The 71777-nt window shown below is 40.7% G+C and overlaps 5 protein-coding genes across 6 annotated transcripts in view; 2 read left to right on the plus strand and 3 right to left on the minus strand.

Annotated features, from left to right (window-relative positions):
* Positions 1-1333, minus strand: part of pou6f2 (POU class 6 homeobox 2) — a gene marked incomplete at its 3' end in the record, with an annotated part of 73541 nt that extends 72208 nt beyond the window's left edge. The window contains exon 1 of the mRNA XM_083935746.1: positions 1263-1333. The remainder of the gene's footprint in view (positions 1-1262) is intronic.
* A 2499-nt stretch (positions 1334-3832) lies between these two features.
* vps41 (VPS41 subunit of HOPS complex) lies at positions 3833-22462 on the plus strand. Its single transcript, XM_083936460.1, has 28 exons — positions 3833-4019; positions 4534-4572; positions 8349-8456; positions 9878-9955; positions 11328-11402; positions 12381-12443; positions 13045-13110; positions 14774-14893; positions 14983-15129; positions 15216-15282; positions 15958-16055; positions 16134-16263; positions 16393-16508; positions 16606-16724; positions 17437-17518; positions 17655-17747; positions 17840-17967; positions 18831-18975; positions 19083-19124; positions 19216-19266; positions 19343-19480; positions 19574-19628; positions 19700-19840; positions 19950-20086; positions 21580-21679; positions 21772-21816; positions 21913-21992; positions 22138-22462. The coding sequence occupies exons 1-28, from the start codon at positions 4002-4004 to the stop codon at positions 22216-22218; spliced, it is 2562 nt and encodes an 853-aa protein (XP_083792586.1). The 5' UTR covers positions 3833-4001; the 3' UTR covers positions 22219-22462.
* A 3120-nt stretch (positions 22463-25582) lies between these two features.
* LOC310963230 (uncharacterized protein) lies at positions 25583-38235 on the plus strand. Of its 2 annotated transcripts, none has more exons than XM_083935938.1 (10): positions 25583-25614; positions 26530-33088; positions 33180-33267; positions 34282-34360; positions 34447-34555; positions 34721-34852; positions 35403-35492; positions 35812-35955; positions 36039-36223; positions 36314-38235. In XM_083935938.1, exons 2-10 carry the CDS (start codon positions 26531-26533, stop codon positions 36480-36482), a joined length of 7554 nt encoding a protein of 2517 aa, XP_083792064.1. In that variant the 5' UTR covers positions 25583-25614; position 26530; the 3' UTR covers positions 36483-38235. The 2 variants fall into 2 exon arrangements, with proteins under 2 accessions (XP_083792064.1, XP_083792065.1); XM_083935939.1 differs by having other exon boundaries at positions 34450-34555.
* Positions 38236-39663: 1428 nt separating this feature from the next.
* LOC310963317 (uncharacterized protein) lies at positions 39664-48316 on the minus strand (the record flags this gene model as incomplete). Its single annotated transcript, XM_083936063.1, has 5 exons — positions 39664-43002; positions 44548-44817; positions 45337-46427; positions 46812-46959; positions 47675-48316. 5 exons carry the CDS (start codon positions 48314-48316, stop codon positions 39664-39666), a joined length of 5490 nt encoding a protein of 1829 aa, XP_083792189.1.
* Positions 48317-64869: 16553 nt separating this feature from the next.
* On the minus strand, positions 64870-66841 carry sox17 (SRY-box transcription factor 17). Its single transcript, XM_083936515.1, has 2 exons — positions 66391-66841; positions 64870-66031 (listed from the first exon to the last, which is right to left on the minus strand). Exons 1-2 carry the CDS (start codon positions 66686-66688, stop codon positions 65139-65141), a joined length of 1191 nt encoding a protein of 396 aa, XP_083792641.1. The 5' UTR covers positions 66689-66841; the 3' UTR covers positions 64870-65138.
* Between the last annotated feature and the right edge of the window lie 4936 nt (positions 66842-71777).

The raw sequence follows: 71777 nt of genomic DNA on the forward strand, positions 1-71777 counted from the left end.
CATCAAATATTCAATGTATTAATCAAAGGACAACAATAATTCTGAAGCACTTATTTTGAATAGCCGTTTTCACCTACTGTATTGGGCATATATGCCAAGTCCCAAATGACTAATGTGGTACGGTAGATGGTGATTTGTCTCCCCCTTAGGGTTATTAACCAAACTGTCCCCCTCTCTCGTGGCAAAATGGATCTATGGCTCTGTAGTTACATAGTTTCTCCAAAGCACCTTTATGCATGCAGACATGAACTTGTGCTTTTAATGATTTCTGGGATTTACTTGTGATAAAATGCAGTAGGTTCATATTGTTTTACCTATCACATTACTAGCTAAACTACTTACTACTTCCTTTGAATACACTCTTTTGGTCTAACAGGCCGGTGGCATAAATAAGTAAATAATTAGAGGTGATTTTTTTTTCACATTCATTAATATGATCAGCAGTTATTCCTCTCTACTCCACTAAAGCTTAAAACGCTCCCCAGTGAATGGTCGGTGGGTCAGTGAAGGCTGAGGGCTATCAAAGCAGTGTATTAAAAGGAGCTCTTTGAAGCTTGTAAACCATGGTGCCCAGCAGGTCCACAACAGATAGATGCCTCTGATTGGTCAGGTGTGTGTGTGTGTGTGTTTTTTTGCTGGATCGATCCACGGAGCTGACATTCTGGAGCATCAAAGCTTTCAGCACACTAATCTGACTCCTCCTATGAGGGCAAGGGTTGTTTTTATTATTTTCCTTTTTTCTCTCTCTATGAAATGCTTATACCTCAGAGGGGCTCCTGCATGCTTATGATATGAGAGTGGGCGAATCATGTGTGTTAAAGGTTTGAAAGGGAATAAAAACATATTGAAATCAAGCTCAGACAGTGTATTTATCAACCAATAAATAATGCAAAACTATAGAGAGAGACGGGGAGAGCAGCAGAGAATCACAGGGCCATCCGTGGGGCATGGCATCGGCAGCAGAGGAGTGACACCACAAAGATTCACACACCGCTGCTCCTCAAAGTCAGTTTCCCCTCACACTGTCTCTGGAGACCTGTGCCACATACACACTCATGAAAGGTGTGAAAATCAGATTTCCCAAAAAGGATCGGTAATTCTCTGTGAGGGTGGAAGCCGCAATCAATAAATCATTGCTAAGTAGATTGTAAAGAAAAAAAAAAATATTCCCCTTTGGTATCAGTGCATTAGGATTCTCCGGAGGATGGATGATGTGAGATGGGGGTGTGAGACAATCTCGATAAAGAAGAGGCAAATCATACCTTTGGCATTCATCTGGACTCTAGCAAGCAGCTGTCAGCAGAGTGAAGAAGGACCAGAACAGTCGACTAATATCTGAGGGATTTATTTGGCCATCGAGTTGAGGAATGTCTGGAAATATATAAAGCCAATAAGCTAATTGACCATTTTAACAACATGCATGAACACAGCCTTCTGCATCATTTTCATGTTGAGATTATGAGCTCTGATTTGGTACATTACAAAAAAATGTTATTCAGTCATTGCAATGGGATTTTGTTTATCAAGGTATGCATAGGCAACACGTTTGGAAACATCTGTTGCAGTCAATAGGGGGAAAGTAGCTAAGTACTGTACTGTATAATTTAAAGCCAAGTCAAGTCAAACTTTATTTGTATAGCCATCCAGTGACTTACGTACGCACAAAATACCAAACACATGAATACAAAAGGAAACAACTATGAACAGAAGGAAACAATAAATAGAATGACAGCGACAGACTTGCAGTACAACAGAAGATGAAGACAAGGTGTCAGACTCAATCGAGAGACAATAAGAGGAGGTGGTTCTTCAGCAGCGACTTAAAGGTTTCTGTGGTCTGAACAGTATTTATATAAAAAGGTAAACTGTTCCAGAGATTAGGGGCAGCAACCGCAAAAGCTCAGTCGCCTTTTTGTCTAGTTCTGGGAACATCCAGGAGCATCTTATTGGTCGACCTCAGTGCTCTAACTTTTAGTAAGATGCAAAAGTTCTGTTAGATAAAAAGGTAAAAGTTGCTTTTATACTACCTTATCTGTCTACTCCTTTACTTTTTCAGAAATATTGTACTTTGCACTTTTGGATTTTACATTTGCATTGTCAAAATAGGTTCTACCTATATTAGAGGAGGACATTCTGTGTGATAATTACTGTTATGTTTAGCATATTTTGCTAGTAAAGCAATGATATTACTTGCCATTAAGTATTTTAACATTGCTGTCAGTGGAAGTATTCAGATCCTTTACTTTACTACTACTAAAATAGGAGATGTAGCAATACAATATAAAAATACTCCATTACAAATGAAAGTCCTGCATTCAAATTCTTACAAAGTATGAACACATTACCAGTAAAAGTAATCATAGTTATTACTCACTGAGGATGGTTAATGTATAACTAGCATTTGATGTAGTTTTTAACTACGTTACGCTGTCTAGTTCATTCTAACAATGCTCTGTATCTCATTTTGCTTATTATATGGTTTGTATGAAAATATTAAGCTGCAAAGTAACCAGTCACTGGTTAGCTGTCAGATAAATGTATACTGTAGTTTAGTGGAGTAATTAGTACAATATATCTCACTGAAATTTAGTAGAGAAGAAGCATTAAGAACCATAAAATGAAAATATTCAAGTACTTTGAAACCTGTACTTGAGTAGCTTAGAGGTATCTTTAACTATTAAGTTACTTTTCCATTACAGTGTCTTCACTTATGTTATAAGTACTAATACCACACTGAGAAAAATACTCCACTACAAGCAAAAATCCTGCATTCAAAACCTTGCTTAGGCAAAAGTATGTATTCAGAATTGTCAGCAAAATATAATAAAAGCAATAGCAGTAATTGTGCAGGAAAATGGTTCCTGTCAGTTTAGTAGTTCAACAGATTATTCATCTTAAGAAGTGGGATGATACAACAGTTTACTACTAAACCCCTATAGGAAAACTTCCTCCTTTACTTTATCACAAGCATCCACATTCAAAATCAACACTTTAACCAACATTTAAAGTCATTAGTAGCTAGAGCTGTCAGACAGTTTGTGTGGAGTAAAAAAGTACAAATGTTCTTCTATGTATTTGTGGAAGTATAAAGTTGTATAAAAATGGAAATACTTAAGTCAAGTGGGCAAGTACCCTGAAGTTATATTGCAGTAGACTACTTAATTTAACTGCATCCCACTACTGATCGATTGTTAGCCATGAACGATTCATTCATCCACTTGGGGAAAAGTATTGAGGTCTAATAGTTTATCTAACAATTTATTACATTTAGCACTGTTCAAATTGGCTTGGTAAAGCCTCTATGAAGATATTATTTGTGGTATATATCCTACCTGTACTTGGTGCAGCATAAGACTTTAAAACACCTTAGCGCCTATGGAAACATGGCTTGGAAATTAAAAATGTACACATGATATCAAAGTTGAGTGTCTCATTAAGCATCTACAAAAATCTGAGTGAAAATAAACGTTTATAACTATTAGAAAGCATGTTTCCAAAAACAGCTCATTTTGCTGTTTGGACCATTTCTGTGTGGGCGTGGCAGCTCCCATGGCAACAGTCAGAAACTATAAGCTAACCAACACGTTTTCATAAACTTGCTAATTTAGCTAGTCAACATAAAGTGCCAAACTAACAAATTAATTAGTTAAAACTAAGTAAAAATTAGTTTTGAGGGCAGAAATGTTTTTAGTAACTATAAATACCACGTTAAAAAACATTTAAATGTCTAACCTGTTGTTAATAAGCTAGTGTCACCTCCTCTCTCCTCTCTGAGCAGAACGACTCCAATGCCCATAATGCTTCACGGCTTTGTTTCTGTCATGTGATTTAACTTATGATAGAGGGCTCAAGCTTCGACCACAAACATCACTTTGTTGTGTATAGTGAAGGCTTTTGACATGAAGCAAACCTAATTGCGATGTCGCGGACCTTTTCAACGTGTATTCCCTGAAAACGTTTTGAGATATAATACTTATTCTGCTCGGATACAGCTAATAACGATGGCGGAAGTGGAGCAGGTAAGCACATCATGCTAACGTTAGCTGGATAATGTTGACGTCTTATACGTGTATGCATGAAAATAAATCTGAATTATTATCGTTGAAGGTTGTCAGCTGCCTTTTGGTTTGATTTAGCCTGTTGTGTAACAGATTCGGTGACGTGGAAAGCGTATATTTGGAATTTGAGAGCACATAGACTATTAAATATACAAAGACTATTGAATATATTTAGTATTTTTCATGTTATTGATGCTTTTGTTATTTGCACTGTCCTCTTTTGCTGCTGTAACACTGTACATGTCCCTAATGTCAGACTAATAAAACCTCATCTTGCATTGGTTTTATATTTATACCTATTCCAAGCAAAACTGTTTAACTACAGTGCCCTGTCTACAGTCTTATGTTTTTGTTAAATAATATTCTAATGCACTCTCACTTTAAATGTGGCACTGCTGAATGCTTTGGTATTTGAACATAGTAAGCCATTTAATGACACATTGATGAAATCCATTCAAAATGTCTCTTCATTCAGGGCAGAAAACAAAGTGAGGAATTCACAGATGAGTCTGAGGTAAGAAACACTACTCTGTGCTGCCCTTTCCTTCTCCTACAAAAAGACAAAAGAGAGGAAGAGGAGAGGAAGTTTGGGGGGGAAATTACATCCAAAACATGGCATGCAGTTGCACCAGTATGTCAATGTAGAAATGCATCAAGAGCAGCATATTGTCGATGATAGGGGTGTGCGTAGTTCTGTCAAGCATGGGTGATTTTTGAAGCTGAATGGACTGTAATACATAGCCAGCCTTTATCAACCCAGCTTGATCCCGGAAGGATCTTTGTCAGGTTTTTGAGAGGTGTCAAACACTCATGAATTACAGATAGCTTTCCAGATCCATCAATATTATGACTGAGCCTCAGCATTTTACAGTACACTCGTGCTTCTGAGAATCACAAGTAGGCTAAATAAAATATAGCTTTATACGTCAGCCTGGCAGGAAGGGGAGTGTATTTATAGGAAGAAGAGAATTGAATGAAATATCAGGAAAAGGCTCTCGGAAGAAAAAAAAAGTTAAGAGTGATTGAAAGGAAATGGGGAAAATCCCAGGTTTGTAAATCAAAAGAGCTCCTACATCCTTTTTTCTGTATGTACACGGTGTGTTCAGTACTATAGTACATGAGCACTCAGAGGGAAACAAGCACCAAGCACTGTGGGGTTGTGACTCATCTCCAAGTGGATGCACGCAGCTGCTTATTTACTTAAAATACTGCAGAGCAATATAGCTTGCTTGGTATCTGCTGCTGCTATTACCTGCTGACAGCAGTGTCATTAGTAAAGGAAGTGAGGGCCTGTGTGCTCTACACCTAGGACACGAGCCCGATAACAGTTTAATCTTGAAAGTAAAAGGCATACTCTTCACCACCTTTGTAATCTAACCAGACTAGTCTGATTTGCTATGACATAATACTAGCAATAAGCCTGGTTGTAAGTGTTTTTTTATTGGTCTTGTTTTGATGGCTCACATACAGTAGCCAAGGGAATATGTTTCATTTTAAATTAGCTTGGAGTACAGTGGATCAAACACTCTGCAGCAGATGACAATAATGCTGCAACTAACGATTATATATATATATAAAATGTCAGAAAAAACTGGGAAGTGTCCATCACACTTTTCTCAAAGTCCGCAAAGACTATTTATTAAAACAGTTTAATAATATAAGAAGAAGAAAAGCAGAAAAACTGAAAACAGCATTTTCTGCAATTTCTGCATGGCTGGAGACTTAATCATATATCCAAAAAGTTGACTAATCGTTTCAGCTCCACATAATAATACTAAAGTAACATACCTATTGCACACCTTCTTCCTCACTTTAACACTGAAAAAAAAAAATCAGTATAATCAGACTTACTTGACAAATTCATACTGGAGAGAATCAGCAAGGAATTACCTGACGGATCACTTGGATCCTAATCACAGGATTTTTTCTCTATATTTACGTCTATGTGCTTTGATAAAAACAGCTGTGCTACCAAAAGGCACATAACGTTTAAGTGTTTAAGAGTCAGAAAAAACATGCTGAGGTGGGTGGGGGAGTGGATACATCATATGCCCTCCTGTTTAGCTTTAATGTACATTTGTAACTAGTGTAGTATTCCTTGAGTATTTGAAGAATGGTATGGACACAAGGAATGGTTCAGCCTATTTTATCTCAACTGCCAAACAGCAATTGTATCATGTGTCATATTAACTGTCACACATTTGTGCATTATGTTAAAGACAGAAAGAAATCAGAGGGGTCGGTGGCAGGATGAACCAATATTTTCTAATTATTGAAGAGGGCATGTCTTCCTTTAGTGACTAGTGCTGTCTTCAGTGTGTATTTGGAAGCAGCATGTTGTACGCATAAGGCTTTGTTCAGGCTGTTTTATCCTAACCACCAATGGGCAAAGAATATGAGTTAAAACTCAAAGTCCAGCTCAGTAGTTGACAAAACAAAAAGCAACTTACAAGGGATGGCAGAAGTTTGAAATTGGGTAGTTTCACTCTGGGGATGAAGTTTGCCTTTGTTGTTTGATACACCTTTGAAATCCGTGACAAATGCCCCTGCATCAAAAATCTCACAACCAGAATACACAGGAAATAGCCTAGATATGGCGTTGTTGAGTGGGAAAGGATTGTTTTTGAAAATAACATTTTTTCCACGCTATTGTCCCCCGCCCTCCAACCCAGTAACACATAATGGCAGACAATGTTTTGAGTTGATGCACCCTCTGGGCAGCCACAGACTGTGCCGCATTGGTTATAAACTGAATTTAAGTAATATTCAGGCTGTGACTGGCCACAAATGTTGGCTCACGCTGGAAAGGGTAACGCAGTAGAATACCTTAAGTGTGCTTTATGAAATGACTAAATTCATGTATGTCACTGGGGATGAATGGTCTCATGAAAAAAATCAAAATGACTTTATGCTGCATTTCACGCAAGGTAATGGAAATCTGTCTTTGTGCATGCATACATCTCCAGATACACACCTGCAAGACATGAATTTCTCTGTAGAGGCTAGAATACAATTGGCCATTAGGGCCTATTGTTATCAGTAGTATTATATATTGAAGCATGTAGAGGTGAAACATTTGTGGTTAATCAGTTCACTCATTTTCAAATATTAGTATATATTGTAAATATGTTCTGTTTCCAGGGTTTTATGCAGTACTTTGCCATTTATGATAGTTAACTAAATACAATACACACACACACACACACACACACACACACATACACACTGAACATCACATCAATGTATGTCATTTAATTTGATTTTGTATGCATTTTTATTGGAAAATATTCATATTAATGTTCTGATATTGATTTGAAGCCATTTAACAAGCTTTACAAATATGTTTATTTTAAGGTTATTTAATGTGGGATGGACTTCAAGGTGCCTTATAGAGTTTTTTTGTGAGCAAACAAAAAGTGTGTTTATCTTTGACGTCTAACAACTTGTTGAATCCATCTCCTTCTTCTTGCATGCCCAATTTCTGAGCTTTTAAAATCCTAAATTGTTTACATTCATGATTTTGCCTGATATCAAACAGAATTGTCAACTTGTTAATCTCCATTCCCATCTTCAGTCTGACATTGCCTGCATGCTAACTGAGCTCCATGGAGCAGGGGGATTGGGGATCGATTGTTGATTTTCCCTAACAAATTACAAGATACGTCCGGTCTGAGCTGGCTAACTTCAGGTTTAGCACTAGGCTAACTCGAATTTTATTGAAGCGAATCAATACATAGTTTAAGGTGAAACGAACCATTTCGCAGAGGTTGCAACACTCAAAACAATTTATCCACCGTTTCACAGCTGCAACTGTACAGGCTTTAGACTCTCATTGGCGGATTCTAAGATCTGGACAAGCAATTCATGATTACTACCTTGCAGTCTTCTTCTTCTCCACCTTTGTTGATGCATGACTACATCTGCCAGTGGCAGAGTGAGGACTTTCACATAAAAACATTGCAAGCACCAGTGTTGGTCAAAAGCTCTACAGGGCACCTTTAAGCTGAGTTGGAAGTATATACAAGAGTGAAGACCTGTCACCTTCTCACTTATTAAAAAAAAAAAAGATTAGATTCTGAGACAGGTAAGTACAGGGTTTAAATAACTTGAGGTGGACATTTAAGATATATTTTAGTTTACTGCATGAAGGCTTTTGTCAATGGCTTTTGTCACTGGCTTTCAAAGGACATTGTGAACTAGCATTTGTAAGAGGACATTGCTGTTGTAATGAATACCTTTAAGAAAATGTTATAGTGAGAACCCATCATACAGGTCTACTTTCTCAACCAGGAGGAGGACAGCGAGGAGGAGCCCAAGCTCAAGTATGAGAGGCTTTCCAATGGGGTGACAGAAATCCTCCAGAAGGATGCAGCCAGCTGTATGACCGTCCATGACAAGGTAGAGGTTATAATCCACCACCCAATGCCAAGGGCATTTCACTCTCAAGTCCACCCATCTCAAGTACCGATTTCACTTTGTTTATATACACATTTGTGAGATGCAGCCCATTCTTTTCTCACCTTCCCCTGCTTTTTTCCTCTCAGGGAGGTGCATCAAAAGACACCAGGCGCCATTGTCTTCACCTCTGTTTTTATTCCCACTCTTACATATTTTTCGCTCCTCTCCTCTGTTTGTCCAGTGTTGGTATTTTTAAGAGGGCCACTCTCAGCGAGATGGTTAATCGTTGTGGCACCAGCAGCACACATGCACGCCTGAGCAGAGCAAAAGTCATACCCAGTTATGTCTCCTCACCTGATGTTTTATTAACCGCTATTGATTTTCATTTATTTATTTTTGCTTTGAGGATTTGGTCCCCTCTTTTCTTTTTACCTCAAAATGGCAACTGTGCCACAATGAGAGACGTTGCTTTGCGGAAATTCCAAATTTGATCTGACTGTCTTTCTTCCTGGGATTTCCGTGCTTGTGTACCTCCTGCCACGCAGCTACCTGTGTGGTCACACCAGCCCCCTCCGCCACGGCAAACTCCCACAACCTCAAAGCCACTGACGGCACATATTGCCTTATGTTGCCTCATATTTTAAGTGTCTGAATCGGAATTTCATTTGAACAATTCCATTCTGATAAATCCCTTTAAAAGTCGCTCCGCCTCACAAGGTTGAACCCTTTATTTATTTATTTTTGGTTATTTTATTTGGGGAGATTGCAGGGGCTCTGTCTGACATGCTCAGCTGTGCCTGTAAATATAAGCATTTCATTATAGACTGCACTGAAGCATGGTGGGCTCGCCGCACATTCACATGCTGGTCTAGAAGGGAGGGGGATTAGGAGGAGGGCATGGAGCAGGGGCTGGGGTGGAAGAACACACACTTAATCTAATGCCAAAAGCCCCCAGTTTCTATAATTTTTGTGTCCCAGTAGACTCCCGCACACACACACGCACACGCACACATGCACTTTTGCTGAAGCACAAAACAGAGAAACCAGTTGCTGCTCAGTAGAAATAATAGCTCTGTGTTGGGCAGGGAGGTGATTGGGTTGCATGGGGAGCATGGGAAGAAGTCAGATGTACAGTGCATTTATTATGCTTAAGCATTTTAATTTGAGAAAAAAAAATGCCATTTCACACTGTATGCTTTAATAAATAGGGCTTTTCCACCCCCAGCAATTTCACAGTTTTGCCTCCAAGCCCACCCAATCCCCACTCTGCCCATGTCGCTCCAGCTCCAGGAAAGGTTTTTTTTTTTTTTTTTATCCTTCTCCACAGCCTTCACCAGCACTAGATTTGTTTTTCCTCCAAAATCTTGAGTTTGTTTCATGTGTCTTCTGGTTTAATTTGCATTATATGTGTCCCTTCTCAGTTTCTTGCCTTAGGAACCCATTTTGGAAAGGTCTTCCTGCTGGACATCCAAGGAAATGTAACTCAGAAGTTTGAAATTGTGAGTACATTCAAATATTAGATAATAATGATAAAATTGAAAAGCTAACTAGCAGTAGGCTATTTGTTAATTTTCAGGGAGTTCAGCTCGACCGCCCCATGGACCACTCTTTGGGTTCTGTAGTTTTTAAGCTTTATAGTATTGAGAGTATTTTAGATCCGAGATAAAACTGACAGAAGGGCTGGACTCAATTTCAATTTCAAATCTACATCTACAATCAAATCTACAACTTAAGGACCATGGACAGCATCATGGTTCATCAATACACAGTTAGGCTACTGAATTTCAGAGCCATGGGCATAGATACTTAACCATCACAAACTTCAGTCTGATAAAGGATCAATGAGTCAGACAGACTAGATAAACCAGTTCAACTAAATAACCCCTCTGCCCCCTGCAGAGAGGAGGGATGGCATGTTACCAAAGGGCATACATTTGTGGTTTTGAGTGAAATCTCTCCGCAACTATTGGACGGATTGCCATGAAACTTGTAACAGACATTCATGTTCCCCTTTAGGATGAATTGTAATAACTTGTGTGATCCCTGAATTTTCATCTAGTGCCATCATCAGGTCAAGACCTTTTGATTTGTCTTGACCAAATACCTGCAAAACTAACGACATTCCTATCAGCCCTTTGAGCTGTACTTTGCGTTTAATGCTACTCAACAAATACCAGCATGCTAACATGCTCAACTATGACAGTGAACATGGTAAAACACTGATCTTCTCATCTGACTCTTTGCAACAAAGCATGATATCACATCACATACAGATGCATGAGCAGACATTATGTTGGATTAATAACCAGCAGTCACCTTGCATATCTGATGAAATCTCACAATTTTACTCTCACCATACATCTCAGCTCACTTGATCTGGAGCGGATGACTTCTGAACAATAATTTGAAGTAAAGAGGAACTGGCCAGAATTTGGTTAAAAGGATTTCATAATAAATACCCAGGTGAATCTAATGCACTTGAGAAATTGTAAAAGATGATAAGCAAAAAACTTTTCCTACTTTTAGTCTACAGAGAAGCACAAACAAGCCTTTAGGGATGTTTTGAAGTAACATTTTCTATAATGTATGCCATTTGGTTGATCCTTTTATCTAAAGAGCCCGAGTGAATGTGTAAACTTTAAAAGCATCAGCAGAGAAATGGGACCCCCTAACCTTCACAGCATTAATGTCATGCACTTTGCATTGACACATATGGGACTGTGCATCCATTACATACTCAAATTGTTTTGCCTTACGCTTTTTCTGGCATTTAACTTAATGGGGTAAAATGTCAGCCGGCAACATTTGGCCAGCCACAGAGTATATTCACTCGCCTCTAAAAAAAGATGCCATGATATTGTGTCTCCACAGAGTTCGGTGAAGATCAACCAGATCAGTCTGGATGAAAGTGGAGAGCATGTGGGCATCTGCTCCGAGGATGGCAAGGTGAGATCTCTCTGCTCATCACTGCTGGTTACTGATCCTTGGGCCTGCAGCAAAAAAAAAACAGTTTTTCATCTTTCATAATGCATCCTCAGATTCATATGAAACTCATCTTATCAGTGTTAAACTTTATGCTAATGATGTGGAACTTGAGGTGTTTGGTAGTGATTTTTTTAGATGGCAGTTCTTCCACAGTGAGAGCATTAACCTCAAGTTTTATCTCCACCATATCTACATTTTCATGATGCGTGAATTTATAAAAAGCTTGTACCTATTTTGAATAGTGAGGGAATGGATTGCACTCAGATCCATCGAGCTGTCAGTCAGCCATCAGCCGTCTATGGATACCCTCTCCATGTTCTCCACCTTGCTGCTGTTATCTTGTCTCTTCTCATCATTACCACCATCCTTCATGGATTTCACAGTCAAGATATGCTCTCTGATATCACCCTCCCCCTACTTCTAGCACTCTGGTGGCAATAACAAGATCTTGTCACACAAAAAAAGTGGAGCAGACAATTAAAATCAATGCTACAGCAATTGTTTGCCCTCAACCAATTCAGTTGGCTGTTAATCCTTTGAAAATCTAACTTAATCCTTAATCGCTGGTGCAGTTCGGAAAAGGAGATTGCATCAGTTTTATATTATTCCTCTACTTTTTAAAAAAAACCTCTTCTTTTCTGGGCCTTAGATGAAGAGAAACGGGATGTCAAGTACTCTAATGGTACATTAAGGTTTGTTGTAGCCAACTGAGGCTGTGGTCGAGTCCAAGATGAGGACTTCTTTTTCTAAACCCTGCGGGGTTCAGAGAATCCACTTGTCCTCTAATTGGTGACCCAGTGGAGAAGTAGGGAGCCAATCAAAGTCTTTTCTGACCACAATTCCTCCCACTGGCCTCAGATAGTTGCAGAGGCAGCAATTAAAGGAGAAATGTTGAGTTATTCACCTTTGCTTTGTTCTGCGGTCTCATCTTTGTTTCAGGTTCAAGTGTTTGGTCTCTATACAAGAGAGGGCTTCCATGAGAACTTTGACTGTCCCATCAAAGTAAGTTCACGTCAGATCATCAGAAAACTTAAAGGTCCCATATTTTACTTATTTTCAGGTCAATACCTGTATTCTCTGTTTCTTCTAGAACATGTTTATATGCTTTAATGTTCAAAAAACGAATTATTTTTCTCATACTGTCTGGATATATCTGTATTCACCCTGGGTTTGAAATCTGTTCAGAAACTGTGCGTCAGGGAATGAATGTAACTGCACTGTTGAGTTTGTTTCTAGGTATTTATATATTTGTCTGTCTGGGGAGAGATTAAGTAACTGCGATAGCATCCCAACCGGGCAGTCACAAAACAGGTGTGTAGTAGAGATCAAAACGAAGGTCAAGGTCAAAGATAGGTGTGGTCTGAGCGAGGGCAGCTGTGGTAGGTAGGTGGTCTGGGCGCCCCAGCCTTTAGGGCCCAGGCCCCAGATTTGAAGCTGCGGCTGGTGTGAATCTATCCCAAGATGCTCTCTAGTTACAATAGGGGACCTGTAAGTGCCTTAGCATGCATCTGTGGCTACTATAGTATTACCTGCATATGACATAACAAAAGATCTAATTCTGACACACTATAGTGTAATCTGTCACTCATGTATTGCTTTTCAGGTGGTGGCATTACACCCTCAGTTCACGAGATCAAACTACAAACAGTTTGTCACAGGGGGCAACAAGGTAGGTTTGAGTAGTACTTTTTACTTGTGCAGCCATTATGTACAGTTTTCGCCATTTCCTGCCACAATAATTCATCCTGATTGTGTCCGGACAAAACCCAATCCAGCAAACCTTCTCACTTTGGCTTGGCTGGCGGTGATGCACAGGCCTTTGTCTGGTGTGAAAGGCTCTTAGTTTTCTGTCTCTTTGCTGGAGTGCTCTCGGGAGAGCTGCCCATTTTCACAAAGTGCTGTTCGCTCAACAGTGTTTGAAAGGCAATGCTTCACAAGCACCGCAAGTAGATGTCATTATCAAGAGGGAATAGTCTTAGGATTTCCTGGCGCATACAATGATCTCCTTCCTGAAAGTCGTCTCTGGAAGGGATGTCGCTACAGTTGGTAAAAACTATCACAGATTTGTCATTTTGTTTTTCCAAAGTGAAACTCACCTACCTATTACCACATGCCAATTATTGTACACACAACTATAAACTGGAAGTAGCGTCATTGCAAAACCAGCCGTAAATAAAGTATACTGACATTTATACAACAGGGGTGAGAAAAAACAACTTTTTATGAAACCCCATTGTTAGTGTTACTTTGCCATTTTCTTTCAATTGGCGCTGATTCCTCTCAGTTCCAAGTTGTGAAGGCCTCCACAATGAGCCTGTGATGAAAATCAATAAGCCTCAACGGGAGCCACATCCTGTCAAAGGAAATTCAATTTTGTCTCCACAGTTCTTTTGTCATATCATCCCTTTGTAGAGCAAACTGTTTATTAACATAGCCCAACTGCTGAATTAAAGAGCCGATACAACCTTCTGTCGGCATCCTTGGTAATACTATGCACATTTGTGGGCCTGTATCAGTTTATATAGTAAGGACAGTAACAATGCAGGGAATGTGAATGACAGGCTTTGTCCTCTACAGCAGGTACTATACAAGGCCTGAACATTAAACTGCAATTGGAGAAGTAGTACAGCGGTTGCCTTTCTATTGTGGTTTAAAACATAGCACTCTCGCTGAGCTTCCACACCTCTGTGAGATACTAAATACATTTAGCATGAACATGGGATGAATGTGTGTTTAAATACTTGTTTATCTGTCTGTCTGTCTGTCTGTATTTCTATATCTCTATATCTCTCTTTCTCTCTCTCTAAATATAAATATATAAATATATATATATAGCCTGCCCAAAGTGACTACAATAAATGGTGTGCATCCTAAAGAAGCCGTTACCATTATGACGAGAGGCTGTATGAAATCATGCTTGTAATGTATCAAGTTTTCAACCCTTACTTTAGGGTTTTCACACCATCTTCTACTTGCAAATTCAGCGACCATGTGAAACTGTAAAATGACTTCTTCCCCCGCTGAATGCGAAGCTAATGTGAAGCTTTTTTTCACTTAGATTGAGTATAATGAACAATCTGTCTTTATTGTCTTTGTGCCTACATGCTCTGAAGTGCAATTAAGATCTTCACATAAGGACTAATAATGTGGTTTAACTTAAAGTTCCCTATGGTTTAAGTGAAATCTATAAGGCTGTCTCGCCCTTTTTAACAGACACAGTCCTGAGTGTCTGTCCTTGTGCAATGTGTTGTTCATCTACTGCCCTCTGTAGGTGGGACTGCACCACTGCACACTAAAAACTGTGGTATTAAATCCTGTTTTCTTTCTCAAAGCTGCTTCTGTATGAAAAAAACTGGTTGAATCGCTGGAAGACGTCTGTTCTACATGAAGGTGAGGGCTCCATCAGCACTATCCAGTGGAGAGCTAACCTTATCGCCTGGGCCAACAATGTGGTGAGTGATCAGTCACAGACCTCAATAAAAACTACAATATTAAATGTGTAAAATGTATGTTTTTTTTTTTTTTTCCTGATTTCTTTAAGGGAGTTAAAATATATGATATCGGTACAAAGCAGAGGATCACAAATGTGCTGCGGGATAATGTCAGTCTGAGGCCTGACATGTACCCCTGCAGCCTGTGCTGGAAGGACAACAGCACCCTCATTGTTGGCTGGGGGACTTCCATTAAGGTTTGCTGCTTTTTAAATTTAAATTCATTACAGACAGGAGCGATTCCACTGTTTCAGACTTTGTGTTTTGTCTTTTTTCTCCTCAGATTTGTGTTGTGAAAGAGCGAAATCCTACAGAAATGAGAGATCTGCCCAGCCGCTATGTGGAAATAGGTATAAATTAACTGCACGTTATAATAAACTATGTCATTATAGTGAAAGTTTCACTAAATATGAAAAAAAACATTTTTTTTTTTACAGACTTTAGCTTAAATCCGTTTCTCAAACTATGTCATGTTGTGTGTCCTTGAACTTGAGAGAATTGTGCCTGGAAAGTCCTTGAAAAATCCTTGAATTTGATGTCAAGGAAGATGACAATGGTGAAACGAAATACAAAATAAAGCAAGAATAAAACTAGATGAAATGGGATTTAACCAGTGGATAAAAACAACTAGATAAATAAGAGGGAGAGAAGTGATCGAAAATCAGAGTTACACAATAATCTGGGTGTGTGATTGATCTGGATGACAGTCACTTTATCTCATAAATGCACAGGAATTTGTGTTGGTGGTAATGATGCAGTGGTATTTTTTCATATTAACGTCAGGAGTGTAGCAGTATTGGATAAAGCATCAGTGTCATCTCAATGTTGTAGCTATAGCAGTGCAGGCTTAATTAAAATGGTGTCTTTTCTTAGTACCTGAAAAGGTGGAGTTTTGAAGATGCAGCGACAGATACATAAAATATTGTGATTTTTCCAACTCACAGACGCATTTAATGCACTATAACATAGTATCTATCAAAGTGTCTTTGTTCTCCACTTGTGTTTGGTCTCTCTTTTTCAAACAGTGTCTGCATTTGAGACGGAGTTCTTCATCAGTGGCCTGGCTCCGCTGGCAGATCAGCTTGTCACCCTTTACTTTGTGAAGGAGAACTCTGATGACATGGTATTTATACTACTTTCACATATATATCAAAATGTAATTCAAATATAGAGCAAGTGTTTTTACTCTTTGTGTGTGCAGGATGAAGAGTTTCGTGCACGGCCGCGTCTCGACATCATCCAGCCTCTCCCTGAGAGCTGCGAGGAGATCTCTTCAGACGCGCTGACTGTGCGCAACTTCCAAGACAACGAGTGCAGAGACTACCGCCTTGGTGAGACTATAAAATCCGCCCTCAAATGTCACGCGGCCTTTTACTGCGCTCTGATTTAATTATGCATCGACCATCAAATGTCAGCTGTAATGCGCAATACACAGAGTATAAATGTATTTTCATTAACAGAGCATTCTGAGGGAGAGTCGCTCTTCTACATCATCAGTCCCAAAGACATCGTCGTGGCCAAGGAGCGAGACCAGGATGACCATATCGATTGGCTCCTTGAAAAGAAGAAATATGAGGTTTGCGTTGTTGAATTTTCTAAATGTTGCAAAAGGTTACGATCTACAATTGTATAGTTTAACTGTGGGCCCTGTTACTTTGGTTTATCTGTGACAGGAGGCCCTGATGGCTGCAGAGATCAGCTTCAAGAACATCAAGAGACACGACGTTCGGAAAATTGGGATGGCCTACATCAACCACTTAGTGGAGAAAGGAGACTATGACAGCGCTGCGAGGTAGGTTTCACCTCTGCAGATAGTAGTCAGTTAAGCCATTTGATAAGTTTTGCTTATATTTGTTTGTTTTTCAAATCTCCATGGTCCATGTCACAGAAACTTTGTATGTTAAAAGTCCAGTATTGTAGAAAATTAGATGTTAAATTATAAAACAGGTCAGTGTGCTATATAAATGTGAAAGTATCAAAATGCTCAATCCACAAGAGAAATGCACACAGTCCGTATTCAGAAACTGTGACTTTAAAAGAGCCTCAGGACGTCCGTATGGTTGTGATGTCACAACTATGCTATATACTGTAAAGGTAGAAAGTACAGCTACAGTGTTGGTACAGTCATTGTCCGGCTGCAGTGAGAGATGCCGAGAGCAAAGTTGCGGAAGACCTGGAAACACTGACCTATCGGAGCAGACTGTGCAAAATTGTAGAAAGAAGGTACACTCTTAGACATAATCCAAATTTATCTTCACTACTTCAATGACCTGTTATACAGTTACCAAAGTGTCACTAAAAACGAAGTTTGACAAAAGAATCTTAACTCAAGGTTCACTTACTAACTTTTTCCAGAGCTTTAACCACTAAGTTATTTTTTATCAAACTTTTATTTCCTGGGTGAAGAATGACCCTTTCATGTGTCTCTACAGACACGAACAAAATCAAAAGCCACAATCTTCTTGTTTCATCTGAAAGATTTGTGTGTGTTTTTTCCTATTCAGAAAGTGTCAAAAGGTTCTTGGGAAAAACATGGAACTCTGGGAAAATGAAGTCTACAGGTTTAAGACCATCGGACAGTTGAAGGTATGAATTTCTGTTCCTTAATTGAACTTAATTACCAAAGTGATTATTGTCATGAATCAGTCATGAAATGTGAAGTTTTCTGTCTTTTTTTCCACAGTATTAGTCTCAATGTTGCTCCACCTCTCTCTAATTTCAGGCCATCAGTCAGTATTTACCCAGAGGGGATCTGCGTCTCAGACCGGTCATCTATGAAATGATCTTGCATGAATTTCTCAAAACTGACTATGAGGTACATTGTCCCCCAATAGTCTTGAAACCTTGTGACAGTTTTAAATCCCCTGGTTGATGGCCACTTTAACGGTTTCTGTGCTGTCCACCAAGGGGTTTGCCACGCTGATCCGAGAATGGCCTGGAGAGCTCTATAATAACATGGCCATAGTTCAGGCAGTCACTGACCATCTGAAGAGGGACCCCACCAACAGAACCTTGCTCACCACGTTGGCTGAACTGTGAGTGATCTTCTCTTCTGCGTCACTCAACCAACTGAATAAATATTGAGGGAAATATTCAAAAAGAGGTTGCCCTTTTTTTAATATTACAACACATTGGAAAAAGTGTATACTGTATGTTATGCATCATTTTATACACATTTGTTAGGAATTTAGTATTTGAACAATGCTTGGTTGCATAATATTTGTCTGCAAAGATTCACTAAAGGGCCTGCAGAGTTGAAGGAGTCATGCTTTCCATTAGGGCTGGGTACTGAACTTCGATACTTTTAGACACCGACCGAATTGCCTCCATAGAAAGAAGTATCAAAAAATGTCAATTCAATATCAAATTTCAATACCAAAGGAGTCAAAAAAGAGGGATACTTAGCACATCCATAACTTAAGACAGGTGCGTAGGAAAGGGAAGAGTAAGTCCAAACTGTCTTACTTACAAAAATGTTGAAATAAGTAGCAACATTCAGTACTAAACCTTCATCAGGCAAACAATAATAGTTTATTTATTAAACCATTTTTGCAAGTAAGACAGTGTGCAGGAATACCAAAGGAGTAACACATTACACGTCATGCAGAGACATGCAGTAAAAACACTACATGATGCACGGAGATAGGGCTGGTGTGTGTGTGAGGCTTGCTTGACTACAGTTCTGCAGATCTACAGGTGTTTCAAGAGCTGAACATTCAATTAATTATACGAATATAAAGATTTGTACCGTAATTGGGTCATTTCTCTCTAAAATAGTGGATTTTATAAAATGGGTTTCAAAAAAAGTATCATACTGTATAAAAAACCATCTGAACGATGCTCAACCCTACTTTCAATGAATTGAAATTTCAAAGCGTAACTTGTTGCTCTTTTGCAGGTACACGTATGACCAGCGGTACGACCGAGCCTTAGAAATCTACCTGAGGCTGAGGCATAAAGATGTTTACCAGCTGATCCACAAACACAACCTTTTCTCCTCCATAGAGGACAAGATCGTACTCCTCATGGACTTTGACAAAGAGGTAAAAGCCTCATTGACTGATAACGTGAACGTTTTACTGTCATGTTTACCCTTTCATTTTATGAGATAGATGTTTGAGCAATAAATTCTCTAAATTTACGTCGTCAGAAAGCTGTGGACATGCTTCTCGACAACGAAGACAAGATATCGGTGAGTGTTCCTGTCTTCTCTCAGTATTTTATGAAGGATGTGATGAAAATCCGCTGCCCACTGATGCTGATTCTCTTCTTTCTTCTAACAGACAGACAGGGTGGTGGAAGAGCTCGCAGACAGGCCTGAGCTTCTGCATGTGGTGAGTATTTTAAATGCAATCATATCAACTCTCTCAATTGAAATCAGAACTGAATCGACTTATATTTTCCCCGCAGTACCTCCATAAACTGTTTAAGAGGGATCACCACAAAGGCCAAAAGTACCATGAGAGACAGATCGGCCTGTACGCAGAGTACGACCGTCCAAATCTCTTACCATTCCTGAGAGATAGCACACACTGCCCACTTGAAAAGGTACAATTCTTACGTGTCATCCTGCTGCACATCCAAGTTTCCAGAAGCTACAAGAAGTGAATTATGTCTTTGAATGATGTCGTTTTCTCTCAGGCTCTCGAGGTTTGTCAGCAGAGGAACTTTGTAGAGGAGACTGTCTTCCTGCTCAGTAAGTGTTAAGGTCTGCTTTGCTACTTTGAAACGTTTAAAAGGAAACTAAACCTGCGTGTTGGCTCCCAGGCAGGATGGGGAACTGCAGACGAGCTCTGCAGATGATCATGGAGGAGCTGGTGAACGTGGACAAGGCCATAGAGTTCGCCAAAGATCAGGACGATGCAGAGCTCTGGGAGGATCTCATCTCTTACTCCATCGACAAACCACGTACAACAGTTTCCTATTGACCCTGTCCTGTTTGATCCTGTGTTTCTTTGTCGTTCGCACACTTTCGTGATATTTCTTTGTCTTTATCTGTCTGCTTTTTCCTCCCCAGCGTTCATCACTGGCCTCCTTAATAACATTGGTACTCACGTGGACCCCATTCTGCTCATCCATCGCATTAAAGAGGGCATGGAGATCCCAAACCTCAGAGATTCCCTAGTAAAGATCCTCCAGGACTACAATCTACAGGTAAATCTTCTGTTTCTCTTTAATCCCAGAAAAATCTTTATGATGCAGAAATGTTTTTCACTAATAATACAACTTGTATTTAGTTTAGATAACAGATAAAAAATAATCAAGAGACAGATATCAAAGAATCAATAAATAATTGAATGCACAAGTATGGGTGAAATATCCACAGTTGCTTAGATTGACCATCACAGGCACCATTATAATTGAAAGAAAGAAATTAAGAGATTCTGTGTGTGTATATACACACATTTATGCAGGTTCAATCTAAGTGCGTTCTCAGCAATACACCTGGCAAGTGTGAAGTTGATTGGATAGACTGTTCTATAATACTGATGGACTGTAGATGAAAATGGGCATCGCATATACTGATAGTTTTGTTGGGGCCTATCAGAAGCCCACAGAATTTTGCTTCTGAGATTTACAGTTGTAAAGGTTACAGTTCAAAATGTGACGTTTGTTGTTATAATGCCACCATCTGACCAAATGGCACCAAATTGAACACTGTGCTACATAAGAGTAGAAAAAGTAGATTGGATGAAAGGTTCTTGAGATAAGTAAAAAACAAACAGAAAGAAAGAGAGAATCCTTGTTTCATACCATAGTTGGATAAAGCCGGAGGAGGTTATTTATAAACACTGAAGGTATTTAAGAAACTGTGACTTTAAATGAGCCGTCAGGACTTCTGTACCGTTGTGATGTCACAGTACCTTACAGTACCTTTACAGTCAATGCAGAGAGTGCAGATATATTCACACAATGTTGTGCAGTAGTATTTTTTGAACATTAAAGCATGTTAACATGTATGAACCTGAAAATGGGCATGCTATAGGGCCTTTAAATATACTTTTTATACAAACACATAAAGACTACTGAATATTTCTTAACACATAAATATTATTAGTAGAATGAAATTAAATTATTAAATTATTATTAAATTATATAACCTCAGTAGCTCCATTTAACTTATAACTTAATTAGGATGACTTTAGAGACTTAGACTTCTCTTTATTGATCCTTTGGGATGAACTCCCACAAGGAAATTGAGTTTCCAGCAGCTTACAAAAACACTAGGGATGTATAAAAAAAATACAGTATAAGATAACCAATAAACTCTTAGCTAAATAAATACAGAAAGTATAAAAAAACAATAAACAATAAACTCCTAGTCATATATATATATATATATATGAGGTAGATGTATGAATACAGGTAAAATAAAATTCATGGAAAAAGTTAAATGTAGTGGAAATGTATAAGATGAAATATGTATGACTGTATAAGACAGAGATGAGCAGTAAGATTAAATCATTGCACTTATGTGGTTGATAAAGTTATTGCACAAACAAAAAGAAGATAAGTGTCCAGGTGTGTAAGAGTAGATTATGAATTGCACAGTGAGGTTTAAAAAAACAAGATTTTCTGAATGTTAATCCCTACTTATTATCATGTTGTTTTGCTTATTGACAAGCTTTGTTTTTCTTGCTTCTAAGATTCTTCTGCGGGAAGGATGTAAGAAGATCCTGGTGGCTGACTCCCTCTCGCTTCTCCAGAAGATGCACCGAACACAGATGAGAGGGGTCAGGGTCGACGGTGGGCGCACTTTCTCTGAGTTCATGCAGAAGCAGCAGAGGATACATCATTTTGAAACTGAACTCACACTCAAGTTTTTCTTGTCTTTTCAGAGGAGAACATTTGCGAATCGTGTCATGCTACAATATTACCATCAGGTGAGTTTTCTACATAGTTGTGTCCAAGTAATTTACTGTGTTATTTCAGTTAAAAGCTATTTGTTGCTAGTTTGTTTTGCTTTACGCCTGTTTCAGACATGGCCAAACCCTTCAACGTGGTGGTGTTTCACTGCAGACACATGTTTCACAAGGAATGTTTACCATCTTCAGGAACAGTAAGTGACTTCCCTTTTAATCCATGTGACTCTTTACACACATCGCATTGGTTTACTTTTTACTTTCTCCACGCATTGTTTTAATTTTTTTTCTGAGAATTCATATATCAAGACTCTTTTTCCTTTTCCCCCTTTTCCGCTTCAGATTCCTGGGGTGCAGTTTTGTAACATCTGCAGTGCGAAGAAGCGTGGGCCAGGAAGTGGAATCCTGGAGATGAAAAAGTAAATGTAGTGTTTTTGAGAGTTATGCACTTACAATGTTATTATTTATGCCTTTACCTCCCCTCTGCTGTTTCCCCTTAACAGTCAGTGCATCGATTAATGAATATCACCTTCCCTCAGTTGGTAAATTGTGCACTTACAAAAATACAAAATATCAATATTGGATTGCCTATGTATATTTACATTTAACAACTATAAAGTGCTTTGCTTGTTCTGCTTGCAATCAATGCGATTTGGCGATGAAATGTTTGCAAACATCTGCAAAATAAAATCACCTAAAAACTATTTGTTTCGTGTCTGATAATTATTCACGTCAGACAATTCTGCGGAGAAAGAATATCCATTTACTCTTCAAAGCTTTTGAATTATTTTTTAATATTGTGTCTATAGTTGCAACATTAAAGATGCAGTATACTGTAAATATGTTTGTCATCATTGTACAAAATATTCCCTGAAAAACTTGTAAAGAAGGTTGTGAATGCAGCAAACTCAAATAAGTATTCAATCATATTTAAATTGGTCAGACAGCTTGAACTGATGCACGCGGACGTGTAAAACCACCCTCAAACCTGACGAGAGGGTGTAAAAAGATGCCAAACTCCTGACTCATTTGTGGTATTTAGTAGATGTGATGTTTTCCGCTTGTGAAATATACAAATGACTTTTAGGGATTCACATATTTAATGGTTTGTGTCCATATTAACAGATTATTATAAGTAAAAAACAGCTATGCGCACTAGAGCTGGTAAAAGATAAATAAAGGAAAGTTCCCATATTCAGCATACATGTAGAGAGTTTAGAGCTCTGTCATGCAGTGGTGGAAGAGGTATTCACATAGTTTACCTAATTTAAAGTAGCAATACTACAGTATTATAGTACTATATATGTATATATATATATATACAGTGCCTTGCGAAAGTATTCGGCCCCCTTGAACCTTTCAACATTTCGCCACATTTCAGGCTTCAAACATAAAGATATAAAAGTGTAATTTTTTGTCAAGAATCAACAACAAGTAGGACACAATCGTGAAGTGGAACGAAATTTATTGGATACTTTAAACTTTTTTAACAAATAAAAAACTGAAAAGTGGGGCGTGCAATATTATTCGGCCCCCTTGCGCTAATACTTTGTAGCGCCACCTTTTGCTGCAATTACAGCTGCAAGTCGCTTGGGGTATGTCTCTATCAGTTTTGCACATCGAGAGACTGTAATTCTTGCCCATTCTCCCTTGCAAAACAGCTTGAGCTCAGTGAGGTTGGATGGAGAGCGTTTGTGAACAGCAGTCTTCAGCTCTTTCCACAGATTCTCGATTGGATTCAGGTCTGGACTTTGACTTGGCCATTCTAACACCTGGATATGTCTATTTGTGAACCATTCCATTGTAGATTTGGCTTTATGTTTCGGATCATTGTCCTGTTGGAAGATAAATCTCCGTCCCAGTCTCAGGTCTTTTGCAGACTCCAACAGGTTTTCTTCCAGAATGGTCCTGTATTTGGCTCCATCCATCTTCCCATCAATTGTAGCCATCTTCCCTGTCTGTGCTGAAGAAAAGCAGGCCCAAACCATGATGCTGCCACCACCATGTTTGACAGTGGGGATGGTGTGTTCAGGGTGATGAGCTGTGTTGCTTTTACGCCAAACATATCGTTTTGCATTGTGGCCAAAAAGTTCAACTTTGGTTTCATCTGACCAGAGCACCTTCTTCCACATGTTTGGTGTGTCTCCCAGGTGGCTTGTGGCAAACTTTAAACGAGACTTTTTATGGATATCTTTGAGAAATGGCTTTCTTCTTGCCACTCTTCCATAAAGGCCAGATTTGTGCAGTGCACGACTGATTGTTGTCCTATGGACAGACTCTCCTACCTCAGCTGTAGTTATCTGCAGTTCATCCAGAGTGATCTTGGGCCTCTTGGCTGCATCTCTAATCAGTCTTCTCCTTGTTTGAGATGAAAGTTTGAAAGGACGGCCGGGTCTTGGTAGATTTGCAGTGGTCTGATACTCCTTCCATTTCAATATAATTGCTTGCACAGTGCTCCTAGAGATGTTTAAAGCTTGGGAAATCTTTTTGTATCCAAATCCGGCTTTAAACTTCTCCACAACAGTATCTCGGACCTGCCTGGTGTGTTCCTTTGTCTTCATGGTTCTCTCTGCGCTTTAAACAGAACCCTGAGACTATCAAAGAGCAGGTGCATTTATACGGAGACTTGATTACACACAGGTGCATTCTATTTATCATCATCAGTCATTTAGGACAACATTGGATCATTCAAAGATCCTCACTGAACTTCTGGAGTGAGTTTGCTGCACTGAAAGTAAAGGGGCCGAATAATATTGCACGCCCCACTTTTAAGTTTTTTATTTGTTAAAAAAGTTTAAAGTATACAATAAATTTCGTTCCACTTCACGATTGTGTCCTACTTGTTGTTGATTCTTGACAAAAAATTACACTTTTATATCTTTATGTTTGAAGCCTGAAATGTGGCGAAATGTTGAAAGGTTCAAGGGGGCCGAATACTTTCGCAAGGCACTGTATATATATATATATGTATATATATATATATATATATATGTGTGTGTGTGTATAAGTGAAAGTCCTGTATTCAAACCTTTAAGCACCAATACGCATGTTAATGTATATTTTGTATATTTAGTGTGTTGTTCCTGTCATTGTAAGCATCTTTGAGTCTTATAAAGTAAAGTACCTAAAATTGCATTGTATTATACCTGAGAGTAAATGTACTACTTTGTTCCACTCCATCGCTGCTGTCATGATACTTTTTCCAGATATAAAATAATCTGGCTGGATGAACAATAATATATATATATATTATTATCTTGGTCTTTATAAGACAACTCTATAAATGTTATAAAAGCCTTGACTTTATTCAGCATTTGATTTAATTACAAAAATGTCAAACATGTAAAAAAGTAAACGGAAAAGGTCATACAGAAAATAATAACACTTTGTTGTGGGAAGAAGTATCCACTTGTTTAATCCCACCCCTTCTCCATGATTAATTGCTAGTTAGCTAACAGCTTCCTCTGTTATTTATTTATTTTCATATACTCCAATCACATGCATATTATATTTTCTGATTTTAGTATCCAAAATATAAATTATTTGAGGCATAATTATTCACTCATAAGACCAAATATGAATCGTTGTTGTTGTTGTTTTTAAATATTCTACATTCATATCAGACCGATGTTCATCAGTGTGTATTATTTGTCTGATAAATAAATGAAGTAAAACCCCCAATTTTTAACTTCAGTCTCGATTTTAAGTTCACCCGGAGGGCTCTACGTCACATCCGCCGTTTCCCTCCGGAAGTACAGTTAATTTTTATTCACAGGAAGAAAAAAAAAAACAGCTGTTGTTGAAAAAGAAAACATCAAAGTGAGTTTCATTGACGCATGTCTTTGGCTTTCTCCTTTCGCAGACATCAGTACCGCGAGGACCGCTCTCTCCACCCTCTGCTCTGTGTGTCTGTCTGCTGTTTTGACTCACTCGACCCGCGTCATTTGTTGCGAGTTGGCTGCTGCTAGCGTTAGCTCCCATCACACTAGCCACCGCTAGCCAGCTAGTGTTGCTAACTGACCATTTCTTCACAACTCCTGCTGACAACAACCTCTGTGCGACTGTAGGGCAGGATTATATATGTAGATGGCGAACACGTGAGTAAAGGTAGATCGTGCAGTGTGTGACCCGCTAGCCACCTTTAGTTTAAATGCGAGTTCATCATCATGTGCAATGTTTTTCAATATTTCTATATTATGTTCATTATCATGTGCAATATATCTCTATTACATCATGTTTGGCCAATTGCACTTTACTCCTAAGACATTCTAATTTTATATTTCACCTTTTTGATGCTCTTTTGTTATCTTATTTGTTGTTATCTTATTTTGTTACTGTTTTGTAATTATTACTACAATTTTGGAGCAATCTGGAACAAGCATTTCCTAGTACAATTCTATCTTATCACTGTTTATTTTCAGCCTTAGCCGTGTTGTCTTTTTAGGAAAACCAGGTTAATGCATTTAGAAAAAACGAATTTAGTTCCTTCTAATGTAATACTTTTGTTGAATTTACTTGTTGAATATGGACACTCTTGTCATGTCGTTTGAAGGTGTATTATCTGTCCACTTCATCACTTTTTTCTCGACCTAAAACGGAAAAGAGAAACTGCAGGATGCCTGAGAAAAAATGTGTTAAAACTAGCTTATTTTATGAAGTCATTAATTTAGGGGTATGTTAAATCTCAACTGTGGTCCTGGCTGCATCGGGCTTATTGTACTTTATTTTTTGCAGAATGCCAGCCCCAAAGAGAGGATCATCTCCTCATGATTCTCAGCCCAAGATGAAGATGTTGGATGAGGATGGAGAGGCTCTGCCATCCAAAACTGCACCAGCCACCCATAACAGGTCCCTTAAAACAGGAAATACAGGAGAAAATACAGCAGCCCCGAGGACTAAGAAAAAACTGTCTGCTTCAGCAGAAGGGGGGAATAGACCAGCCAAGTCATCCAAACAGAGTTCCCCTCCAAAGGATTCCAGCAAAACCATTTCTGACCCGCCTCTCAAAAAAGCCAAACTCCTGATAGCCACAAGTGCCTCCTGCGGAGAAGCTCCCTCACAGAAAGCTAACTCCAAAGCTTCTCTGAAGCGAACAGCCTCCACAGAGTCTGAGGATGAGTTGAGTAGTGATGACAGTAAGACCGACTTCTTCAGAGAGAGGGGTGATGGGGACAAGGCCCGCTGCATCAGAAAATATTCTAATCGTGTCAAAGCTAAGCGCAGGGTTGAAGAGTCAACGTCTGACCCACGGGGGAAAAGCCAAGGGTCACCATGTGAATCTGGAGATCCCGTTCAGATGGACCACAATTATGGTCGATTTTCAGATTTGAGTACGGGAGAGGCTAGTCAGGATCCTGCACAGTCGATCACTGAACAAGAGAGACAAGACATGTCAGTTAATGCAACACAAGCAGAGTCAAAAGAAGCTGTAGTCTCTATAAGAGGGAATGCAAAAGCTAGCGTTGAGGTTGAGTGTGCAGCTGATGAAAGCAAACATGAGGAATTTAAAAATGTAGAAAGCCAAAAGCTTATAAATAATGAAGCACTAGCATCATGTAGAGCAATATTAGACTCTGTCACTGCAACAGCTGCAGGGTTATCTTGCATCCCACCTGAGGCAGGGGAAAATAAAAAGGACGTTGCCATCAAAAGCCAAAAGGATGTGGGTAATGAAACACTTGAAACGTCAGTGGAAAGACTATATTCTAGTACTGTAGAGGCAAATACAGGCTGTGAAGATGAAGTACAGGTAGATGAAAGGACAACTTGTAGAAGCCAGACAGATGTGAGCAGTGAAACTGAAACAAAGGAGATCACAGAGTTTGTTTCTGAGGAGACAATGCTGGATTTGAAATGTAAAAGTAAGGAAGGAGAGCATGAAGTGCAGGAAGTGATTGATGCAGCCAGTGTCACTGCAGACCATAGTGATGCAGAAGATAAAGCATTGTCAAATGAAACTAACTCTGCACCAGAAGAGATCCTGGTAGCAAGTAGTAATCCAGAGAGTCAGACTGAGGAAATTCTCACAACAACAGAGACAGTGGGTAATCCAGAGATTCAAACGGACCTCAGTTTCAAAATTCAAGTTACCTTCAAAGAGGAATCAAAGTCTGAGGATCGAGTGAGCCATGAAGTGCCAGATACCATTATCAACTCATGTGACGATGTGAACAAACTAGTCAGAATGTCTGAAGAAAAGCTTGAAGAAAGTGAAAGGAAAGGAGTCGAGTTCCTGTCGACTCAGACTGTTGCTGGTCCTGGCTCTTTAGCTGAGCTACAACTGAGCCAACAGATGATGGACAAGACAACTGACAGCTGTACTGAAATACTGAAACCACACTGTGAGCCTGTCCCTGAGCAAAATCAAAGTGAGGTGGTCTCCCATTGCGTCACAGTCTCAGAGGGTCAGATAGATGTGGACATGCAGATGAAAGTAACATCAGAGGAGAGGTCTGACTCGGCGCGTAAAGAGGATGAGCAAAACCAGGCGAACCACAACGTTAAAGACCACCACACTACAGAAATACCTGTTGAAGTCAAAGAAGATGCAATGACAAGTAAAGAAAAGGAAAAGGTGATGAACTTTGAATGTGCCACTGCGACACCAGAGCAGGAGATTTCGTATCAAGCCGATGCAGTGGAAACACAGAGCCAAAAGAGCCAGGAAGTTATCGAACATGCCACTGACATATCAACAGAACTCAGTGAGGATCATGTGTTAAATTCTAAAATAATGGAAACGGAAGACAATGAGAACTTTGAATATACTAGTGGACCTGAGCGACAGACTACAATGGCATCAGAGATTTCTAATCATGCATCTACAGTGGAATTGCAAAGCCAGGAAGAGCCAGGTGACAGTGAACGCACCACGGACATGTCTGATAAAGCCCAGAAACATCCAGCTGAAAATTGTCAGAAAGCCAAAGATGAAGACAGGGTTAATGCTGACTGTGCTGCTGCAGCTGAGGGTCAAATAGAAGTGGCCATGCAGACTACGACGACATCACAGGAGATTTCTGATATTGCACCTTCAGTAAAAATACAAAGCCAGGAAGTCAGTGGACCTACCACGGGCACATCTGTTGAACTACATGAGTCTCATAAGGTTGAAAATATGGAAAATAAAAACAATGTGAAATTGGAATCTGTGACTGTAACACAGAGTCACATCGAAATGGAAATGCAGACTACATCCATGTCAGAGGTTTCAAATCCAGCCGCTTCAGTGGATATGCAGAAAAGCCAAATAGAGGTGGACATGCAGACTCCAGCATCAGAGGAGACGTCTAACACAGCACCCACAGTGGAAATAGAAAGTCTGAAAAGTCAAAATGAAGTGAATGTGGAGACAGCAGCAATATCAGTGGAAATCTCTAACGTCGGACCTATGGTAGACACACAGGTCCAGAAGAGCCAAGAAGTTCCTGAACCGGCAACAAACATATCTGAGAGAGCTCAAGAAGGTGTAATGATCCAGCCCCCTGAGAGTTATGGAAATGAAAACAAGGTTATCACATATTGTGTCAGTGCAACTGAGAATCAAAGAGAAACAGATTTGCAGACAGCAGCAACACCAGAGGAGACGTCTGATCCAACAGCTACAGTAGCAACACAAAACCAGGACGTCAGTGAACTTACTACAGACGCTGAAGTATTAAACGATTGTATTGTTGAGAGCGAAGAAAACGAGGCAAAAGTTATTGCAGAATGTGTGGATGCTACTGAGAATCAAATAGAAATGGATGCGCAGACAACAGCAGCTCCGGAGGAGATTTGTAATCCACCACCTGCAGTGGAAATACAAAGCCAGGGGAGCCAGGAGGTCAGCGAACTCAATCCAGATGTGCAAGAAGATCTAGTGAGTGCAAGTTGTGAGAGTAAGGAAGATAAAGACAAGGTTACTGCTGAGTGTGTTGCTGTTCCAGAGGTTCAAATAAATATGGACACTACTCCAACACCAGAAGAGATTTCTAATGCAGCCCCTACAGCAGAACAGCAAAACCAGGGGATGGAAGATGTGGATGAACCCGCTGTGGCCGAATCAAATGAAACTCTCACACCTCTTCCTATGGCTGAAAGTAAGGATAATGCAAACATGCAGACAGATCCTAGTGCTGAGGATATCCAGGGGGATATGGGTTTCATAAGTGCATCAACAGAAAGGTTAGATTCTGCTTTAGAAGAGGAAACAGGAAGCCAAGTGATTAATGAAGTCAAAGAAGAGGCTGCAATCGCTCCGACTGATAAGGCGGTCAGTGATATTGAAGGACAAAGAGAAGGGACTAGAAGCAATGAAGTAATGGTGTTTGTTTGTGACCAACCAGAAGACGCTGATATTTTGATTCAGGCATCAGAAGAGCAGATTAACACCGTTAATCAGTCAGAGGTTGAGATTCATGAAAACCAGATGGTGTATGAGCCCATTAGCAGTCCAGAGAGTAATGATGACAGGGAGATTTCTACAGCATCAGAGAGCCACAATGGTTTGTCTTTACTGGACATACAGAACACCCAGCAGGTGGAGGGAGATCCATCTACTAATGAAGAAAACGGCTGTCACCAGCAACTGGAAAAAGAGGTAAACGTTGAGCAACAAATTTATGTCTCAGGCAGCCAAGAAGTTGAAGTGGAAGCACGGGCGGTTAGAGTGCCAGAGAGTGGTGTCCCTGCACAGTTGGAGCAGGGTAACATGAATGTGGACGTGAAACAAGTTGCAGTGATCAGCTCTAGTGATGACATCAGCATGCCAGATGGCCAGTTAGAAGTTGCACCAGAAAGAAGTGAAAGGAATGGGTATCCAGACTGTGTCAGTGCCACAGAGTTCTCTGAACAGGCCCAGGAGGACACTGGACTTGAGGAGGTTGCAGACGTCACGGTGACAACAACTACGTCCACCACTGTAGTTGAAATACCAGATAGTACATCCGAGGAGTTTGTGATCTTGGAACCAATCCCAATGGATGAAATTCACTTTGATATCATCACTCAAGCTGCAGCCGAATCGGGTTTGTCTGCCTCGCTTTCAGAGCAGCTGAGTTCAGACAGTGCTTTGGAAGGTGACATGGAGAATGAAAGGCCCTTTAATGGTTCTCAGCAAACCTTCCCTGAGGCAGAAGTGCAGCAATGTCAAACGGCTGACGAGATCAAAGTGATTAATTCAAGTGAGGTTTTAGATCAGGAGACCAGGATCAGGGCAGATGTTTCAACTGAGAAAGATGTTGAAGTCATTCACAATTCTGACCACAGCCAGAAACAAGCATCTGACATAATGGACGTTAATACCTCAGAGATTGAGATGGCAAGCTCTCATGCTGAAGTCACAAATGAAGACGGAAATGCTGTGGTGATGGAGAACGCTGAGGCTAATTTAGACCTACAAGAAGTGCAGATTCTGGAGGATATAGAGATTGGTCGTGAGATCGTAGTAGCAGAGGAAGAGAATGATGACGATAGTGACATTACAATAATAGAAAAAACCCAGGAAGCACCTGAGGCAGTCCCTCCTGAAACTGAGAAAAAGCTTAATGTGAAAACTAAAGATGACACTTGTGGGACCAGCTCAAAGCAGAACAGCACAGCTGAAAAGACTGAAGGGGATAAAAAGGGACAGGAGGCACAAAAACCCAAGAAACAAGAAATGAACACACAGGCCAAGACCAAAGCCCGTCTGGCAGCACTGGCTGAACAAAAGGCTGCAGCAGCTAAGAGATCAGCAAACAGACAGCAACTGAACCTTTTAGCCTTGTGTAATGAAATCGCAGAGGACATTGCTACAGACAGCATGCTTTTGAAGAGGATAGAAGAAGAAAAACAAGCGGCTGTAGCGGCCGCAGCAAAAGCAGCAGCAGCAGCAGAAGCAGCAGCAACAGCAACAGCAACAGCAACAACAACAGAAGCAGCAGCAGCAGCCAAAAGTGAAGCCAGCAAAAAGGAAAGTCCACCAGTTACCACGCAGGAGGCAGACACCGTTGATGTTGCAACTCCTGCTGCACCAGAAGGGAGCTCTGCCTCGGTGACCCCTGCTCTGGAGGCCCCAACAGCCCAACCCTCGACAGATGATTCAGCTGAGTCTAAGCCTGCTGCGGAGCCTCCAAAGAGGCGCTTCTTCGTCACACAGATTTCAGTGCCACTGAAAGCCAACGAGAAAAAGAAACTAACTAGATATCAAAGACTAAGACAGGTTGAACTGCAGAGAGAGAAAATGTCTTGGGCACGTGTCAAAAAACTTAAATCTGACCAAGCTAATCAGATGTTTTCAGACATGGATTGGCAAGTACCCCTGTCGGCGTCCTCTCCCTTTCCAGTGAGTCCTGTGACCACGGCTCCTTCGACTGCAGCCAGTCCATCTAAAACATCTCTCCAAAGCCCTGCTTCAACTAGCAAGCCTGCCATACCTAAGGCAGAAGTTCCCAAGGTTGACGCCCCTACGGCTGCACCCCGCATGACTGAGCCCACTAAAACGGAAACCTCCACAAATGAACCCACTGAACCTGAACCTGCCAAAGCTGAAGCCTCTAAAACTGGGACTCCTAATGCTGGAACCCGTAAATCTACAAGGCTAGGTAAGGCTCAAACTCCTAAAGAAGCCCCTGCTCCTGGGCCCGCCCAAAAAGCGACCAGATCAGCAGCCAAGAGGACTCTCCCAGCAGTACCCCCTCCCATGCCCAACGGAGTTAATGCTCAAAAACAGAAGCCTGTTGAGTACAAACCATACAGACCCAGGCCCAAGTATTCCTTTGATGACTTTGAACTAGACGATGACCCGTTACCAGTAGCTCCGTCAAAGTCCGGTCCTCAGTCAAGGCCCGCACAGCCGAGACAACCTAATGTTCAGTCCAAACCCACAGTTTCATCACATGTTGCCAACCAGGCGAAACTCAAAGCTCAGATCGCACCTGCTGGACAGATCCGACAGTCAAAGCCCGCTGGTACCACCACTCCACAGTTAAAGCCTACTGCTGCTACAACACCCCAGGCAAAGGCCACCGGTATTGCCGCAGCTTCTTCAAAACATGCACCGTCAGTCAAAGCTCCATTAAAGTCTACTGTTTTAACGACACCTCAGTCAAAAGCCATTTCAACTCCAGGTCAGCTGAAACCCCTCGCTTCTGCTTCACCTCAGTTAAAGCCTGCTGGTAGTGGAAGTACAGCTCCGCTCAAGCAGCCGACAGCATCTCAGGCTGCTTCTTCAACCACGTCTGCGACAAAGCCTGCCGCTCCCAAGACAGGCGCTGGTTCAATGCCCCAGAAAACCCCAAATCCACCGTCATCAGAAGATAACAAATGCAAGGTACCTCAAAAATAAATTATGCCCTAATGTGCGTCACAAAAATCATTTTATACCAAAGCTGTTACTCATCCACTGTCTCTTTCTTACGTAGGATTCGGCTGATCCCACCTCCTCCCTTTCCTCTGAGGACAGCTCCAAAGTGTCAGATGACGCACACAAGTGTGAAGAAAAGCCTGCAGGTGTGCATTTATTTATAATTGGCTTGATTTATTTAAATGTCTGTCATGTTTTTGTCACATTAGTAATTTAGGAACTGATTCCGTCTTCAGGGTATCTTTTAGTGAGCAATTATTCTTAAGTATTTCACATCATATGTACTGTTATCACAGCATTATGAAATCTAGGTGAAACACATCCTGCTATGTTTATGAAGGGAAGCTGTGTGTAAGACGGGACACCAGCGTCTTTTCTGTTTAAAGAAAACCGTCTCGCTTTCATGTTGACAGGTAACGGATGAAGCTGTTGTGCCTTTTATTGACTCTTTCATTTCTTTTTGTATGGTGCCATGGTTTGGCAACCTGTCTCTAAAGAGCAGGAACTCACTCAGCCAGGCGGTCAAATAGTCTAGCGGGACTATCGGTGAGACACAGCAGCCAGAAGCCCTGCTTATACGACAGCTGCAGCGGCTCACTGGTTCCATCTCAGGGGACAGGTCTCACCCCCTGTATAGTGATTTCCTGCTCCTCCCACCTGGCCGCAGGTTCACCGTACCTAGGACCAAAACCAAAAGGCACGGGTTTAGTTTTGTCCCTGCAGCCATCATACATCTTAATAAGAACTAGTTGATCCCTTGACGATGGTTGTGGTGTTGATGGTGGTGGTGGTGATGATGATGATGATTGCGTTGATGTTTATGTTGATGATGATATGATGATGAGTGCCACTTATGCACTTTATGCTGTGCACTTTGAGGGTAGCCACTTTACATATGAAATGCACTTTAAGAGGCAGCATGGAATGATGATGGGGATGATGACCTATTATGTAGCTATTTTACGTTTTTTTATTTATTGTTTTGTATTTTTTTTTACAAATAAAGAAATCTAATCTAAATGACTTATCAAGAAGGTAAAGAGGGTTGAATTGATATCGTTTTGCAGTTGTTGCTCATTACACGACAGCTGAAAGAACTCTGTTTATGGTCTTGATTTACAAAATTGTACTCGTATTTAAGGTTTTAACCTTTCTTACAGTCACTGGTGTGGATCCTTCTCCGGAGATGAAGACGGAAACAGTAGAAAAAGCTGAGAAGACATCGGAAAAACCTCCAGAGTAAGAAGTTTCTCTCAGGTCATTTGACATGTTTTCCCCAGTAGCAACAGAAATCTGAAGTAATGTGGTGTTTGTATGCGTCACAGCAGAGCAGCGGAACCACAAGATGGCAAGACCCCTCTCTCTGATGCTAGTCTGCAAAAAGAAGTCAAGAAACTAAAGGAGGCTGACAAAGATGGCACCCAAACCATTATTGTGAGCATCTATGTGTTATTATTATACAATGTATAGCAAGTAAACCTTAAACTAGAGGTGAGAAATTGCAGGTTGAGGCCTTGTGGGATATTTTGGTAGTGAAAAAAATGTCTTGTATATATTTGCAAGATGTACTCAGATGATATTCTGTTCTTGTCCTCGTAGGATGCAGGACAGAAGCATTTTGGTGCAGTGGCCTGCAACGTGTGTGGGATGCTCTACTCCGCTGCGAACCCTGAAGATGAATCTCAGCATTTACTCTTCCACAACCAGTTTGTCAGCGCTGTCAAATATGTGGTGAGAGGAGGTTTCTGCATGTCTTATTATTCATCTTTCCTGCTGTCTCACAATATTGACTCATCGGGGTGACACATCTGACTCTCAACATCGTTAGAGTCAAGAAAATGCAGCGGAATCAAACTCGCATTCAAAATCACACCTTTAGCATGTAAAACATTACTCTCTCTCTGAGCGATGATTTGGCCACTTTGTATTCTCATAGCTGATATTTTTAATGGTCAATATATTTGATGTTCACTTGCAAGTGTCTGTCAATTTATTTAGATAGAATTCCATAATTCTGTCGTTACAGCAGCATGCAAGAGGATGTAGCTACGGAGTGATGGAGCAAAACAAGTGTCAAATATTACTACTAATAATAAGAACAACACTTAAATAGATTATATGACTTCGTTATCAACACAAAAGCAGAAAATTGACAGTGTTAACTATAATGAAATATGTGTATTTGTGGGAAGTTACTGTACTTATCAGATGAAGAACACAAAGGCCTCATCAAGACAATAACAATATTACTGAAGTTTAAAGCTAGAGTTTCTTTTTCCAGGGATGGAAAAAAGAGAGGATACTGGGAGAGTATCCTGACGGCAAAATCATCCTTGTGCTGCCGGATGATCCCAAATATGCTCAGAAGAAGGTACAGTATTTTGACATCAAATGATTATTTGACATTAGTGTATTTTATGTTTGTTTGTTTTTTTGCTTCGGAAGTGCTTGCATTATACAGAATTAAATGTAATTGCCATGTTTGTATATGCAGTATGCAAATGTCACAAACATGATGTTATTCAAATGGTATAAACTGGCAAAAGGCCGAACTGGAAGAATCTTTTTTTAAACTTTTTTTCCAAATGTCTGAATACATATTCCACAGTCATGTATTGACACTTTTGGCTTTGAGCAAACAAACCCTTGCATGTTATTTCTGCACTACACACTAACCGTTTGTTTCTCAGGTGGAGGAGATCAGGGAGATGGTGGACAATGACCTCGGCTTCCAGCAGGTGGAGACTAAGTATCCCTCTCAGACCAAGACCTTCCTCTTCATTTCCAATGACAAGAAAGTGGGTGGATGCCTCATAGCGGAGCACATACAGGAGGTAAGAGACTATTTGATTTAAAAACAAATGTCAGAACGACAGACTATTAATGTCAGCACACTGAGCCTTGTGAATGCTCACAGGGATACAGGGTGATTGAAGAGCCAGTACCGGAGGGTTCAGAGAGAGAAAAGGTGATGTTTGAACGTCAGAGAGCTTGGTGCTGTTCGACCACACCGGAGCCGGCCATCTGTGGCATCAGCCGCATCTGGGTGGTCAACATGATGAGACGCCAAGGCATCGCCTCACGCTTGCTCGAGAGCCTCAGGTTAGTGTGTCGACAAAAACCACTGAGATCTGACGTCGGATCACCTCATAACAAATGATCACAACAAATACTTTTGTTTTTCTTGCACAGGAACAACTTCATATACGGTTCGTACCTAAGCAAAGATGAGATCGCTTTCTCCGACCCCACACCTGATGGAAAACTCTTTGCCACGCATTATTTTGGCACTTCTCAGTTTTTGGTTTATAACTTTGTGAGTGGAACACACCCGTCTCAGCCCAGCACTGATGCAGTATGACAGTCCTCGGGAAAGGTAACATTGGATTTAACTGAGACACCTACTGACCAACGGGGACGCACCATCACTCAATCCTGTCTGATGCAGAATCTGTATTTGCATCGGGATAAAAAAACGAATAAAAACTGTAACTTACTCCTTAGAGTGGACACACATTGGTTTAAATCTCAGGATGAAAACAACAAGGTGTTGTTGTAAAAAAATTAGTAATTGACCCTTTAATCCCTCCCCAAATAGTATTTTGAAAGAAAAGAGTATTTTCTTTATACATTTTTTAAGTAAACGATTGTTTTATTAGAAGCATCGTGTTTACATGCATGACCTGACAGCAATAGAAAACAGAGAGCGATTCTTTGGGTTTTTGTTTTAATCCCTGAAAGGCATAAGGTCGGCCGGCTACATTAAATAAAACGGTTCTTTCTGGTGACCATTAATGTTTTTGGCCTACAGGGTGTACTAAACTACTGTATGTGTACGTGGAGGTTTTTTTTTTCATGTTCATCTTTTCATTGTCATGACCGAAAGAAGGAGGTCGCGGGTACAAGCGGCCGAAATGGGCTTTCTCAGGAGGGGGGCTGGAGTCTCCCTTAGAGAGAGGGTGAGAAGTTCAGCCATCCGTGAGGAACTCGGAGTAGAGCCGCTGCTCCTTTGCGTTGAAAGGAGCCAGTTGAGGTGGTTCAGGATCATCTAGTAAGGGTGCCCCCTGGGCGCCTCCCTAGGGAGGTGTTCCAGGCACGTCCAGCTGGGAGGAGGCCTCGGGGAAGACCCAGGACTAGGTGGAGAGATTAGATCTCCACACTGGCCTGGGAACGCCTCAGGATCCCCCAGTTAGAGCTGGTTAATGTGGCCCGGGAAAGGGAAGTTTGGGGTTCCCTGCTAAAGCTGCTACCCCCGTGACCCGACCCCGGATAAGCGGATGAAGATGCGATGAGATCTTTTCATTGTTCTTTTCACAGTTAACTGTAATGCTCCCGTCTCCTCAAGTTGTGTTTTAAGCAGCGGCGATAATGCTTAAAGATCACAATCAAACCATTTCCTCAGTCCCCCTGATTTCACTGTCATGTTTTATTGTTACATTTCAAACCAGGTGATTTCATCGGAGATGACTCATTTTAACACTTGTGGGGGCGAAGAGATGGGGGTTAGAACTGTAGCTTGGGCATTAATTGTTTGCTCTAATTTCCTTAGATCACTTGCCTGAAATGTTTAGCTTATCCAAGCTGAGCCATATACTGCACCCCATTTAGCAGGGCATTGTAGCCTTTACTGTGTGAGTGATGTCTTTTAATTTCACCGAGGCTGTGTATTGCTTTCGTTTGTGCCTGAATGAATAATGTGTGACTTAAAAATGTTGATTTTTTTTTTCTTCTTCGTAGCCATACATTATGGCTTTTTTTATTGAGTTAGTGTAGAGAATCATGTTCATATTCGTTAGTAACAACAAATTCAAATGTATATCAAATTATCATGTAGAGTTATGCATACTATAGCAGCGTTTATAATGGGTGAGCAAAGTCTTAAGGCTCAGTTATAAAATGGTATTTGAGTGATGATAAATGTCATCCGGGATCAGCCTTTATGGAAGCAAACGGGAATATTTGCTCAGTGATCAACATGAGGGGTTGAGATGAACCTCTGCCTCTCTCAACACAGATTTACAGTATCATTGTACTCCATCCCTTATTTTTTTCTTCCTTCTTGTTAAAGCAGTTGCTTTTAGAAAGATGTGTCATGTAAGAAAAATAAATTTGATTTATACGAAGCTGTTATGTAAATATTTATTTAAATAATAAACCATTTAAAACATCTTTGCTTGCTCCTTTGTGTTCTTGATAGAAACCGGTGTTTTGGTGCTCTCTGAGCTTTTAGGTATATTTACTGCTGATCCCTTATTTGCTATTATTGACTCGCTTCAGTCTTACATCTTGAATTGGTCCCCACTGCCATCTAGTGGACACTGCTGTTGTTAACATTTGTTCTACATTTCAATTATTTAACTGCTTTTGTTATGTAAAAATCTGTGTTTACTCTTTGTAGCTGCAGATGTAAACACTCCCCTCTTCGGTGCATTCCTCGACACTCCTGTCACAACACGGGCCAGCTCAATGGCAACTTCTGAGAAACAAAACAACCTAAGAACAACATGGATACTTCCTCAGGCAGAGAGTGAGAAAACAGCTCCTCCTCGGAGATCTGATACTGATCAGCAGAAGAAAACAACAGAACTGAGCTTCCTAAGGTGTCTTTAACGCAACGGTCACCTTGGCCTGTTGACTTTCACTGACCGCAGGATGATCCCAATCATGTGTGTTTAAACCAATCCAGCAGATTTAACTGGATTTAGTCTAAAAAAAAAAAAGGTCATAAAGTAAAGAACAACATTTGTAAACACACTTTTATTCTTACACATCAATTTAAAGAGACAATTGTCACAGCTGCCACATTGAAACCATATTACTATCCTATCATGTCAGGCTATTTTAAATATGTATTAAGCTATAGTTACTTTGTGAAAATCAAAATTGTCTTATATACACTTTAGACAACCAATATACAAAACATTTAATCAAGCATCACAGTTTTTACTGACAATTTCTACAGTTTGCACACAACCTGTGTCATATTCAGTGGCTTTTTTTAACACGATTTTGACCCGAACTTCAACTCAAACGTAAAACTGTGACCAGAAACGAACTGGCACGTTGACTCAGTGCATTGCATTGTGGGGATTGGCCATGTTGCCTGACATCTGCAGGGTTGTGATCTGTTTTAAGAGTTTTAAAACAAGATTACAGTAATGCTCCAGGTACTTGATCTGTTGACAGGCAACCTACAGTATTAGAAGAAAAAAGCTGCTCTGGAGTGTGCATGGCAAAGACACGATCAAGATGTTACAAAAACACGCTAATTTTACGTAAAAGAGCATAACCTGAGAATCTGATCACAAGCTCTTAAACATGATGAAATATGACGGTTGAATAATTGTTAATCCATTGGCTTGTAACAGTCAGCAGTTGGCTCAGATAAGTTGATATGTGATGTATATTATGCCACTATGGCAACATCATTTGTAGGCACCAAAGACAATATGTTATTCTGTGGCCCGGCAATGTACACTTATTTAGACAAACAAAGTCTCAGTGCTCGGTTTTTGATTGTGTTTCTAAAAGCAGAAATGTCCTTACAGGATGGGACAATTCTGACCACAAAAATCGTAAAGTATGTCCAACACATCAGGCTCCTGAATCCTTCTGGCCACAACACCCTGACCTTTCCTGGGCTGCACGACTACCACCTCACCATCAGGTGGAGGCTCGATCAGCGGGTGCACTTTGTTATCCATCATCTTAAAGTCAGTAAGACCGGGCAGCAGGCCGTTCCTCTCTGTCCCGGTGTCCTCTGAAATGTCCTTTGTGTCCATACTGTCAGCATTCACGCTGTCCTTTCTAACTGTGCTCAGGTCGTCCTGACATGCGTCCGAGTCGCTCGCATGGGGCAAAGAAAAGTAGGTGCACTTCCTTGAAAATGACGACGTCTTGTCTTCCAGTTCAGACTTTGTGCTGAAAAGGGAATACGGTGTGTCCTCCTCTGTGTCCTCACGCATACCGTCGCCTTGAGGAGAGTTTGTGAAGTTTTTGTTTATTCCAATGGGGTCTGAGACAGACTTTCTCATCAGTGTGTTTTCTCCAAGCAGCCATTGTTCATTACCAATAGGGAAAGTGTCTTCAGGCCTGACTTGTGCATTAAAAGCAACACGTGTCGCTGAACTTAAGGTGTCCAGTACATTAGCGGAGTTGAAGTAAGACAACTCAGACATTGCTTTGTGGAAGGGAGAGAAAAGGCTTGAATGTTGTTTTGACGCAGATGACGGCCTTTCACTCACTTCCTCATCAGGTTTTGCATCTTTCGTGCCATAAAGCCTTTCAATTGTTCTTCTCACAAAACCTTTAGTGATGGATTTCCGTGCTGAATCATCTTCTCCGCTAGACAGCTCACTTGAAGTCTGAGACTGATACCCTCCACTAATTGACGTCCCTGCTCTTAACTCGGACCTCTCAGATGCGTTTGGGCTTGGGAAACGTCCATGTCCGTGTTGGATATCTGTGGCACTCTTTGCCAGAAACATTTCCCTGATGGATCTGACCCTGTTGCCTTCAGGCTCCGTGGTTATAACGCCGCTCGAATCGTAGCTGAAAGACAATGACGACTGAGGAGCTGATCGGATGCCGGGAGTCAACTGAGATGTGGGTGATTCAGAGGGTGAGTCCTCGATATCCGACTCGAGAGGGGCATTTCTTTCTGAGTAACGTCTGATGACAGAACTTTCTGTTGTCTTCTGGGCCTCAGCAACCTGTTTTTCCAGAAGAACTACTCTCTCCGCGACAGATTGGGATATTATCTCTGCAGGTTGATACTTCAGTTTTTCCACAGCGTCTTCACATTTGGTGTCTTTAGACTGTTTTGCCGTGACAGAAGCTTCTGAATATCTGTCCACATTGGCATATTCCTCCTCTAAGCTGGGCTCTTCAATGTAGCTTAATTCTTCTTCATTTGAGCTGTTGATCTGTTGTTGTGTGACCTGTGGTTGCTCTACCTCTACGTGTTTTTCAAAGCTGCTGTGCTCATTCCCACTATCCTCATCTGCATTAAATCCATAACCCTTTGTTAAACTATCAGACTTTATCCAACTGCTGTTGTCTTTTTTAGTATATGGATCTTTATGTTCTATCAGATTGCTTAAATCCCCTTCTATGGTAATCTGACTTTTTGTCTCATTATAAATTTGGTGGTCCTCATCGTCTGAGCTGACCTCCTCCGCCTCTTCTACTAAAGTCCTTAACTCTCTATAGGTTTTTGCGGGTTCCCTGTGATCCAGAAAATCATCGAGGTGTTCTTCCTCCTCTTCCTCATTGCCAGACAAACTTTCCTCGATAATAACCTTTAGTTTCCTGCTTTCAACCTCAGGGTGCTCTTCCTCTGAAGATTGCACATCCAAATCTGAATAAGTTGAGCTTTCGTCAACACTGACATTCGGTCCTAAAGAGCCTGCTTCCCATTCGACCTCAGGCTGCTCTTCCTCTGAAGATTGCTCGTCCCCATCTGAGCTACTTGTGCTTTCCTCAACACTGACATTCAGTCCTACAGAGCCTGCTTCACATTTACCTGGTTGCTCTTCCTCTGACAAAGACTTGTTTTGAATATCTAGGCTTGATATTCCTCCCTTCCCTATTACATTCTCCTCTTCCTCCTCAGAGTGACTCTCAGGGCTGGACAAGCCTTCGCTTCCCCTGCTCTCCTGTCGTATCTCCTCAGATTTAACTGCTGGTTCATCTTCTGAACTTTGTTCCTGACCCGTGTCTGAGCTAGATACACTTTGCTCACAGCTCACCTTCTGCTCTAAATCTTTAATGGCACTTAACATGTTTTGCCCTTCCTCATCTGAACCTGACTCGTCTTCATGGGTACGCTCCTTCTCAGTGATACTCTCCTCACCGTGCATCTGCAGCTGATTACTTCCAATGTCTTGCGCCTCTACCTCAGAGCTACAACAGTCATGTTCAAGACTTTTCTCGCCACCGACTACACCGTTCATTTTAAGCTCTTCTTGGTTTGATTTGTCTTTATTGTGGCCTTGCTGCCCATTATCTTTTACAATCAACCCTGCACTGTAAATCTGCGCCTCTACAGGTTTCTGTTTGTCAGTTTGTTCAGCTGGTGGACATTCGGCCGCACCATTCTGCCCATATAGGCTGTCCTTGTCTTTAGTGTCTTTAGTTATTGTATCTGTGCTGGATTGTTTTGGCTGGTTAATATGTGTGAATTTTTTAATGATGGAGCTCACATTAACATGAGCTTTTTCATCTTGAGTTACATCTCTGACATTAATAGCATTGTCTGTGGATGGGAAATGGGATATCTTTCCATTACTGCTAACTTCTGGTTCCACCTTTTCTCCTTCGTCACTGTCACTTTTAAGACCGACTGAAAGAGTGGCCAATTCCTCCTTGAGCTTCTCGGGTATGTCAAGATTATCCACAATCTCATCAATGCCAAAGTCTCTTGCAGGACTAGCCTCGGTTACGAGTTCTTGCTCTGAATTATTTGGTGTTGAGCTGCGACTCTTGCTTTTGTCGTTGAGATCCTGAAAGCCCTTCCAACTTTGCAGGAGCTGCATCGAAGCGGACTGCTGTAAATTGGCCAAACTGACTGTTAACTCGTGGGAATCCTCAATGCTGGCAATCTCTCTGAGAGAATCGATCATTTGTAAAGCCTCAGCACAACTGACATTGTTTGCACTCCGCTCATCCACGTTGAGGTTCATTAGACCTCCGTTTAGGGTCATGAGGGACAAGAAAGCAAGAAGAGCTTTAGATGATGCGCCAAACGTAGAGGCCACATGAGAGGAGAAGTCGGGCAGGCTGTTGGACTTTTCCAGACATGATGGGCGTTTGTTCTGTGTGATTTGTCTAATTGACTTTATTGAGTAGCAAATCTTGTCAAGCACAGGTTTCATGTTTGGCTGATTTGAGATGTTTAGTGGCTGTGGCATTATTTGTGTTATGGATCTCTCTTGATCTGCTGTTAAAAGGTCATCCCTCACATTTTTGTCATCACTCTGATCAGCTTCCAATGGCATGGGTGTGTTACAAGTTAGTGTTTTGTCCAGTTCAGGTGATTTGATTGACTGAGGTGTTTGGTGACGCTTTCTTTGGGATGATGTTTTTCGTTTTGTCTTATTTATGGGAACTGATGCACTGTCCGAGGAGAGATTTCTGGAGAGCAGCTTTCCATTTGATGTGTTTCTGATAGGTGGGGATGACATATCCAGAGACTGAGAATACGGAGACGGCCTCCTTTGTAATTTTGGTTTATAAAGCTTTCTCTCAGTCGAGGGGCTGGCATTTGGTGTTGCATGTCTTTGTTTTCCAATTTTTGGGGACATGGTTTTATCTGGAGGGTGGTTATGTAATGATGATAATTTTGGAGAGTTATGTGGAAGTTCAGAAGAGAATTTATCGGTTATGGATTTCCTCTCCGGAGATGAACTGCTCATAAGTTTTTTCACCAAGGATTTAGGTGACGATGCCTCTTTTTGAGTTAAAAACAGTGTTTTATCCATTTTTGTCTCTTTAAATGGAAGACCAATCATCGTTGGAGCTTCACTTGATGAAATGCTTGTCGGTGACATTCTCTCTTCTGTTGTTGAACTAATAGGAGATGCAGAAGTACAACATGACGGACTACTTCTCAGATTTATGATGCTGTTTGATAGCTGTGTCTCTACTGACGGGGTTTCACTCGGTCGTAGTGTCCCTGGCGAATAGATGCTGTTTGGCAGCACATTTTCACCCACTACGTTGATGGGAGTAGATGATGTCCTTGTTTCTAAAGTGCTATCACTACATAAAGTATATTTATCCATACAAGCCTTTCTCAGAGACATTTTCATGTCAAAAGATGTATCACTGACCAAAGGGGCCCTTTTAATGGATGGAGTTCTTGATAATGGTGCTCCTCCCTGCGTGGGAGGAATATCATTCCAAGTTGTCGTTTTCGTTGTGGGGTCAGTAGGTGATATGGGCTTGTCAGATGTAGGACTGATGGATAATGGATGATTATCTGACGTTTGACTGCTCAATGATGAGAGTCTGTATAATGGGCTGCTGGCCACTGAGGAAGCATCCATCAGGCAATATTCAGTGTTCAGTAGCTCTGTATTTTCAACAGGTGGTGGCGGTGGGGGTAGCTCCGTTGAAGGGGTATTTGAAAGTATTGCTTTTTGAAGTGAGATTTTGATTGGACTTGATTTACTTTCCGCTTGGCATGGCCTCGTCGTGGACGTCTCATTCGTTGGCGGAAATATTTCGCAAGAGTTGTGGTTCAAGAGAGGCTTTATTTCTACCCTATCAGTCTGAGCTAAACTACTGTAGTTTTCTGCATTTGTATGACTGTGGATGCTTTGCTGATCGACTGTGGTTTTCTCCATCGGTGGACTCGAATTGATTTCATAGGACTGGATTCTTTGTTTGACAGAAGCTCGTGGGTCAGTTTTGAGAGTCTGTACTTCTGATGTCTTCTCCAAACCCTTAACATCCTCTGTGGCAATCATCAAGCTATTCTTATTTTCAGACTCTCCACACGTGCTGGCATTTTCTCTTTGTACAGCTCCTTGTAATATTTTACTTTCCTCATCTGGGTCGACTGCAGGGTTAAGATGGGCTTTCTCCAGCCAGTTTTCCACATATTTATTAGTAACAGAGTTGGAGGAGTTAAAAGCAGGCAGTGAAAGGCTTCCGTTGACATCATGAGACTTTATCTGCTGATGCATTGATGTCTGCCGTGTCAGTATTCCCCGTGGTTGACTTACTTCATTCGGAGAAACATTCAGGCTGCCTTCTTCAAGTGTCTCACTCATAGTTTCTTCCAATGCTGATGGTATATTTGGGTCTTCCAGAATACATTTTATTGTGTCATCCGACTCTTGCAAGCTCTTTGTTGTAACACCCCCGTCTCTGTTTTCCGTTGGTTCCTTTTTCAGCTTCATTATGCTTTTTGCAGATTTTGATTTATTCCCGTAAATTTTCTTAATGAACCCAGCACTGGAGAAAGTTTTCACTTTCCTACTTTTCTCTGTTGCTCCTGCAGAATGTTTTTTTTTTCTCTTCCCCGGTGACATAAGCCGAGGACCACGTTTGCTGATCACTTTGGGTTTTGAGGATGGCCTCTTATCTTTATTGACTTCTCTTTGTTGGTGCTTGTCTTTGCCTTTACTAGGCTTTGGGAGTTGTCGTTGAGCATTTGTTACTTGTATTGCACTGGTCCTCAGTGAAGGCAAGGTTAAGTCAGATGTTACCGACATGCTCTCAGATCTCCAGATGCTAATTGACTCAGAGGCTGTCGATGGTCTCCAAAGCCGGGGTTCAGCCTCGTTATTATAGGAGAGCTGTCCAGTCTCTGAAGTAGCTGGCCTGCAAAAATGAATCCCAGAAGCAGACACACCCTGTGAACAAAGGTTTCCAAAGAAATTATCCTGGTACGTCTGCTCTTCATAAACGTGTAAGACGGTTTCAGTGACCTCCTCTCCTCTGGATTCCGCGTGTAGGACTTCAGTCATCCCTGCAGATTTGAACGTGGACACATTTCTGCTGTCCGTGTTGCTGACATCAACAGAGCCAAGTCTTCTTGGTTTGGGCACTGGTCTACTGCTACTCTGTTTCACCATGCAGTACTGCTCTGTCATTGCTCCATTTCCTGTCTGCTCTCTGTAGGAGTAAGAACCAACCATATCTTCCTGCATCCCCTCTGAAGTCATTGATTGTATGCTCTCCACAGATGCTTGCTTTTTTCTAATTTGCTTGTGCCCCGGTGTAAGAGCTCTCCTAGGGGACACCACGTTCGACTGTGCTTTGATGTAATCCTCTTCATCACCACTCTCACTGAAAGCTCCATTCCCCATCGATGGTGGATCCTCGTCATTATCTTTTTGAGTTTTGTCCTTGTTGATGGAGTCAATGAGAGTAGCAGAACTTTGTAAATCCAGTGAGTTTGATTTTAGTGTGCCGATCTCCTGCTCTACCTCAGGCTCCGGTAAACAGGTCACATTAAGCTGATTGGCAACACTTGAGCGTGACAGAGTGGTCGTCCAGTGGATGGATTCCTCTTCCTTAAGTGTCAGCCGCACCCTCATCTCCACTGTCATGCTACCATCTTGGTTCACTCGAAAAGACTTCTCAATGTCGTCATCTGCGGGCAGAAAGCTGTCCTGCTCTTCCGCTCCAACGCCAAGGCAGGACTCAGGCGTTTCTGGTACTGACTCCAGAGTGCGACCTAACTCGACAGAGTGACTCTCTGCCATGGAGTTATGGATTCGATTCACGATGAACCTCTCCGATGATGTGGAGAAATTTCTAGACTCTGACGTGTATGGTAGTGACTTCTTTTTACCTTTTTAGTTTAGTCAATTGAGCCAAATGTGTACAAAAAATAGGTTCATGTAGAAATGTCCAAAGATTTCAGGCAGGGGTTGAAGAGGAAACCCAAGATACATGAAAGGAGAGGAAAGAGAGAAAAAAAAAACTTAGAACGATTGCACAACTATCAACAGCTCATGAAGAACAATAGCCGACAGCCACGTAGACAGTGTATGCAGGTCATCTGTGGTATTATGTATAATATCATTGCCTCAGCACTTTCCCAATCTTCATCCCATGAGAGCAGGTAGATTAACACATGCACACTGTCTATGTCCATCCATGAGAATAAATGTTCAACTAAATAAAACAAAACGATAACATAGAGATGCATCCATAAACCAAATTGTAAACTTACGTTTAAATCTTCTGTGACCCATTTGTTTGGTAGGCAGCATCGTTGGAGCTGGTGCTTTCTGTGTATTGTAGTTTGCATGCCTGAAGGACTCCTTGCCTACGGCCACTACAGTCCCAGAGCACAATATCAAGCCTGGAAGACCATCCACCTGCAGAAGACAGAAACAAAATGTCACTATTGCATCTGACTCTGTAAGCACAGACTACTGTTGGTAGAATAGAGTCTACATTTCTGCTTGTTAGGGAGTGATGCATGCAAATGATGTATATGTATGACTAGTCTAAAATAGATGCGTTATTTGTTAAAATTACACCTTACAATACCAACTGGCCCTGAATTTACTATAGATTCTTGACCTAAAGCCTTACAGGGCAGTATCCCAGAATGCCTTTCTGCGTATTAGTGTGAGTTGCTTAAAGAAGATTAGCACTTTCTCTCCTCAGGTGACGGAATTTATACGCCAGGTTCAAGCCAGTCCTCTGTGGCAAAATGCTACCACCACCTCAAACGTATATGTCTGTGTTGTATTTGAACATTTATTTTAGGGGGATTTACATTTTTTGCACTAATAAGAATTTACAAAAATGCTACAAAGATATCAGCCTATGTATCTATTCAAATATTATCTTAAAACGAGTCATTCATTGAGTGTGCTTTAGATTTAAGATTGGGCCTGAATAACGTTGTCATCCAGTATTCTTTACATCAGGCTTTCTGTTTTGTTTGATTTCTTGGCATTAAAAGGGAAGGTTAAGTAAATCTAATATAGTGTTTTTTAGTAGGTTGTTAATATAAAGTGCTTGTAAAATCCTATTTTCTTCTTAGAAATGAATAGTGTTTTATCTATAGAGGAGGACACTCACACGTCTGCCATCGGCTGTGTATAATTTCACAACATGGCTCTGGATCAGCTCTGAAATATATCCCAGGATGGACTCAAAAGTGGGTGTAGTCCTCTTGTGAAGCACCACAGTGTGTTCCACAGTGGGGTCACCGTTGCGAAAAACCAGTAGCGTCTTTGGTGTGCGCATAAGCACCGGCTCCTTTGTGTGTAAGTTCCGGCCATGGGAAAACCTGGCCTTTTGCACGGTCCGACGACGGGAACTGGCAGGCCTGGCGTGGTACCAGGGCGGAAGCTTCTTCCTGGCCAATGCAAGGTTGATCGGTTTGATCTTACGGCTGTCTGAGCAGATGTAGGACTTTCCATCCTCCAATTCATCCAAAGTATGGACTGCATGAACCCCCCGGGGAGTGGTGATATTCCTCACCCCAAATGGCAGGGGAACCTTGTTAGAAAGACTGTCCAGGAGCGCATCAAATGTCTTAAAGGTGCGGTTGTTGATGACCATGCGCAGACCATTAAACTGAGGATCTCCGCTCTTGTAGAAGCAGACCCTCTTTGATAGGATCGGGTCGATGATGCTCGGGTGGCGTGGGGTGCCAGAGGTGTGCCCACTCCCTGATGACTGGTCAGGGGGGATCCTTCGAAACCCAGTCTCATTCATCATCTCTGGTCAGCTGTAAAGGGGAGCAAATACAAGTTAAGAATCAGATATACAACAATAAATGGCTAAGTGATGTTGTTTCGGATTAGAAAAGTTCCTCTCACAGAATAAATTGTGTCCCTGTTGTGTAATTTTAAGAATATGTAAGAAAATGGTATGGTAATGGCAAATTTATGCAAAAATCCATGTCAAAAGAGACATCTTCGTGTCTACCTCTGCAATTGGGTCAACAAACAACCATATCACCATGTGTAAGACAACCTCAGAGATTCGTGATGTGTAAACAGCTAATGTGTTACAGCTTAATGACGTCTTGCAAACATATGTTGTTTGTTTTGTAGCACTGTGGCCATCAGGTATAGACGGGACTTCTGGGAAACCTGCCATGTGAATGGCAACTTCAATTATTTGATTGCCTGGATTTTAACACGCAGAGCACAAGTGATACAGAAATGTTTCAGATATTTTTACCAATATTTCCTTATCATATTTATTAGAGTATGAGAATAATTTTATACCACATTACAGTAATTTGCTTTAATATAGTAGAAAATGAATAGAAAATGATTCAAAATTTGATATCTTCTATGTAAATCAAAACCCTATGTTATATCAATTAACTAATGTCTCAAAACAGTTCAAATCAATTAATCAAAACTTTTTGATTATTGAATTACTATATTATTGTATGTTTCACATGGAAAATAAGTTATGAATTGCAAAATGTTTTTGTTGTTAAAAGTGATATTCAACTTTCAAAGCTGATTAAAAAGTATCTAAAATGTATTTAGTATTTTTAATTTAGTAGCAGCAGCAGTAGTGATATTCATTTTATTTGTCAGTCACATTACTATTTTTTTTAACATACTCAAGACAAAATACTGTATATGTAGTAATTATGGTAAAAAAAATCTAAACAATATATGGTTTAAAAATATGTTAATGGTATTGCTAATGCTGCGAGTGTAACACGTAATTACTTATTACATGAAAGTAAACAAGCAAATAAAAACTCAAAAATCTCAGGGTTTCAAAGTAAACTCACCTACTTGGGCATCATGAAATATCCGAAGGTTTTAAAATGATCCATTAAATGTTATTCCGTGCTCTACATGATGACTGCTGTTCAACCAACTGCACAGCAACAGTTTATTTCTGGAGACACTGTCCTGGTTAATTTGCTTAATCTTTGCACCAAGATAATCTCCGATGCAAGTGCATTGCTTGGAAATCCTCTTCAGAAAGGTGTGTCACACAGATACGTAACACTGTCATAGCAGGGTGAAGAGCTGTGTTTGTATATACACGTGTAATTGTAAATTATATGTTGAATATGCCAGAAACAATTATATAATATAATATAATCAATGGGGTCTTTTGTGCCAAACCAAAACAAAAAATCTTCCCAAATGAATTCCTACAATGAGAATGTGCACAGTAAAAAAACATATAAGAAGACAAATACAGTTATTGTTAAACACAGGATTTGAGAGTGATTAGGACCAATATAATGAAGCATCTTTCAAGGTTTTACGTTAAAGGTCTTAAGTCTTATAGGAGACTTAAATAAGAGCAAATAGCTGCACCTGCAGAAGGTTATGAGAAATAAAAGGAGAGCAGGGCTTTGGGCACCAGTGACAGCAGATGGTCAATTGGTGTCCGGTTGTAATATTCGTGCAGGGTTGTAATCTCACTGAAGACCTCTTTAGATAATAAGGATTAGGGAGCTCACCGTTTGCAGGACCCTTAAAGAAGAGCGCTTGTTTTCAATGAAAGGAGGGAACATTCATCTTATTATCTCCTAATAAAGACAAATCAGATTATTGTCTTTAGAATAAACATTGATTCCCACAGGGGGAATTCACATGTTACAGCAGCTCAAGTAACATAAAAAGTATAGTATAAAGAAATAAAAAAGGTAGAGTAGGGGAAAAAAGTAGGTACAGTGACCCTGTATGAACTGAACACATACATGTACATGTACAGTACATGCAAATAACATTCCTTTAATAGCAAACACTTGCTGAGGCTTTTATAGTCCATACAAAAATACACACATTCAGTTTAGCAGGGTAGTGGAGTCCAGAGGATAAGATTGAACCGTTTACAGAGGGCATTAGCCGGTCTTGTATATGCTTAACCATGAACTATCACAGGTTGCATAACGGGTACCAAAACTGGACTGCACTGAGTCTATTTCTGTAGTGAAAGGGATTAGTCGACAAGGGATGACTTCATTCCACAGTAAACCTGGGGCTGAAGTTAGGGAATCAAAGGAATATACTAAAGTTATCAGGTTTCCGCTCAGTAGGAAAGGACAAAGTGATGACACTCTTGTCACACTGTTTAGTTTACCACTGTATATGTGTCGCAGGTGTGTATGAAACAGACGATATGTGCTGTAGGAAAGAATTCCTGCTGAGCCCGACCAGACAAAGATTCAGGAATGCCACAGGAGGCTCCCATGTGCCTAGCCCATGACCTGTTCCCAAAACAACAAGAGCACAAAAATGTGAAAAATCCTTCAAAGGAAGCTTGGGGGGGGGGGACAATGGAGGAAGCCCTTAGAGTAAACAGGTAGGCCCGAAGCCTGCATGCCCCTCATTCCAACGCTCCGCAGAGATAAGAGACAAGCAAATGTTGAAACCAAAGCGGGTAAAAAACGGCTGGTCCCACTGATAGAGCAGCGCAGATCCTGCCAAACGTACTAAAATCAGGCTGAAAATAGGCCTGAGCCGGAGCTCTGCACTCAAAGCAGCATGGCAGGTAATAGCAACAAATGTCTGACGCTCCATTTGTCACATAACCTTTCACGTCACACAGTTATAACGAACCAGCTGGTGATATCAATACTGTTATTTTTCCTTCACATGATTACACGTGAAATCACACGCCTCAATGACAGAGATACCCCCAACCCCCCACCCCCGCCAAGCTCTATTTTTAAGTCCTTGCGCCTATACTGCAACTAATTGGCGCCAAGTTAGATTCAAACCTATGTTGTTAATGGGAAAAAATGTGTGATATGTTTTGGCCCTTGTCCCCTTTCTATAATTGGCTCAGCGTCCTCTATGCAGCTGCTCCTCCAGATCTGTCTGCCTGTGCTCCCATCAAACACCTCACTTCAGTCTGCATATATTGCCTCAATTCGAGAGGCAAAGAGTGCTTCTTCTTTCAAAGGGCAGAATTACATTAGTGGCTACAAATAACAGCAGTTTGTTGTGATGTTGTGCCACGTTTAGCCTTTGTGTTGTCATTTGAAATTACAACGTCCAGCTCGTTTTGTAGCCCTTCGTAAGAACTGGTTAAAATTCCAAGCATTGCAGCTGTCAGGAATTCAATTATAAGTGATACAGCTGCACTGGGACCAACAGCACTTTAACACATTCACTTTAATTAAAAGCCAAGCATCTTCTCCTGCAAATGTTATCTCTTTTAAACTGTCACTTGCATCCAAAATCTCTATTCTTCCACACTTTTAATTATGATGATAAATTCCATTTTTCCTCTGAGGGCTGTTTAACATTGACTCAAAAAACTTGGCAGACGTTGAGCCAAAGATATGCTTACTATTCAAAATTCCATTCAAGTGACATGATGTTATATCTTTTTTCCCCTCTTAACTTCCAGTGGAATTCCCAGATTTTGAATGAATTCCTGCCAAACAGGACTCGCACTATAAGGTCACACCACCGCCTCTCCCCTCCCCCCCCCTCCAAAACCCCTCACACAGCAGTCAAGAGGTCCCCACCCCATCCATTTTGAGCGCTCCGTATCAGCTGTGCCAAGCTTTTAATCTGCCTGGTGACATCCCAGTGTTTCCTGCATGGGACAGAGGGAGAGATAAGCACGCTCCTCTGTGCGGTAAATCACTCCTCACTCCCACTCGTTCACCGATATGACCATTATTCAATTAGGCTGCTCGCAAACTGACCGCAATTCTTGGTAATTACAATCAGAGCCTTGGAGGGTGTTTTCATTTCATTTTCTTTTTCGTAATCTCTTCCTTCTCTCAACAGCCTCTGCTTTAATTGCTCAGTGGAGAGATATTGCGTACGTGTCATTTTCTTTTGACTGTTAACATTTAGAAGGTTAACTAGCATTAATTAGCTCGTTAACAGTTTGCATTAACTGACATAACCAACACATTAAAGCATCATTCGATGTATGCACATATCTTTTGTTAAATTGCGTCTAGTAAAGAAACATGAAGGCCTAATGCCTGTACAAATCTATATTAATAGACTTTAATTTCATAGCTTTTCAGCAGTATAAACCTCATTTGAATGACTTTGAGTAAAGATTAAATTACCTAAATGTAACCTACATAAGGCCACAGAACTACTTGCTTAAGTTTAGTAAAAAATACAGTCGTTTGGGTAAAATAAACACTTTCTGGCAGAAAGCCCTGAAGGCTATGTAATTTTAGCTAACTATTAATCCTATATTCTTGAGAAAGTATAATTATTTTTACCTCAGTATTCTTTTAATGCTGCCTCTACATTTCATTCTCCATTGTACTTTTTGCTCCAATTCATTTGTCAGCTATAGTTGGGCTACTGCTTTTTACATTTAAGATTTCTCCCAAAACATTTGATCAGTTTATAAAACATGAGGTAGTAAAGTTGCCTGACAGTTTTCTATATGATTTAAAATGCTAATACATTCCATTATATTCACTTAATGCATAATATATAACGATTACGAATCTAACCATTGTTTGCATATTTTAACATATTGTTTTGTATTAAGCCACATTTTATATGTGCAATATTGTAGATTTGCAGTATGGCTAATTAAGGTAAACTGGCTATTAATAAATACATCAACACTGATAGATGACCTATAAACAGTTCTACAATGTTTTTTTTCGTTTTCTTTTAACCCTTATTTTACACAAAGGAGCCAAACACAATGGCAAATTGAAAAAAATGATGTGTCTTTTGAACGTCTGCAGATTGTTAGGATACATTATATATCAACAACAAAGCCTCTCAACAGCAACATAAATACTGATATGCACAGAATGTGGACTATTATTCTCCAGAGGGCAGTGGCAGGCAGGGTCCTCCTCACCAAAGGACTCCATACCACATGGCTGTTAGCTTTGGAGGGCCCGGGCGCAGAGCCAGTCCGCTGACGGGACAACCTGGCTACGCGCGACCCAGATAGCAGCCCGGGGTGAGGAGTGATTTATCCGTCTGTGCTCGCATCAGACAACCTTCCTCTGATTAAGGGTCAGTCACTGAGCTGAGTGGAGTGGAGAGGGCGAGACAGGCGGCCTCCCTGTGTGAGACACTGGCATCCTGACCGCCACACAAATGGACTTTCCAGACTCTGCGGACAGCACATGTACTGCACTGTGTGCCTACAGTGAACACACACATTTAACTAGTGGGCATTAACACAGGAATGTGCACGTAGTCATTATTTCTCCTCTCTCTTTTATTCATAGGCCTATACCCTGGCTGACTTACACGCACACCAGAGCCAAGATAAAGACGTATTGGGCTGGCCTTGACATTCGCTCAACCCCTACAACAAAAGGATGTGGTGAATCTGAGTCGCCCACTGTTTGACTCGTCTCTGTGGGCTGTTAAAGACCCGTGTTCCTGCTTCTCAGGGTTCACAAACAGGTTACTACCTCCATCACTTTCAATGGAGATGGTAGCTATTGTTTGCATATATTGTAAGGGAATTCTGCAGAGGTGAAAAGTACTCATGTCAAAGCTGTTTTTTAAGTACACTCTAAGATGAAAAGTTCTTTATATGCATGAGGGATTTTTAAAAATGAATGACCAACAGCTTGGCCAAATCAAGAAGATACTCTATTAAAGTTTCGTTAGAACCTCACAGTCCATTACAATATGAAAATACCCATTGGTCTTTATTATTTCAAGAGTTGTATCCTGTTTTTATTGTAACTCACAATATTAGCCCTATATGACACCGTCCTATACAACTTGTCACTACCCAGCTGCTATTCCACTCATACCCTTGCATTGGTAACATGGATGCATTAACACTGTCCTTACTCCCCCTACACCCTGTGGTGTCCTGTGTTGGTTTCTTCTCCTTACACTCCTTTGTTCTAGTTATTGTCGCTGTCTTCCCATGTGCCACAGTGGCCCTTTGACAGTGACAAGTAGCTGTTCATGTCACAATCAAGTACAGTAGTTTAGCTTGAGCCGGAAATTAGCCTTCTTTAAACTACTCTTACTTTAGAGTTCGGCTATTGAAAGAAAATATGCTTTAAATGTTGCTCAAGATTTACATTAAAAGAAACAAGAGCATTGATGCATTTTGCTTTCTGATGCTTCCACGCAGCTTGATCTTTTGTCACAGCTGAAGGACGCTCTCTCACCCCTTGAGAATAAATGCTTTGAATTGTTATTTATTACTGAAGAATTTACTGAATCTGAGGACACACTAATTTGCACATTAAGTATCTGGGCTAATGTTAGAACAATTAGAAATCATCAGCAGCATTGTTTCTGGGAGGGGGAGATTTTTATACAACAAAAGGACAGAAAACGTTTATCAGCCATCAAAGGAAATGTAAAATGGTACAAATAATCAGATGTAACATTTAACAAAGCACAATTCAACAATCTTTCCATGGATTTTAGGACCGCAACCTCGCTCTTGATGTTTAACAACATTCAGGAAGACAAAACCTGAAAACAGGTTTCATATCAGATGTGAGAAATTGTACAATATTCAGAGGACTTGACTCCTTATTTCTATCACCTGCTCTGTCTATTAGACTAAATAAAGTGTGATGTGTTTTATATGGTAAGAAAAACTCAATCAAAGCAGACTTTTAAAAGCACACAATATTGCCTACCGTCCTCGCCGTAGATCAAGCCGTAAAAGTCTCATCGGACAGTAATCAGAAGCAGCCCGAGCATGTATACACACCCGCTCACATGCACACACACCTCTGAATATTTCAGATATTATGCTCATAAAGTTGCAACAGAGGAGAGGACCTCTGCAGGAATAAACAGAGAGCAGCATCATGATTTGTGACTGGATAATACCTGCAAAATTATTGGTTATTGCACATGTTATATGAGCCTCACAAGCACTACAGCATTAATACTGTCATACGTTCACAGAACAATTATTTTATAAGAAGATACAATACATTTTTAACCACGTTTATAACAACAACAAGGCAGTTTTACAAGAGACTACTAAAGAATAAATAATAATCATAATAGGGGTGAGAATTATGCACATTGCAGTTTCAGTAAACACTCAGTGGCCACTATTAGGTTCACCTGCACTGATGTTTATTCTACCTTTTAAAAGTTTATACTGTAAAGAAAGGGCACAAAAATTTAAACACCTCTCAATATAATTTACTTCAATCTTAAAACATATAATAATAATATATAATACACATAAACGTTATTGCAGAACAGTGGTATTGTATACATGTACCTATTAAAGTGACCACATATAATTCTTTATTTTTCCATCAGAAAATGTCATCATAATATTAATTAATGCATTTCTACAACTCTAATATTTCTCTTTGTTTACCATACTGTATATTAAAACTGTAGAAATACACATCTTTCTATGACTCTATTTTTGGAATCCATCTGTATAATTAAACTGACATGTAGTAATATAAGGATACAATCTTCACATTTGCTATAGAGTGGACACGCTTGAATTGCCTCATCTTGTTGCTAAATGACACATCATACAACTTATTTTGACAGAGCTGTCATGATGACTTACAATATGCCATAACAAACTATTTGAGCTCCATGACACCCTACAGGTAACGGTAATGACGACAGCAGAGCTGGAGCTGGAAATACCTCGCTGTGCGTGCCCACAGCAGGACTTCTGTCAGGGATTAAACCACCGCACCTGGACCCATATGGGACTCTCAGCAGGCTCACATGCTCGCACCTTCTCTCACTCTTAAGAACTCTGGACCCTTGTTTTGTAAATGCAATAAAACCTTATGTATATCATATACATTTCACTACAGCTACAACTCTGTTTCATTTAAATGTAAATTTAGGGTTAAATAGGCAGGTTTAACTGAGAAAAAGGTCGGTCCATTTATGATTCCCAGAGGTCTCAATATTGCAGTTAATTCAAGTAATTACAGTTACAAAATGCAACAAAAGATATCCATTTAAATGCTTTGTGAATCTAATTCAACTTTGATGAATATTTTCAAAGTAAGTGTGACGGATTATACGATGATTTTAATCAATAAACCATCATGTAAAAAAATCATAGATTAACTATTACACACTTATTATTATTCAGAAACAGGGTAAAAATAATGCATTCTGCAACTATCTGGGATTTTGTTGTGTAGATAATGTATATTGCAGTCTACAGATCACCCTAATTACAGAAACACTTTTTAATCTTTTCCTAAAGGTAATTAAAGTACCTGTCAATTATTACAATATTTCTGAGCAGACCCACACCTGGTATAAAGGTTTCATTTCACAGTGGACTTCCTGTCGTCCTGTGCACAGCTGACACCTGGTGGCAACAACTAACAGTACAACTCATCTTCTTTGCAGCATATACACAACCACTCACAGCAACTTTCAAATTAAGAAAGCATTCAATCGAAACGTTCCTTCTATAGAAATGAACTTGTTCTGTGAGTGTGACTGTGTTACAGATTGTCCCGACCTGACAGGACGGAGCGGGCCCACAGACAGGAGACAGGACCTGCAGAGGGAGGAGGAACACACTTTTGGGGAACTGGAAGTGGACTGTTTGCTATTTCAGTGGAAATGTGTTTGATATTTGTTTGAAGCTCATAATCCAATAACATGAGCACAAATACACTTCCTGTGTAAGAGACAGCTTTCAGACGGATTGTGTTATTGAAAAAGAAAAATACCAAACAGTGTCTAGACATTTGTCCTGGTTGTAGTTCACTCAAATTAAGCATTTATGTAAAAACTGTAATGCTGCAACTCTGTTTATTCATATTTTATGACTAATTTTTTCATGTCCCAAAATTCTCATAAAGTTTGGATGTTCTCATGTAAATTTGAGTTCGTAGATATTTGTTTTTAATGCTCTAAAGGATGAAGAAGTCGAATATGATGTGATTTAGTTAATTATTTAAGTTTAAGTTATATAAAAGTTATATTGGATAAATACCAAAAGAAGAGTCTTATAAACCTCCAATTATCCCTTATCAAGCAACATGGGATTCTGGCCCAAAGGTAAATAAACTGTTTACAATAATTAATTAATTATAAAGTTAAATTTAAACATAAAACAGAAGTTTACACAAATGTGGTGAAGTGTCGTTTATCTTTATGATAAACACCTCAACCACAAATGTAAATTAAAAGGGAAGAAAAGCATGTCAGCTGCTCACACACACACACACACACACACACACACACACACACACACACACACACACACACACACACACACACACACACACACACACACACACACACACACACACACACACACACACACACATACACACACACACACACACACACACACACACACACACACACACACACACACACACACACACTCAAATACAATGAGACAACAAAGGGGAGCTGACCCGGGTCATGGCACTCTGCCCTCTCCTCCCTTTATTTAGACCATATTTTTATGTATTCTTATTTTTTAGGAAGTCCTACCGGTGATTCCCAAAATGGTGCGAGTGGTGTGAATTTCACAGAGCATGGTTTCCTCTCGGATAGAGGATGTTCCCAGCCAATCTTTCATGGATGGAGCAAACAGGAGTCATCGGAACGAGGAAGTGGAGACAGGTGCTCTGTGGAAGATTCAAAGATCCACAGAAAGAAAAAAAAAAAACAGACAATAGTCCACATTTATCTCGTGAACTGCACCTCAGCTGAGCTTGGGACTATTTTAACTGACATTAATTCAACTCAGTTTCAATCTTTAATCCAATAAATCAGTGTACATACTTTGATTATTTCACTCCGCCATTAGTTCAACCATTTATCTGTTTCTTTTAGCTAACTGTTTCATCCTTTATTTCAAGTGTTTAAAAAAAATCAGTCATTCTGACAACGCATTAATTCCCCTTTTTTTGATAAGGCTCCCTTTACAAATGGCTTTTAAATGACAACTAACAGCTTTATTAATGGTTAATAAAGAGATCTGTTATAAGACATTAATACGAGCATATTTTGGGCTGCAGAGAAACTGGACTCAAATCCTTTTATTAACAACTTGTTAAGTATTTATTACTAGCTTACCAACAGTAGCTGCATTATTTCCAAAAAGAAAGAATAATCAGTAGAATTGATGATTTTCCTGAATGTGGCAACCCCAAAATGTGCCCCTCATTATAATTAACATTAATAAAACCAGTAGCTAACTTCTAAACAATTGTATTAATGTGCTTTATTGGAAAGTGATACCAAATTTATTTTCACCTTATTTATCAAGAAAAATTGTATTGTAAATTGAATATATTTTAGATTTGAACTGCTGTCTGAGCAAAACAAGGTTTTTGAAAGCGTACGTTGGTAATTTAAAACTGTTTTCTTATATTCTATAGACCAAACAATTGACTGATCACCTGTAAAAATATTAACTAATAGTAAGGTGCATAACTAGCTCTTAAAGCAAATAAGTAAAAAGTCTGATTATTCATGTATACCAACAAAACCCTGTGTAAAACATCCACAGAATCAGTATCTGTGTTTGGTTTTATCACCCAGTCGCACGCACACACAAACACAAACACACACACATAAATGAAAAAAAAAACTGCTCCCTGCGAATCGGGTCGAGGTGAAGATTCCTTTGTCCAGTTCCAGAGACAGACACAGAGAGGCTGCGAGGGCCCAAACTGATTAAGTCATTGATAGTAGATTGCGAATACAGCATGTGAGACAGCTGCAGGAGAGGGTGTGTCTGTTGTCTAAAGCAGGGCCGGTTGCTCATAATCCCAGGCATATGTTGTCCCTCTCTGGCCTGATCGCTTTTATGGTCTCTGCCTGTCACACCACCGTCCAGTTGTGTTCCCACTATATATAGTGGATCCAGTCAATCTCCACTCAACGCTGTGACTCAATAGTTTATTTTTCTTCTGATTCCAGCTCTGCTTCTGTCACACATTCAGTTATAAATAGCCGTCTCGTGAGTTGATAGACTGAACAGGTACCACCACTTTGTGTGCTAAGATGTCAGCAGCTGCTGCACCAAAACTCCCAGGGATTAAACCCAAAAGTACAAAAGGTCTTTTTATTGCACGGCTGTAATGGTTCAGTAACACAAGGTGAAACACGATTTAACATGTTTTGCATGTGTTACTGTTTTTACATTTCTAATTCTGATTTTATTTTAAAAATTTGGTCAAGTTCTTACGTTTCCAAAGCAGTATGTTAGTTTGTGTCATTCACATACAAGTAGCCAGAATATAAAACATTACATTGCAAACAAAGAACTTAGTTTTCCCTCCCATCATTTACAAATAAAATCAGCCACGAAATAAGATTCCTTTTCTAAAATGCAGCTTAATTGTTTATAATAACTTAACTGGAAAAACTCATCAGAACTTTAAACTAAAAATGTGACCAACGATGTGAGCAATAAGACATAAAATAGACTTTGTCCTCAGTCTCAAAGACTTTTTTCTTCTGAGAATTTATTAAACTTCCCTATTTTGTTATCTATGTATCTAAGCGTGACACTTTAAATTCGCTCCATATAAGGTTTTACTCTAGTTGTTTTTAATGAGACAACAAGAATCTAAATTAGATTTGGACCAAGTGAGTGTCAGTAGCCTATATTCACTTCTGAAAGACAAGGAAAGCACTACACAACATTATGCATCAGACATCAATATTTATTTATGTTGAAGCCATTAAAAAACAACAATAATGTGTTCATTTTAACATTTTTCACAATATGCCCATATGTGTAATATACATTCAATCTAACTTTGAAGCTCTTTAAGAGGTAATGTGTAATGTGTAATACAGGACTTAATTGAGCAAAACAAAATATGTCATGGTGAATAAAAGTGTAAAATTAGATGCAGATATGGTAAACAGTTGAGATACAAATAAACAAAGAGAAGCTTGGACCGGTTATAAAATAGTTGCATTGTGCCAGAGAACATTTTTTACGCTGGCGGGCACGTTTGTGTCACAGTCAGGAATTGACTCAGGGAGCTGAATCAACTCCAGGCCTCTCCCGATCAGCCCAGCGCTCCCCGTTCTTTTGTTTGAATCCCCTTGTGGCATTCAGGACAATTTTTAGCTCGTGTCCAGGCGGGTAGTGAGTATAAGATGACTACATCAGCAGTCAGTTTCCTCTCCACTGTGTTTTTCTTTGGGAGGCTGAAAGGTGTTGTCAGAGTACAGCCACACTTTGCTCTCTTTAAGTCTTGTGTCCTCGCGTAACAGAATTCCCTGTTGGCTCTGTACCTCCCTTCTTATGATACTTGTAAGGAAAGTGAGCAATGTTGTTGAGTACCAAAGAACACTGTGCACTGTGACTAACTAAACATCATCAATGACTAAGTTAAGTTTATAGCCATTACCAAGGAAAAGGGGACAAGGAAAGTAACAGTTTCAAATCTGAATGGGATCAAAGACATCTCCTATAACAGTAGTTCATTTAGTGTGTACATGGAAATATTGTGGCATAGTCATTTGAAATACATTTACACACACACTACTGTAACACCTGAACACAACTGAGAGTGCATGAAACTAGTTAGCAAGCGAGCAGAGAAGTTGAAACACGGAGCTATAAGTGTTGAAAAATGTTGAAATAGAGAGCTAAAGTAGGCTAATGGATGAGTAAGTGAAATAAATAGCCAATGCAAAAGAAAGTAGTGAAATAGCTAAAAGTAATAGAAGCAGCTGAAATGGTGATAGTAAAACAGCTAATGGATAAACTGTTGAAACTGTTATCGATAAATAGTGAACTAGCCAAAAGTAGGCTAGTTAATGGATTAATGTTTTGAGACTGCTAAACGTAATGGGGAAACGGTGATTAAGCTAAAATTAGGCTAATAGAAACAATTCAAATAGGGAGTCATCCATATGTTCCCCTCGTCACATGTTTCCTTGGTCAGATCCGATGTTCCAAGGTCGCATAAGCCTCTGCCTTCGCAGATTTAATTCAGCATTTTGTTAGGGTTAGAGCTTACGGTTAGCATCAGGGTTAGGGGTCTACATAAGCCTATTTGCCAGGGAAATTGGCATTTATTGTGGAAAAAATAACAGACTGAGTAACATCGGACCCTTTCTGTGAAAAGCGGGGAACATCAGACCTTTTTTGTAAAAAGAAAAAGTCCTATGTTCCCTGCTTTGTATATGACCACGGAACATAGGTGCGCTTCCATAGTTAACTAGCCAAAAGTAGGCTAGCAATGGATTGATGTTTTGAGATTGCTAAAAACCGGAAACGGAAACGGTGAAATAGCTAAAATTAGGCTGATAGAAACATTTCAAATAGCAAGCTAAAAAACTAATAGATGACTTACTAGATAGCTAACTGTTGAAATAGCTGAAAAGAAAAGGTTCAAACAGTTAGCTCATGGACATTTTTTTTAAATAGATAGCTAACAGATGGTGAAGTAGCAATGTAGTAATGGATAAGCTGTTGAAACAGTTATATGGACAAATAGTGAGCTAGCTGAAAGAAGCAAATATATTACTAATAGTAATGGGGAAAATAGGGAAATAGCTAGAAGTAGGCTAATAGAAACAGTTCAAATTGCTAGTTAAAAAGTAGTCTAATAGATGGACTAATTGTTGAAATAAACTGTTCAAACAGTCAGCTAAAGGACAAATGTTTTAAATATCTAATGGATGTGAAGTAGCTAAAATATTGGCTATAAAGTTGATATGGTTAGCTAAAATCTGTATTGTTGCTGAATCGAGTAATTGTTTCTGCACTTTTCTTGTTATTAGCCTGTTTTTGCACAGCCCACATCTCTACTGCATACGGGAAAAAATAAAAAATCATTGTCGTTTGGAAATGGCTTTTTATTTGCCCTCCTTGTTTCTGTATGGTGCAAAATTAAGAGACAGAGAAACCAATCAGACATAATGGCTTGCACCTGGATGCAGCTAATAAAGGGAGGTATAATATACGTTTACTCAGTGTTTGCCCAGGATGTAGCCTATAGCTCATTCACACACATTGAACATGACTTTTAATAAACCCCTATACTGAACTCCTCTGTGTTTGCACATGAGTTGGTCAAATAAAAGCTGATATTGATAGTTTATTGAAGAATGAATGAATTAAATTGCAGCTGGCATTGTGGGCTAATGAAGCGGTGTTTGTGAAAGGCAGTTACCTGAGATGAGATTAGGGCAGTGCCATGATTAAGTGCTGCTGTGTCAATGTAGTCGGCCGTCCTGCTGTAATCTCTGAGTGGCTCTATGCAGACTGCTGCCAGCGAGGCCCCGGGCCACACACACACACACACACACACACACACACACACACACACACACACACACACACACACACACACACACACACACACACAGGCTCTTCTTGAATTTCTTGCTTTTACCTGGAAACATCTCAGAGCTACTGTTTACGTAATGCAAATGTAAATACTGAAAATAACTAACACAGACACACAGAATATTATTTTTTTAAATTTTCTTATCAGTGTAGATTCATATGAAGCCTATATCATTTCTTAAGGTGTGCTTTTTACAATGTTTATGACTTTAGAAATTTCGCATTTTGTATTTTTTAGGCCTATATGGCGCTTAAATCTTTTGTATATTCATGTATATTTGCACTTAATCATTTACAAAATGTTTTTGCAAACCTGCCTGAAATTGTGACATATGTACCTTTATATTTCTTTTTTCTAATTCTTATTTGTCACTACAGTCTTATGAGCAACCACAATACAAATAAAACATTTAAATCCTCAAATATAGGGGTGCATTTTTTGTTTATGAAATATTTCAAGGACTCTAAATTAATTCAACCGATAAAACACAATCATCGATTACTCCCACGTCAGTAAAAGTCTCGTTTTAATATTTACTCTATTTTTCATCCCATGCCTTTCTGTGTCTTTAAGATAAACCTTTAATACCAAATTCCCTGGGAGAGCTCTTCCTCGTCAATTAGCCCTGATCAATTAGTGTGAGGAGATAATATCATGGCTGACATGGGGGGTCTGCTTCTCCCTAAGTCTGCGCAGGTGACCCCCACCCACTCTGCTGATGCCTCGGGGATCGAGGCTGTTGTTATGCACCCATTAGCTGTAACAACAGGGAGGATAAACCTGCCACTCAGCTGCAGACTGAATTTAAACACATTCACACCAATTACAGTGGATTGCTCTGCACGGCCCGAGGGGAAATAAGTCCGTTTGTGTGCGAGGGAAGTTAAAAAGACGTACCAACACCTCACACATATCAGACAAACTCGTCTGGAGTGAAAACAGAAATATACGTTGAATTCTGGAGTAAGACGTTCTTTTGCTCCCTTGACTTTAACGTGAGCTGACATCATTATTACAAGCGTGGGAAGAACCCGAATTATTTACCTTGAGATCCAACCTCTACTTCTCCTGCATAAGAGAATATTTCAAAACATTCAGCACGAACAAAGCGCATGAATATATACACCTCTGGAACATGTTTCCTCTGAAGTGCTAAAAATGGATCGTGAGGTCAGGGTGATTGACCCCTCAGAGAAGCACCTCTTCCTTTTAAAATAGGGAAAAGCTCTATTTATAAAACGGGACTCTTTGTCAACTATAAATACCACAAATTGTCCTCAAGGTTTGATCTGATCTCTTAAAAATTTAAACTGATAAATCATATCATACGATGAAGCAACAGACTGGTGGATAAATATATATCACAGCCTTTCAGAAATAAAACCTGATGTCATTGCTATGTTATTATGCATGGCCGGAGGATGGTTACTGAATTATACCTCATGTTCAGCTGTGAAAATACACCAAATAAAGTGTCACCATTGTTTAAACGGTGTAGTGAATTTTAATGGCCCTTTCCATTAATCAGAAGAGACTAAATCATTCACAGACAGGATGTCCGGAGCATAAACTGCACTCCCATGCTGCAAAAACAAGGCGCCATGTGTAAGGCAGACACTGAGATTACCTCCACTCTGTCCGGGCCAGGAAGCCAGGTCGCAGCCCTCCGCTGCCCTGCTTCCAGGTAAGCAACTGGTGCCGCTGGGAGCCCATTAATGCTCCGTGTGGAAGAGGGAAAAACCAACAGAGAGCGCCATGTAACTTAGAGCCAACACTGAATGAACGGTAATGTTACGATGAAGGGGAGGTTCATTATTCCATCTCTGACTGATCAGTAGAGTCTGCTTTTATGTGATCTTGATTCAGAAAGTAAAACAAACTTTCAAAGAAACGTGAAAGAAAGCTTCATTCAGTGGATCTAAAAGGCAATGGAAATAATAAATACATGAGAGGATGAGTCTATTTGCAAAATTTATTTCTCAAAAGTGCAAAAAAAGTATAAAAAAACACCTTCAGTATATACATAAACTTTAAAATAGTGACTGTACAATATTTATTATCACACAATGAATTTATATCCCTGCAAGAGATGAAGAAAAACTGTTAAAAACCAGTGTTTGAAATATTCTATGGCTTTTTTTTAGACAGATACAGTACAACAGTGTTCTCCAAAGCTGCATTTTAAAAGTTCATGGGCCTAGTAGTGTAGGCTATAGTGGAAAAATAAAATAAAAAACATTTTTGTTCAAATTTAGCTACAGAGATTTGAGGTCAGATCATGTGTCCTTGCAGCAGGGTAACAGGCCGGGCAGGAGGTTAGGAGTTGTTGTAGCTACAGTAATACACAGCTGTGCTGGCATCTGACAGCACCGATGATATGAGGCTTTCAGGTCCTTGCATGCCAGCCTCGTGTGGCCCGTACGGCAAGCCTGCCATGTCCGCACGTGCTGAAGAGGAGCTCAAATACTGCTCGAACTCGCTGCGGTCCACCTCGGCCAGCAGCTCAGAGTGGTGCATCTGCTCAACGCCGTCTGCTGAGTGAGGGTGGGAGTCAGGAGGTGGGGAGAGCTGTCCTGCCCCGCCGGGATGCCTTTTGGGGTGGCTGGGACTGCAGTGCTGGGTGTAATACATGGCCAGAGGGTTAGGGCATCCCATGTAGGAAGGGGGCTGAGGGGGCTGCTCTGGAGCTGAGGCAGGGTGTCGGTGCAGGATGGAGTTGCTGTGGTGGTTGGACAGAGAGTCCTGGGGCTGGTACTCTGCCGCCTGGGAGTGGTAAGAGTACGCAGGCATCATGTGGCAGTCCTCTTGTGAATGTGTTGGGAAGAACGTGAGGTCTGACTCTACAGCGTCCAGAGGAGAGGTGTCAGGCGTAGGGAGGCTGTAGTTTTCATAAGAGGGGCCCCCAAGACCCTGAGCATCTCGGTAGTGGCTGAGCGGCTGTGGTGGAAGCTGGAAACCATGCTCGTGGTAGCCCAGGCCCAGACTCTCCACACACAATCTACCGTCCCCAGGCATGGATGGGCCCTGGTGATCGGACACGCCGTGGACTAGAAAGCCAGAGTCCAGCCTCTTAATCCTCTTCACCTGCTTCCGCCGCCGAGGCCGGTACTTGTAGTTGGGGTGATCTTGCATGTGCTGAACCCGCAGCCGCTCGGCCTCCTCCACAAAGGGCTGCTTTTCTGGGACAGGAAGGGCTTTCCATGATTTCCCTGCAGGTCAAGAGGAGAGTGCACATCAATGATATGTCAGCAGAGACTGTACGCAGTCTGGTGATGCACACAAAAATAGCTTGTTGCCATTTTAGGGGGGCAGGGACAGGTTTTTGAGGTTACATGTTCAGCTTTACTCTGACACAGTCACTTTTAATAACATGGTAACATCACCTGCTCCCTAAACAATCACTGCACCATTGACAAATAACCATTCATGTTTGAGCAGAATAAAAATGAAATAACAAGCACCTACATTTCAAAACAAATAGGAGTCGTATTTATTATGTAACCTGTATAATCTGGAACATATGAGAGTTACATGAGATTGATTTTTTTTCAAGTATAAAGTGACTTACCCAACATTTTGCTCAGCTCTGCGTTATGCAGGTCCGGGTTTTGCTGCGCTAGTCTCTTGCGCTCATCCTTCGCCCAGACCATAAACGCGTTCATGGGTCGCCGGATCCGGGGTTCGGTCTTGCCGCGATTCTGGCCGCCGGAGCCGGAGGCGCACGGCTCGTTCTTCACTTTGGTGTCCCCGAGAGGACTGAGTGGGTCAGCCCACTGGCAGTGTCCCATTCCAGGCATCATGACTGACATCGTACACCTTGCCTGGGTCTGATCGTCGCTGGCGTAACCCGCATCGGGACTACTCATCTCTGTCCAGATGGGAGGTTTTGGAAGAGTCACCGGGCAGCAATGCACTTCTGAAAACAGCCTACACACAGATTAAACAATAAACGTAACAAGGTTTCTGGCTTTAAAGCTGCAAACAAAATAATTGGTCACATCCATAGAACACTTCCAGGAGTCTCATGGACTGAACTGTACCGACTACTCAGCGCTGGATGTGGAGGCTGGTGCGCTATAAACTCACAGGCAGCCAATCACCATGTGGTGGGAGTGCCCACTACTACAAAGGTGTAAAAAAGTTCGAGTAGACCGCCTCCGACCCTTGTTTGAAGAGCTGAGACCCTTTAAGGAGAGGCTGTCTCTGTGATATTTCAAATAGATGCAAACTGTAATGATAAAGATATATATACTCATTTGTAATCTAAAATTAATTTTGTGAAGAGATTAAATCAATTTAACTCCAGGCTTTGGTGAAATATATATATTTTTAAATGGCAATTGTACCTTCTTTAGAAGCAAAACGAGGCGAAACTGAAGAACTCTGTAATCCACAATAACGTTTATTTGGTCCAGTTTTAATTCCCACCTAGACTGACACTAATGGCCAGACATCAATACATTTGATGGCCAGTCTGTGTATTGGGGGATTAACTGTGTTAAAATCTTGAATATCAGGTTTACGCGTGGAGTTAATGGCTCCCTTTATTCGCAACTTTTACGCACGCTCGTCTCGATGGAGACTTTCTTTGATTACAGCCTAATGAGAAGCTCTGCACAAAAGGCGTTAATTGAGGATTTACATTCCCTAAAAGTGAAATCAATAAGAGCGGAGAAAGATTAAATAAACAGTCAATAAATAGTTGTGAAGTGATGAGACCTCTGACACAAAAACTGCAAAATGTTGTGATACTGGTGCGCTTTTGTCTCCGGCTGTGGCGCTTAAATGTCAAAACAGTTGTGGATACACTGTCTTTCCCCGACTAGACGTCAGTCTGGGATGTTAATGAACCAAAAAAAACAGCTGATTGATTAAACTGAGGGCGTAAAAAGCTCCAAATGGCATCACATGTATGAAGGGAGCAGATAATGTCTGAAAAAAGCCCAATTAGCTTTGTCTTTACAGGAGTTACATAACACAGGGACACAGTGGGAATAATGCCAAGACTAAAAATAAAGCAGCTCATTTAAAAGGATCAGAAAGTATTTTATTATTTTTATGTGGTCAGCTATTATACTTCTTTCAATAACTCACATAAAGCGGATTTCACCTAAATGTCTATTATGTTTCAATTTAAACAGTTGTTTGCCTCGTTAGATGCTTATTCACTTCATTGAACGCTTTATATCCTTTGTCTGAGTTTAAAAAGTTAAAATGAGGCGATTTCACTGTACAAATATATCCCTCCCTGACACTTGATAAGATGCAGTTTCACTCTTTGAGTTTGAGGGGAGACGTTTCTCCTCCCTGAGCAGCATTCATACTCCATGGGGTATGTGTAGATGACATCAGCCAGTAGTCAAACTGTATTAACTCTATGAAACACATGTGCAAGCTACAGAAATGTGTGAGAATGTGTTTCCTTGTTTTTGGAGCAGCTGTGCCAGACCAGGATGGTGATACAGGGGTGAGGAGAAAAGGTTAGGGCAACCTGTTGCACCTCAAATATCCAGACTTGGAGTGTTTATATAGCAGAGCCTGAAGCCCCCTGTTTGTGACCAGTGAGCCAAACATCACCCACACAGTCTGATGCTGGTCCTTATCTGAGCCAGCAGACCTCAACCTGTCAGCTCCGTCTTTTCTCGGACCGTTCCCATCTCGTCTGTGGGTTACGGTCCCTGTGACATTGACAGAAATATGAGGAGATGCTTATGCAACCTTTTCGTGCCCCCCGCACAGACACCAGCAGGGACTCCAGAGCACGTCGGGTGACCCTCTAGGGGTTGGTGGGAGGGTGTTTTGGATGGAAGGTCCAGCCAAGCACCGCATGGGACAGGATCTGGACTATAATACTGTCATCGTCTATTTTACCGCTGATGACCTGATAAGGTTTTTCCCCACTCAGATCCTAAGAGAGTGGAGAAAGAGAGACTCTGTCTGTGTGTGGTGTGTTTCCATGTGTGTCTGTGTGTGTGTGTTGACATGGGCGTGGGTATGAGTGTGCCCTGGCCACCTCTCCCTCTCTCGTGCTGTGTGGGAGTGAAAAAATCCTGGCTTTTGATGGGAGAAGTCATAAAGTCTGGAGTCGTAGCCACATTTCCTCTACAAGGTGAGGTTCAGAGTCAACCCAAAGGAGTGGAGGGGAGTTGGTGGTGGTGGTGGGGGGAGGGGGTATGGGGAGGTGACACGCCTCATGCCCCCCCCCTCCTCCGTCCATTCCTCCCCCTGTCCCTCCACCAAGTCCCCCACCCCGTGCCTGGGGAGTCTGGGGCTGGGTGGGGGCCAGGGCTCTCGACGCCAGCCTCTGGGCTCAGCGCTCAGGGAGAGGTCACTTGGCTTGCTTACACAATGGCATTATCTCAGTTCCAGCCTCGGCTACTGCAGCGGTGAGCACTTCCTGTCCCTCTGCAAGCACTTCCTGTCCTTGGCGTAGCAGCACAAACTGTCCGCCTTCCAAGTGAGTTCTGAAACGCAGTTGAGCCACTGGTCGCCAGTCTCGCTGTATAAATGTCTGTGGGTGGCTTTCTTGGGAATTGCACAATGTGTTTGCTGGCTCCTTTGTGCCGAGCTGCGAGGCAGTGGTGTTAGTTTAAATCACAGGGACGGAAGGTATATACATGTTAGCACTCAGGGCCGATCCCCTGAGCAGCTCGAGCTGCAAAGGGCTGAGCTGGACAAAGCCACAGAAGGGCAAAGAGTTTAAACAATACTCTGCAAATTAGCAGCACATGTTTTGGGTATTCTCTCCTGTTCTTAAAAGAATTCTTCAAGGATGTTTTTTTTATTTATGGAGTAGTCAGTAAATTCATTTGCAATCATTTTGATAATCAGTTTATCATTTAAGCCATATCATGAATAAATACCAAACATATGAGAAGACCTGCATTTTCTCTCTCTCTTATACTATCATTGTTGAGGTGACGTCCTCTGGGTGGTGGACTGTTGGTCGGACAAAACAAGCAATCTGAAAATGTTGAAATCAAAATTACAGTCCAAGGCCAATTTGTAAGCATTATTTTTTTTAAAGAAAATGTATAGATGCAACAATTAATTTACTTTCTAACTATTTCCCACACTTCCTGTGTGAAAAACAATGCTAGTACAATGAAACGCTACGTAATTACAAAAAGACAATATACATATATACATTGTATACATAATATACAATACAATCATCACTATGTCTGATCCTCACACTATATTCATCTTGTACCGAAGTTCTTAATAAAATGTGAAAATACTCAGTACTGTTCATTTTTCAGGTATTTACTTCACACATACACGAATACAGATTATTTTAAACAATTAATTTATTGAAACAGAAAACATGGTATATTTTGATGAATATCATTACTGAGATATGACCTAACCTTCATGAATGTGGTGTGCCCGGTGTGTCTTGAGTCTCTCTTGCTCTTGCTCTCTCTCTCTCTCTCTCTCTCTCTCTCTCTCTCTCTCTCTCTCTCTCTCTCTCTCTCTCTCTCTCTCTCTCTCTCTCTCTCTCTCTCTCTCTCTCTCTCTCTCTCTCTCTCTAGTTTCCATTGGAGGAGGAGCACACCTGCATGTGATGTGGTCAGTGGACCCCTGCTGAGAGCACACACCTGTAGAGGATCCTCATCAGTTGTTTGTATAAGTTGAGGGTTCCCAGGTCATGTAGCTATGACTGCATTCTTTCCTGCAGACCAACACTTCTTAGTTTGAGAGCTTTTTTGCCTCTCGGTTGTTTTAGTTTTCTGCAACCTCTGTTTTTTTATTAGGAGTGATCAGTTTCTCTCCTTTTTTTCCTGTGTCTCCCAGTCTGCAGCATGGCCCTTCCACCTCACTTGTGTTACATTGCTTGATTTGACACTTTTGGTGTAAAACTGAAACCTTAAAGTGGCATTAAGTTACATTCATCACCTTTAAAACCAGACGCAGCACTGACACTGAGCACTGTTAACGTTCATTTGGAGTCCTGTTTTTACTTCCAATATAACTCTTTTAGCTCTGTTCTCTAATTCCTGAGGGAAATATATCTCTCTCCACCTGCTAAATGCTCCACTGTGTGTCGCTAACTCTGTCTGCTTGGCTCTGAGCAAGCAGTGTACTGTCTGTCTATCTTTCGACCTGAAACTAGGCCGATGAGAGCGGTGAAACTCTGCAGGTTCATGGCTACAGGCCGTGTTGTGCAAGTTCACACTTAACAAGACCTACCTCAAACTTCCGTTAACGTACAGTAGATTACAATGAACTGATTCACTTTCATAGGTCACAATATGGAGCTCAGTTAACAGGCCCAAAAAAATTGAACTATTAATTAATTCTGCTTCAACTCAATTTGCTGTTGTGGCTGACGATCAGATGTCATTTTTTAGACCCGCAGGCACATTTTTTACAGGTGCCATAAATCTTTGGGTGCTGTGAAAACCCAGTGTGCTAGTGTCATGGCACTCACGTTCATTAGTTTCAAACAGACACACTCAGTTCACTGTTCGTCAAAAACATGTCCAATGAATGGCACGAAACCCATTTTGTTGGGCTCCAAGTAAAGCGTTTGGGTTTTGAGCCTTGGTGAGCTGGTCAATCAGCGTGCTGAGCTACTGGCAGTTGAGGGGAAAGTGGGGGCCAATGACGTCATACAACACAACAATGGCGTTTCCTAAAGTTAGCGTAGATACTACAATAGAATAACTAGAAAGTATTTCTTCATCTAAGGAAGAGCAAAGAACGGCTCCAAGTGATGTTTTCAATTCCTCCTGATTGTTCATCCAATCCCCTCCTCTGATGGTTCTGTGTAACAAACCATCGGACGAGTCAGGTTACACCTCCTCCGAACGCCCCCTTTCACGTTTCACAGTCAGTCGATCCATTGTTAAAAAAATTTATTAGTGCAGCTTTACAATGTTGTACTTCTTTGTTCCAATCGAGATGTCTCACCAACAAAACTGTGTTGGCATTCAGGGCTTACTAGAACAA

This window comes from Echiichthys vipera, assembly GCF_963691815.1.
Source record: "Echiichthys vipera genome assembly, chromosome: 21".
NCBI classification, from domain to species: Eukaryota; Metazoa; Chordata; class Actinopteri; order Perciformes; family Trachinidae; genus Echiichthys; species Echiichthys vipera.

Excerpts from the sequence above, each read along its gene's own strand:
- vps41 (XM_083936460.1), top strand. Across the intron at positions 19,125-19,215 it reads ACAACGAAGACAAGATATCG|ACAGACAGGGTGGTGGAAGA; the intron begins GTGAGTGTTCCT and ends TTCTTCTAACAG. Across the intron at positions 19,267-19,342 it reads GGCCTGAGCTTCTGCATGTG|TACCTCCATAAACTGTTTAA; the intron begins GTGAGTATTTTA and ends TTTTCCCCGCAG.
- sox17 (XM_083936515.1), bottom strand. The coding sequence starts at position 66,688 with ATGAGTAGTCCCGATGCGGGTTACGCCAGCGACGATCAGACCCAGGCA. Across the intron at positions 66,032-66,390 it reads AGAGCTGAGCAAAATGTTGG|GGAAATCATGGAAAGCCCTT; the intron begins GTAAGTCACTTT and ends CTTGACCTGCAG.
- LOC310963230 (XM_083935938.1), top strand. The coding sequence starts at position 26,531 with ATGCCAGCCCCAAAGAGAGGATCATCTCCTCATGATTCTCAGCCCAAG. Across the intron at positions 33,089-33,179 it reads CAGAAGATAACAAATGCAAG|GATTCGGCTGATCCCACCTC; the intron begins GTACCTCAAAAA and ends TTTCTTACGTAG. Across the intron at positions 35,956-36,038 it reads TAGCGGAGCACATACAGGAG|GGATACAGGGTGATTGAAGA; the intron begins GTAAGAGACTAT and ends GAATGCTCACAG.